The sequence below is a fragment of the Lotus japonicus genome, chromosome 2, assembly GCF_012489685.1.
Source record: "Lotus japonicus ecotype B-129 chromosome 2, LjGifu_v1.2".
Lineage (NCBI taxonomy): Eukaryota > Viridiplantae > Streptophyta > Magnoliopsida > Fabales > Fabaceae > Lotus > Lotus japonicus.
Window position 1 is genome coordinate 1,976,065 of NC_080042.1, and position 72,089 is coordinate 2,048,153.

Here is a 72,089-nt window from a genome sequence, read left to right on the forward strand (position 1 = left end):
AGTATAAATAGAGGCTGAAGATTGAAAGATGTGGTTGGAAGAATCCCATACGCGCAAGCTATATTCAAACTTTCTAAGCATTCTTTCATCTTGAATTCATTGTGTGTACTACAAGCTTTTTAGAAGCAATCTCTTTGTAACAATCTTTCTTAAACAGTTGTTTAGTTTACCTTTAGGAGATCAAGGTTGATCGGATCCTAGAGAAGACTAAGAGAGTGAATCTTAGTGTGAGCTAAGTCAGTGTATTGTTAGTCACTTGTAGGTTTCAAGTGCAGTTGTAACATTTACCTGATTAGTGGATTGCCTTCATTCTAAGAAGGAAGAAATCACCTTAACGGGTGGACTGGATTAGCTTGAGTGATTCATCAAGTGAACCAGGATAAAATCCTTGTGTGCTTTCCTATCTCTTATCTTAAGCACTTTATTTGTTCACGAAAGATTTGTTAAAATCTTAAGGTTGGAAGTTTTATTCTGAAAACGTTATTCAAACCCCCCCCTTTCTACCGTTTTTCATACCTTCACACTTTGTTCATTCAAGCCCATCGAAGACAAGGCCTGAAGAACTTCTATATTAGAAGACCTAAACGTAGCTGTTGGATAGTGCTTTTTGTTAAGGTTTTAGGGTTTCATTCTTGTGAGTTCACATTGTTATTGTTGTAACTCTCTTAGTCGTTTCACTTTTTATCCTTTGGGTGAGAGTTTGTTTGTGTTTGATCGTGTGGTCTGTCTTTGCTCTTGTTGTAAGGGATCAATCATTGTGGCGGTGATTGTGAGAGGAAGTGAGAATGACTCTCATACTTAGGGGGAGGACTAAGTACAAAACATTGGTTAGTATTAGGTGACATGAATACGCAAGGGTTGCTTCTATAAAACCATTGTACCAATCCACTAATATTGGATTTTCTTTCTCGGGTGAAAATCTTCTAGACGTAGGTGATATTGCACCGAACTGGGTTACCAATTCCTTGTTTTTTTTTTCTGATAAGCTTACCAATTCCTTGTGTTAGTCTTTATTGCTTTAAGTGATTTAGTTACTGAACTGAACGTTTTATGTGTAATATGTTGTACATGATGTGTGTCCCAAAACGAGCGTAACTGCTTACCGAGGTGCGGAGCGGGGGGGGGATGTGTTGGTTTGAGGACCCATTGGTTAATACGGAAAACGGTCAAGGTAGAAGAATTAGACATTGGGTAGAACGTCTGTCCAACGGTTGCCATAATTTAATAGACCATGTTTTTGAACTTATTTTCATAAGTTGAGAATAAGAGATTATGCATATCCAAAAATATTTTCAGCTTATATCAATAAATTTCTTAAATTAGCTTATGCATAAGTGTTGATGCGGTAAATGCTTATAGACATAACCACTTAATAAAGTTGTTCGCCCCAAGACATCCTTAATCATGGAAAGAAACTTAATGATTGAAATACATTCACCATCTCAAGGATCGGTGGAATCACACCCACACCATTCTTTTCACGCCATGTTGGCGACTTGGATTTTTGCATACACGATGGATAAGCATTAGGCAGTTATGTTATAGTTTTCTTAAAGACACACTTAGCTCTCATGCTTCGAGCTCGGTGTCTTGTGGACTTGTGGACTGGGCGAGCCCCTAGAGGGGCAACGCCCAGGGTTCACACCGCCCGGTGGCGCCCCAAGCCAGTAGGGTTGGGCCTCGTTCAGCCAGGCCCACACGGCCCATTAAGGACCACTAGCATATGGGGGCCCAACACTACCTCTATAAATAGGTAGCAGATACCAATTGTAAGGGACTTTTGGCTCATTTTATGAATTCACACATGAAATTCAGCTATTCTCTCTCTCTAGGGATTACACCCTTTCTCAATGTTCTTATCCGGAACATTTGGCGCCGTCTGTGGGGATCGATAAACTTTTGATTCCCGGATCACGTGGATTGATTGCACAACTGATTTTGCTTGAGATTTTCGTTGATTTTCGTGGATTTCGCGGGACGGATTTTGATTACGGAAATGGATCTTGGATGATCTTTTTGGGCTCTGGATTGGAAAAGGAATACAATGCACCTTGACCTTCAAAAATCCATGTCACTACAGTTCTCTCGGCAGCATCTTCTTCCACAAGGTTCGCCAACAATGGCGGCGGAAGTTCGGAAATAGAAGCATCGAAGACAAGCCACGCATTCTGAGGCGGAACCGCCTGTGCTACTGGGAGGAGGGGATTCGCGATTTAGAGTGGACGGATCTGTTGATTATTGTGGCATCACAGGCGGAGCGTGGTGGAAGCTTGATCGCTGTTGTCAATCGACGGAGTGGAAGCGAATTCGAGACTAAGAAAGGAATCGATGAAACTCAGTGGCTATAGTGGACGGGAGAATGACGGATCAAGAAAGCTGATCAGGTTTCGAAAAGGAAAAAAAAAAAAACAGCGATAAAAGGAGAAGTTTCAGATCGAGAACAACAAAGAGACTGATGAGGAGTAGATCAGTGGCAATGCGGAGGGGAAAGAACAAGGTGCGTTCACGAGAGAATGACAGATCGAGATTCAGCGTGAAGGCGCATCCAGCGATGGCAGATCGGAGCAACACGGTTCAGACCGACAATGAAGAACGTCAACAGAGGTGAAGCTCCAGATCGAGGAAGCATGTAGGCAAGGGAGAGCCGATCGGTAATGACGAAGAAAAGAACAAAGGCGAGGAATCTGTCCAGAGCACAATACATGAGGAGCAGAGCCAATCCCGAGACGTTGGAATTCTGGCGGGCACGCTTTTGCTTTGGCGGCGGCGTTGAAGTTAGGCGGTGAGCAAATTCTGGCGAGCAAGTGTCGGCGGCGTTGAAGTTAGGCGGTGAGCAAATTCTGGCGATCACGTTTGCTTTGGCGAGCACGTGTTGGCTTTGGCGAGCACGTTTTGAAGGTAGGCGGCGAGCTAGTGTTGTTGGCGATGGAGTTCGACGGCGAGAGAATGTCGTTGGCGGTGGAATCTAGCAAGCACGTTTTACTCCGGCGGCGGAATTCTGGTGGGCACGTTTTGTTTTGGCCATGGAAGTTTGGCGAGTAAAGCGTTGAAAGCGTTGCTATGGTTAAGATCGCTGGCCAACAAATTTTCCAATTCCTTCAAACTTTTCCTCCATCTTTCATTTGATTCCCTTCTCAGTTGTTGTATTTCCTAATTTTCTTATTTTGAAGTTGATATTAGAAGTTATATTGTCTTCACTGGTTTTGATTCAGACAGAGAGGAGCAAATCGGATCAAAGAGAAGGAGTGGGTGAATTGAGGCACACCATTAAAGTTTTGTGAAACTTGGAAGACTCTTCCATAAGCGGTTTGTTATTGGGTGGGACAAGCTCCTGATGGCGCGATTTAGTTACAAAGTGAAACAAGTTTCACGATGAACTAAATTAGCCCCGGAAAAGCCCACGTAACAACCGGATTCATTGGCGATGTGTGGGGTACAAATTGCCCATTCTACTGAGCACCGCTTTGGTAATCCAACTGGCCATTGGAACCCAAAGCACTTTGAGTCCCGAAATGGGACGATCACACCAAGGGTGGCGACCTACCGCTAGGGTGGTGACCTTATGCCAAAGGGTGGCGACCAAACGCTATGGGTGGCGACCTGTAAGACTCAGTTTTTAGACACACAAAAGTCGCCAAAAGGGTGGCGACCTCACGCTAAGGGTGGCGACCTACCGCAAGAGGGTCGCGACCTACCGCAAGAGGATGGCGACCTACCGCTAAAGGGTCGCGACCTACCGCCAAAAATGAGGGTAGCGACCTACCGCAAAATGGTGGCGACCTACCGCAAGAGGGTCGCGACCTACCGCAAAATGGTGGCGGCCTTACGCTGAGAGTGGCGAGCAAGTCAAACTAATTTCTTATAAGGAAACAGGCTAAAGCAAGATGGTGATGGCGATGCGGCAAGTGAGAACACTCCTACTCCTCATGACTTGGACACAGAGTCTGGTGGACTTGTAGACTATGGCGAGTGAAGGAGCATGCGTGCTGGGCGGATCTTCTCCTAGGGACGATGCGGCGGCGACTTCAGCTTGAAGACACATTGTGCTCTCATGCTTCGAGCTCGGTGTCTTGTGGACTGGTTGAGTCCCTTCACCATATTAGGGGACTCGCCCAGAAAGCAACTTGATCCGTGAAAATGCTACGAGAATGGAGGCCGTTTCTTCCTATTGGGGAAAACGTCTAAAGTCTTGGTGGTGGAATACCAAGCAACTAGTCCTAGTTAAAATTAAGGCACGAAATCGTTAGGCGTAATTCAATCATATGACGCGTGAAAAATAGCGCAAGATATAAGGTCGGCGAATGAATAAGGTGGAAGGCGAGTGCTTGGTCACTCAGGATGTTGAATATTTTACTACTCTGGCGTGTTGAGGGGTTAAACTATGAAACTTATTCTTAAATTTTTTAAGCCATAAGAAGGCGGCGACTAAAAAGTGTACGGCGGAAGCATTCCAACATGATTTACAAAATATCCAACGGCGATATAAAAAGCTATGGCGAAGGGTTGCTTAAACATAGACGAATGGCGGAAAAGTACACTACAAGGTGACAGTAAAAGCTAAAGTAATGTTAAAATTACATTATTCATTGTTTTCTTTCTCCTGTTCTTCTTCTTCCTCTTCTTCTTCAGTCGCTGTCCAGAGGTGTTGGTCAATCAGGGGAGGATCGTCGGGACCAACCAGTCCTGCGGCGGTTATCTCTTTCATTACTCCCATGGCGCTAAAGTCAAAGTTCGGGTACAAATGTTGGGCCTGATCTTTGGCGAGGTAGAAACCGCGCTCGCGGTTGTCAAGGGCGATGTCAGCGACTTGTTCCCTCGCCTCAGTGGATTTGGCCTTCTCCATCGCCAGTTCGTCCTCTAGTCTTTTGATCTTTGCCAGTTGGGAAGCAATCTCAGCATCTTTCGTGGCGAGGGCCTCGGCATGAGTTTCGGTCGCTCTCTTGATCTCCTCGGACGTAGCCTGCATCACCGCCTCCATGTCAGACTTCGCCAAGGCCAAGGACTCCGCAGACTTTTTCTCTTGCTCCGCCAACGCCTTCTTCACTAACTCCAGCTCAGCGCGCAGTATGGCAAGCTCTGACTCCTTAGCAATCAGCGCCTCGCCTCGGGCGATCAAGTCCTTCTCAGCTTGCTCTTTTTCCTTTTTGCAAGCTTGAAGGCTTGCATCAAGCTCATCTGCTTCTTCCTTCATCAGCGCCAGCTGATCCTCCAGCTCGCCGATTTTAATCCCCGCAGTGCCAATCATCTTGTCGGCATAGACTTTGTCTTTTCCTGCCTGCGTCGCCAGTTTGTCGAAACGCTTTTCCCAAGCAGTGGCGGCTTCTTGATGCTTAGCACTTTCGGCCTTCAACCGCTCAGCTTCAACGGTGGCGGCATTGAACTTCTCAAACGCGTGGGCAAAGATGCACCCAGCGCGTAGGAGGCAAGCAAGAGTCTCCTCCTTGGTATCATTAAGGCCCCGACTCAAAACTTGTTTTTCTATGGCGTCACGGTTAAGACCAGCAAGTAAGAATTCTGAGGGTTCAATGGCGTGGGGGAGCATATTATAATAGCTTGAAGAACCGACCTCGGGAGCAGGGGCTTGTTCAATTTGAGCCGCTTCAGAGGTAGTGGCAGCACCAGGACAGGATTTTTCCCCTTGATGAGGCGGGGAAGGCATGGAGCCCGCATCATGTGTTGAGGGCGGGCTAGGAGGCGCACCTTGGCGAGAGGGAGACTTCGGGGTTTCATTTTCTTTTTCCTTCTCTCCAACAGGAGTGTCGGAAGACGCAGCAGCTTTTGTGGCGTTGACGCCGGCGAGTTTCTCGGCAGCTGAGGATTGAGAAATGTTGGTGGTTGTGGCACCGACGGAGGCGGCTGTGGCGCCAGCAGAGGACTCAGCGGCAACAGCAGCGGTCGCGCCGGCGGTGGCAGGAGTAGAAGCTGGTACGGTGGTTGGCTCGATAGCCGCGGCGACGGAGGCTTCAGTGACATTTTTGCCTTTAGGCGCAGCAGCAGTGGTGGGCTGAGCGCCAGGGTTTGATGTGCCGGCGCCGGAGGAGGCTTTGACCAATCTTCTCCTCTTGGGAGCTTTGGTGCTCTCGGCTTGGTTCTCAGCACCGCCCCGTTTTTTCACGTCGCCCTCAGTGTTGAATTTTGGGGAAAAGCGAGCCATTCTCCTCTCGCGGGCCTTCAGGAGCTCGGCGTTCGTGAAATTCATATCTTCTGTAACAATAAAAATACGATCAGTGACAACATAGGAGACGAGAAAGGAAATGTCAATAATGAAAGTGAGCTATGGGCAACCTAGTTATTTGGGAGTTCTTGAGAGGTCAGCGCCCTCAAGGACTGTTGTGCAGTCAAGGATGGGAAGTGGGGCAAGGAGATTAAGAAAGGCTTTGTCGTTGGCGGACAAAGATTCCTCTGAAGGATCGGTGATCCCATTGGGCTTCTCCGTCCAGTAAAGAGGAAAAAGGGCGGTCCCGTCTCTAAGGGTGAATGCCTCTGGGTAGGCGGGATGAACCGCCACATGGAAGTACTTCCGTGCAAAGGAGGACTTCGCGTTACTTTTGTGAGGGTGCAAGCACTTCCGGCCGGCTCGGGCCTTCAAGGAAATCCATCCTTTGTTTTTGATGGACTTGGGGTCGACGTCGTAGAGGTAGAAGAAACTGGTGGGGGATGGGGCGATGCCGACAGCGGCGCTTAAGATTTCAAAACATCGAATGAAGGCCCAGGCGTTAGGGTGGAGTTGGCAGGGAGCCGCGTTGATGTCGCGGAGGACGGTTTGGACAAAGGGCGAGAAAGGAAGCCTGGTTCCAAGCTCGCTAAACATGTATTCATACGCAAAGAAAAAATGGGATCTCTTTACGTCGCCGTTTGGCTTATGAAGCCAGGGGCGGTCCTCAGGACTGCAAATCCAGATCCTGAGTTTGGCGTTAAATTCATCGTCATTAGACAAACCACCCAGGGAGTTCACGAACTGCACGATGAGATCGCTATTCTGGAAAATAGAAGGTTGGTCTATAGCCTCGTGAGTGGGGGCTATTTGGACTGGAAGGGGCAGAGTGGCGTAGGTTTTTAGTCGGTAAGGTGGGATCTCCGGGACCTCTAAACGGAGGCCGCCGGCGGCGGTGGCATCAGGGTCGCTTCCGGAGGAAGAAGAGGAGTGGTTAGGGGAGGTAGGGCTTGAGGCCATTTTTAGAAGACAGTGAAGTGAAAGAAAGGGAAAGATGAGTATGTGTATGATGCAAAGATAAGGACAGTGGGACTCACCGGAGTAGGATGTGAAGAGTGGGTAGCGGAAAGGGTGATAAGCGACGGCTCCGGAGCGGAAGTGGGCAGAAGGAGTGTGGTAAGCGATTAGGGAAGTAAAGAGGGGTCTCGGAAAGGGATGACTGTGGGGAAGAAGGGTTTTTATAGGAGAAGGGGGGAAGCTGGAAGGGTGACGCGTGTTGGACGCGTGTGGAAGGTTGGAAGTCATGAAGGTTTTGGGGAGGTGGGTCGCGTGCAATGGGGAGTTACTGCGCACCATGGGACGGTTATGAAAGGTGAAGTGACGGTTCCGGAGAAAGAGGGAAATTGATGTAACCAACACATCACGTGGGGCAGTCACGTGGGGCAGATAGGGATTTGAAGGGGTTTTAAAATAAGGGAAAGCGCGAAAAGCCTCGCCACTATAAAGATCAAACACCATCGCCTGACAGGTGACACCAACAACAAAGTTCGGTCGCTCGCCGGGGACTTGGACGGAGTCTGGTGGACTTGTGGACTCTGGCGAGAGAAGGGGCATGCGTGTTGGGCGGATCTTCTCCTAGGGACGATGCGGCGGCGACTTCGGCTTGAAGACACATTGTGCTCTCATGCTTCGAGCTCGGTGTCTTGTGGACTGGTTGAGTCCCTTCACCATATTAGGGGACTCGCCCAAGAAGCAACTTGATCCGTGAAGATGCTACGAGAGGCGGATGCGGGAGAGATTGGCGGGAGACCATGTCACCAGGCGAGCCAGCTTCTATTCAGCGAGTCACGTCATATGTGGCGGGCCACCACGACACCTTAATCTTGTAGGCGTTTGTACACCATCTTTCTGGGTCCCGCGTCAATCGAAGATTCATGTATTTGCGTATTTCCTTGCGCCTATTGGCAGTTTGTGTTTCATTTGCGCCATGTCGGCGACCTATACGCTTTATACATTCTTTGTTGATCCCGCCAAGTAGCGTGGCTAGGTGATCTTCTAGGCGGGGAAGCTATTGCAACTAGAAGCTTGGGAATAGTTCCTGCGCGTTGGTCGAAACCGCCAGCCGAGGAACGCCGTACCAAGTGGAAAGTGGCAACGGGCGACCTGCTAGGGGGATCACATGGGGACAGAGATTGACGGTCACATTTTGGAGACACACTTCGCTCTCCTGCTTCGAGCTTGTGGACTTGCGGACCAAGGGCGCTCGCCCTTCATCTTTTCACGCCATGTTGGCGACTTGGATTTTTGCATACACGATGGATAAGCATTAGGCAGTTATGTTATAGTTTTCTTAAAGACACACTTAGCTCTCATGCTTCGAGCTCGGTGTCTTGTGGACTTGTGGACTGGGCGAGCCCCTAGAGGGGCAACGCCCAGGGTTCACACCGCCCGGTGGCGCCCCAAGCCAGTAGGGTTGGGCCTCGTTCAGCCAGGCCCACACGGCCCATTAAGGACCACTAGCATATGGGGGCCCAACACTACCTCTATAAATAGGTAGCAGATACCAATTGTAAGGGACTTTTGGCTCATTTTATGAATTCACACATGAAATTCAGCTATTCTCTCTCTCTAGGGATTACACCCTTTCTCAATGTTCTTATCCGGAACAAAACCATTAATAGCATTTAAAGTCTTTGGACCAGAAAATAAGTAATACTAATATTAACATTAGTAAAGTATAATGTAAGTGAATTACTTTTACTAGTTTTATACCCGTGCAATGCACGGGGAGTTTAATTTCTAATGTTTTTTTGTAAAAAAAATTGTTTCACAAATGTTTTATATTTTAAGTTATTTAATATAGTTATGTGCTTTGTTTTTTTAATGTTTTTTGCACATTTATGTTTATTTCGTTTTTAGTGCAGTTTATAGTTTATTGTTCAAAAAATGGACCATTGTTGCAGTAGTTGTTGTTTGACAGCAATGTGTTTTAGGGTCAAAAGCACATCTAAATTGAATTATGCACGAAGATTTGCAAGCAGGGAACGATTTATTGAAAAATTGACAACCATTGTCAATATATGAAATCTAAAAAAAAAATTATCAAAATGATTTAAATTGACCACCGAGGTCAATATACCAAAAAAAAAAGAAATTGTCTCAATGTGAATAAAGACATATAAGGAAAAGTATAGCACAACGGCTATTTATTTGTAAGCAACCTTTAGGAAATGGTATTAAATCTTCTCAACCTTGATCTTCTTCAATATTTCTGCACATTTTTTTTCCATTAAATTCTGGTGTGGAACCATGGTCTGAACCACGTTTAGAAGTTGTGACGGAGTCCACACCTATAACGGGAGCTGTAATTCCGTTAACACTTCTAGTGATGGAATTAGCATCACTTGCGAGTTTGCCTTCATGGGAATCTTATGCAGACTTAGTTGGTATATCAGCATTTGTGTCAACGTTAGTGAGACCATATCTTTGGAAATTTTCAATGACCTTCATGCAAATAGTCAAATTTGAACATTTTCAGTAATATTTATTGTTATAATTTGCACGTTGTAATTTATAATGATTTATTACATACTTCTATGTTTCTTAATGTCACTTTTATAACATTCAATGTTTTTAACACAATTTGCATTATGATAATTATTCTCTATAGGTAATTATTTGTTGGTATCAATTAAAACATAAATATTGGTATGCATTGATTTTGCATTTAATTCGTTGTTATTTGTATTCAATCAGTTATATTCAGATTTAATGAGTAGTTCACTGACTAAAACAAACCTACAGTACAATTGTGATAACCAATACCTCAGTCGGAGTTTTTACATTTGAGACAGAGATATCAGAAAACATGATGTAGATATTCACAACCATGATTTAGCAATAAAAGTTTAAAAATTTACCTGTGATTTGAATTTTTAAATTATTTGCGAGTCTTTGCAAATTTTGAGGATGTTAAATGCTGATCTATACCACCTTCCAAATCTATCCTTTCCTTCAACCTTGAAAAGAAATTCCTTGTGCACTAAATCCACAATTTCTTTTGGGGGTGTTTCATGCAACCGTTCTAGATTTTATATAAAATAAAATAAAATAAATTATTATATTATGAATTATTTGTGCAATGAAAAAGTATTTGTTTTTAAATGTATACGTTTACCTTTTCCATTTTCTCCAATATTTCTTGCTTTTTTTGTTGATCAGATAACAACCATCGCGATAAAAAATTGTCAAAGTTGCAGATCGAGTATTATCAGCAACATTCATCAACAGCTTGTATCTAATGTAAACATAAATAATTAAATAATTTGAATATTGATAAATTAATTTATTTTTGCAAGTTGGAGTTTACTGTATGGTAGAAGTGATGTGCTTGTTACCTTTTGGACAATAATATTGTGCTCCGTCGGAGTATGCTGTTGTGTGACATTTGTAGTCATGATAATACTAATCATCTTTGGTCACAATTTCCTCAATCGCGACATGCACAATGAATATTGTACGTTGTAGTAATGAATAATTGGTTTAATTTTTTATTGTACTTACACCTGATTGTAATATTAACAGTGATAATAATATATATATATATATATATATATATATATGTAATACATTTAAATTTAAATTCTAACTTCAACAATCATAATGCTTATTTAATCAGAATCTTAATTAAAATCAATTAAAATTAATTAAAGATTAGAATAGTCAATAGAAGAGATAATTGAAATTTTGACAGAATATTAATGTATATACTTACTTTTAAAGTTTCTATATTGATTGATTTTAAAATATTTATGAATCTTTGGAAGGTTGATTAATTTTGATTAATAATTCATTTAATGTGTTGACTATATTGCATTAAATAGGAACGAACTTTTGGTCAAAGTTAATTTTAGAATACGAAATTAATTGATTAAAAAAAAGAACAAAAATGAATATTCAAATTTGAATTCTCAATCAAGCTTTATATCTTTACAATTTTTATAAAGCCTACAATTTTTATAAAGCCACGAAAATCAGAAGAAGAAAAAAAAGAAATTTTATGTTTATTTATTTCGTAAATACATATTTTAAAACAAAGTTCAAATTGTCACTGCCATTTGATTCATAAAATAATCAAACCTAAATAAATATAATAATTATAATCAATATCAATGTATGCATTAGTAAAAACAGTTTTTGTTATTAAGTTTTCTAAAATTGAGTACTTGTTTACAGGAAAAGTGTTAAAGTTTTAAAATCTACATTAAGAACATATTAAATTTATACATAAACTTCTGCCATCTCCTTTAACTCGGTTGCACCTTAAAAGCATGAAATAAATAATTTTTGAAATATCTTGTTTCCTAAAAAATCAGTCAAAACGTCTTCTGTCATTTAAGAGCCTATTAAATTTTTTCTTGTCATTGAAGGCTGCTTCTATGGCGATTAAATGTTTGGATGGGTAAAGCTTCTCTCTTTGTGTCTTTGGCTAAGCCTCCAAATAAGGTTATGTTAGATTTAGGCGCTAAAGTCTCGGCTCATTGACCTACCTTTGTGAATTTGGTTTACGGTCTTGGTGCTTCTTCTTGGAGGGATGTTGTTTTGGGGTTAAAGAAGGATTCTCATGCGTCGCTCCGCTCTGCTGTGGATGGGGTGGAACCCACTGTTTTTGATAGGGATGTCGTTCCCGTTCCGTGGTCGACAGAATTGGAGGGATTTTCCGTTGTTGGTGATTGTGGCTAGGTATTAGAGGGATCGTCTTTAATGATAACTTTGTGGGTGTTGTTTTGGTAAACCTCATGCGTAGCCTCATCTTTAGAGAAGGGAAGGTTGTTATGGCTTTGTCTTTTGACAGTCAGTTCCCTTTGTCTTTTCTGAGATCTTCTCCTGATGTCTCCTTGATGGGCGCCTTCATTGGTCGGTTTCTGTTTGATTTCCTACCACTTTGTTCTCTTCTACATCCAGCTGAGGCGGTTGATGTGGGAGCCTACGGTTTTGATTTGGTTCATCCTAATGCTGGTTCTGATGTGCTTGGTTTTTCTCCCTCTAGGCCGGAGTGTCTGGTCCCGTTTGAAGATGGTGGGGTCGCTCAACATCAGCTCTCTGATGTGGCAGTTAGTTTGGTTGCGCCGTCTTTGGATGCTTTTGATCCTGGTGTACCTTTTGCTTCTCTTCCTCGTAGGAGAGGGTGTCCAAAAAAAGCCAAGAGAGGTCGTAAGCCTCGTTAGGTTCCCTCGATGACTTGTGTGGGTTCAGTTGCGGTTGATGGTGGAGGTCCTTCCTCGAGTGCGTTCTTGCCCTCGCTTCGTCCTGCTCCGTTTGATTTAGGGAGTGCACCAGGTAGAACTTGAGATCCAAAGATATACTAATAAAAAGTTAAGTGTCTTGAGCACCAAAAAGTGTCGGTGGCCTTGTTATAAATAGTTACCACAAAGCTCAAAATGTATCCATAAAGAATAGTTATGATGTTCTTCATAAAAAAAAGAACCAGGATAGTAATCACTTAAAAATGAAGTTTTCCTCTCAATTGCCTTATTTTCAATAACCTATTGACATTCTTTGATGTCTCGCCTGTGAAACGCTCTGCTAGCATGTACCTCGTCTGAGTTTATAAAAACCTGGAAAAAGTACGATGCATTTATCATCCTAAATTACCCATGATTTTCTCTTTCCAATTTAAGAATTTTTCAAAATCACATCATTTCTTTCATATTAAACATGAGGGTAAATTTGGAAAAATTCATTAAATGTTTTATCAGTATTATATAAGTGACTTATATTTTGGGGAAAAAAAAAACTCTCAAAATATGACTTATAAATGGGGACGGATGGAGTATATTTTAATTAATGTTCATTATGATTTTGACATAAGCATTATGATTTTCAAATTAGGTTAGAAATTTAGGATTAACCTAAATTTATTTCGTTTTCATTTAACACTTTCTTTGTTATTAATTTACCTGATTATGTGCCAGAAAAAATTTACCTCATTGAAATTTTAGACAAATCAATCAAAACGCCTTCTGTCATTATTTTTTTAGATCGAAAATTTGGTACATGATTTTGGGATAAATTTTAAAATCTACATTTAAGAGCCTATTAAGTTCATACATAAACTTCTATTCAAAAAAAAAAAAGTTTATACATAAACTTCTACTATCCTTTTTTTTTTTACATTCTACTATCCCCTTTAATTCAACTGCACATTAAAAAGCACAAAATAAAGCCTTATAATTGTCCATAAATTTCGTTTCTTTTCTTATTATTATGGTCTTCAAAATCTCTTTTGGGTTCCCATGAAACACTATAATTTTAAAAATGCATTTGAGAGTCTATCAAAATTAACCTTGATCTTCTCATGTCCTTTAAAATTCGCCTACATCATAAAAACCTGAAATGAAACATCCCAATTATTTCAAAAAAAAAATGTTTCGTTCATTAAAATTTAGAAAAATTGGTACATGTTTATAGAAAAAAATGTGAATTTTATATATTATATTTAAGAGTCTTCAACATTTGAACTTAAACTTTTGCTATCCCCGGTAATCAGCTGCAACTTTTTTTTTAAAAATCCAAATATATTAATTATAATAAGGAAGGAAGAGGCTAAGCTCGAGAATAGAACAATGAGGATAACAAAAGCAAAAATATCCCCAATCATCCACAGAGATACAGGTTGGATTTCTATCTTACCCTTTGTGATCATTTCCACTTCCAAATCCTCCTCCAAGACCAATGGTCAATATCAGATTCAATTTCCATCAGCAATTCATAATCATATTTGGTAGGGAAATTTCCATTGCATGTAAGTGATCAAACTTGTATGATTTATCATTTAACAGGATTTTGAACTTGAGTTAAGACTCCTCTGTAAATTATCATGGTTGAAATTTTTCATAAAATTGACATAGGCACTTGTAACTTCTTATTACTAACACATTTTTTTCAATAACAAAGGCCTAATGTAAAATCATATATGGGCAAAATCCATGTATTATATTCCCTCGTGAATCTTTACCCTAATTACTTAATTACTGAGCATTGAAGTCCATTTAACTTGCACACTTTTCATTTAGAGGCCAATATTGTATATCAATGACAAAAAATATCATATCTATACAAATAAATATATGATACCAAGTCGCAGATAGAGTAACTTCCTAACAATAGCACTTCCTGAGTTAAGTATTTGGAAATCATTGTATAATCAGTGATTGGATTTTTGGCACAAATAGACTGCACATACGACACTCAAAAATATAAAAAGTTAAAAATATATACTAAGGCAATGTATATTAATTAATTGCTTGTAATGTGTAGGAGTCTCAATTGCTGTGTAACAGGGGAGAGAATCAAAAGAGGCACAGTGAGTGTGTGTGAAGTTACCAGAAAGAACCAAAGTAGTTCTTTCACAGTGGAACTATAGCACCAAATTTGGTTTTCTTCTTTCTCTGACTTCCTTTACTGTTATTGAATTAAACTATTGAGTGACCATACATGAGTTTGAGTTGTTGAGATATCTTCAAACACTGTCATTGCAAGTTCCATAGTTCTCAATCCAAAAGGAGTTTGAGTTGTTATATCTTCAAACCCTGAGTTTAGCTATACTCTTAATTAAACTAAACACATCAAATACTCACAGAAGGCAAACTTGGAGATGGAGATTTCAAAGGTGAAATCCAAAGCCTTTATTTAAAAAGAGTGCTTCCAACGCAACACGATGAAATCCACCAAACCAATTTCCTGGAGGTTGACATCAGTTATCTTCTGCAAACTACAATGAAATACTATTTCCAATAGTGCATGCCAAAAGATGAAAATGCAGAGTAAAATAATCAGAGCATAAAAGCATAGTACATTGCTTTTTCTGTATTTAGCTTGCTGAGGGGAAGATAATGAAATAAGAATTCAGTCACACAAACACAACAATGATTTTTCGGCCATATGTAACATGCAAGAAGAGAAGGTTCAGATTATGTTAAGAATTCTCCCTTATGAGATAATAATCTTCCCTTTAGCTCCTACCATGTTTCAAATGTCCTAATTTGGTCCCTGGGTTTGATTTCTTATTCTGCATGAAGTTACAATAATGGAAATGATAGCCGACATCTTATCCGGAGGTCATAATGCAATGGAATTTTGAATAAAGAAGAATTTTTAATATATGTAACTAATTAAACAAATCCTCAAAACAATTAAAGAGAAACAGAAGATGCTAATTAATAAAACTTTCACCCCTCTACTCTCTCACAAAGATAAAACATTTCCATCATCCATTTCATAAAAGCCTCAAGAGAAAAAATAACTAATAAGCAATAGTATACAACAACATATGCAAAAGGGTGAGAGATAGACCAGTCCCTTACAATGGATCTATATACTCATACTCAAAAGAATGAATCATTGAGTAACAATTGCACAGTGAAAATCAACTCAATAACCAACATAAAAATTTCAATAAATTGAAGAGATTGAATTGAACTTCAATCGTGGATTAATACTCATCTTCTGCCAAACTACTTGAATTATTTGTCAAAGAAAATACGAAATCACAACCAAAAAATTTGTGGATAGCATCCTTTTATTCCAGACTCTTAACACCATCAAAATGAATGAAGAAAAAGAAGCTTAATTTGAGAAGTCTAATCAGTTTGAGCCGTATGCTAAAAAGAAGCTTGTCAAGGATATTCATGAAGAGTAGCCTCCATTCCCTAAATTCCCTGTGGCACATTATCTCAAATCCCTGTGGCACATTATTTATAGGCTTAATCCTCAAATTAGTCCCTGTCTTTGTCTTGCCGTCTGAACTAGGTCCCTGACCGGAAAAATTTGTGGAATAAGTCCTCTATTTTATAAAACGTCTGGAGCAAGTCCTCGCCGGAGTCTGGAGCTCCGGCGAGTGATGATATGGCATGATGACTGTATTAATGAATCATACGTGGAATTTTAAAAAAATTAAAAATTTACACACCTGAAAAACAAAATAATTAAAAAAACCCAAAATTAATCAAAAAAACCTAATTTCCCAAATATTTTTTTTTTGGAAGAACAGATTACAAAACATTCATTGAAGTTTAACAAGTTCAGCAAATTCAACAGGAAAATATGGAAAGACAACCGAGTATGTAATTCCAACTCAAAACAAACAATTGGCTTAACGAGTAATGATCCATAAAGGTGCATAAATTAATAGTTATGCATCAGAGCTGGGTCTTTCTTTGTGGTGTATGCAGCGTACTCTTTTCCAGCGACATGTTTCATTATCTGACCTCTGAAATCAAGAACTGCATATGTGAACGCTAATGCTGATCCTGTAGAAAGTGCAATTGAGATGCTCCTTCCTCTGTAGAACCCAAAAATTCATCACATCATCTCCTCTCCTTCATCTTCTTCTTCATCATACCCATGAAAACCCCACCTACAACCGAACGCGAACCCCACCACCACCTGCAACCGAACGCGAACCCCAACCCCACCTGCAACCGAAACCTCCTCTTCGTTGCGACACCTCATCTTCTTCAGATCCAGGGATGAAGCTTTCTCCTCTCTTCTTCTCTCGTTCGCAACTTTATCTCTGGATCTGATTGGGTCAAAATGTTGCGGGCACTGGTGCTGGTTCTGGGGAAGAAGATGTGAGGGCGGTACTTGGTTTGGGTTCTAGATTCAGATCCAGATCTTGGTTCTCTCTCCAGTCAAGATCCATAATCAGAGCGTCCAGATCGAAAGAGGAGGAAGGATCAGAGCGGCCAGAAACCCAGCCAAGTTCCAATCTTTTGGGGAGTGATCGAAAGAACCCCAAAAGCTGTTGAGAATTCAGAGTGGTTGTAGCTTTGTGGGTTCTATGGTAAAGTGACAATGGAATTCAGAGTTCAATTTTGGTTTTGGCTTGTTTTATGCTCGTGGAGTAGTGGAAACGAGTTTCAGTTGGGTTGGTAATGCTTTTGATTTCAACTTTTGAGTGATAGGGATTTGTTGGTAAGGCCCTGTGTTGGTGTGGTTCTGAATTTTTTAGATGTGTAGATGAAGATGAAGGTGGGATTGAATGATGATTTAGTGTTTTTATTTTAATGCTGGATGATTTTTTTTGAAACGTTAATGGTGGATGATGAAGATGAAGATGAAGATGATAAAGAAGAAGATGAAGATGAACAAGATCCAGATGAATGGTTAAGAATTAGAGTTTTCAGATTTTTTATTAATTAATAATTTTAATTTAATTAATAATTAAATACATGTCATTTAAAATTTAATTAAAAATGACATGGATAAAGCCACGTAAGCTTTCCCTTGCCACTCAGCAGCCTCGCCGGAGCTTCAGGCTCCGGCGAGGACTGGCTCCACACGTTTTGAAAAAATGAGGACGTTTTCCACAAATTTTTCCGGTGAGGGACTTAGATCAGACAGCGAGACAAAGACAGGGACTAATTTGAGGATTAAGCCTTATTTATATAGCACCAATTTGGCAAGAGTTAAAAGGGGGAAAACATGTAGAACATGGATCCACTAACTGTAGATGTTACTGAATCAGTGTTAAGGTTTCTGAGCTGTTTGTCAAGTTACTGTAATTATGGAAAGGAGAAATTTGAGACAACTAATCAAATTATTAACTCAAACTAATCAGGCAACTAATCAATCACATTAAAAAATTTGAAAAATGAAAAATACTACTTGAAGATACCTGAGATGAGGGCATAATGGCAGACAGGGTGAACATAAGGGAAGACAGCCGCTTGTGAAGATGAAAATCAGGGAACAAACGCCGTGGGGAAGGTACTGAATCGTCGTCGTGCCGTGGAGAGGAGGGAGGCCACGGGTGGCAATGATTGGGGTGTTGCTGAATGATCGTAGGTGCGCCGAGTCAGCTTTGTACCTTGATTCTAGTATTCACTATGAGCTTGAAATTATATTCTACTTAGTAAGTGCATAAAATAAAAAAACACAAGGATTAGTCTACTACACAGAAGTACCAAAATGAAGCAAATAAGGATAGGTTGATGAGAAAGCAATAACATTTATTGCCTTCCACTGATAGCTGTGATACCAACACTAATAGGAAATTGAGAAACACCTGTGCAGCTTGTAGTTCCAAACCTTGATCTTGTAGTCAACACCTGAAATTGAAAAAACACTCAATTTGATAATAGTTGACGAAAAAGCTTCAGATCTAACAGGTGGATTGAATGGAAAATGGGGATGAAGACAGAGAATGTATCGCCGGAGACCATGTGATTAATCATTTCCAAAACAAACCATGTGGTTAATCATTCAAAACATGTTGAAAATCATGTTAATTGTACCTGAAAATAGACATGAGAATGGAGGATATTTCATCTGCTTCAGCAGTTTATGGTGAAACCATCCAGAACAATTTGCATATATTTGACTCTGCAGTAGGATACATGAGATGATATGAGACAGACACATCACATCAATAAAACGCAGAAACTTAATACGATTTCTTATGAACACACTTATTGTGCATTACCTAAAGAGATGACTGCAAAAAAGAAAAGAAAAGGTATATTATGCATTACCTAAAGAGATGACTGCAACCAAAACAATTGTTTTTTTGTAGATAAGCATTAGTCTTATAGAGCCATAAACTAAGAATCAAGTACTTCTGCTTATTGTTTTAAACAAAACCATTTAGACTATCAGTTTTGGGACTTTAGAGGGAATAATTAACAGGGAAAGTTTCATACACAAGTGCAGAATTTACCTTGATTTGTCATGTAAACTGCAACATTGAATTCTGCAGCTATCTTTATCAATCAAGAAAGCATTTGTGCCAGTTTTGGCTGCAATGGTTATTTTTCATATCAGCAAAAAATGACATAGAGAAGGGAAAATGTTGATGTAATGGAATTTAAATGACCGATTCATATACCTGGCGCTGCAAGCTCTCCTCTTCCTGAAAAGTCCACCCTATACAAAGCAATCCTTGAATCTACAATCTGCCATAAGTCAATTCTGTTAACTCTCCATATCCCATAATATTGCAACTGAAGATAACTCTGTTCAATGTCAGTAACATCACACTGGTTCTTCAGACATTTTAGCAGCTAAGCCAAGGATGAGGTTGTACTGATGCTCATAAGTGTAGGCACGAGCATAGATAATCTTGCAGTCACAAATAGATGATGGTGAGCAGTCAGCACAAAATTATTTCTCTCCAGTACCCAATTGAATGATCCAGGAAATAGAGGAAACTTACATTATCCAAAAACCATGTAATAATGCGATTAACAATGTATATATCTCAGGTAAAAGATCCAAGGCAGAAACATGATTTCCATCTAAAATTTGAAAACAAAGAATCATATCAGACAAATCATTGCAATTAATTTTACAATCACAAAATGACTCAAGTGTTTGACTAAAAATTATCTCAGCGAAACTTTTCAACTCACGTTTGAGTTAGTGTCCACTTTGACATCTGTAGTGAAGTTCTTGTTCTTTAGCTTAGTGCTAACATCCGCCAGATATATCTTGCCCTTCTTGACACACCGGTTGAAGTGATTTCCTGAATATAGAAACTCATCGAAACTATGAGAACACATATATCCTAAAGACAAAACCTAGAAGAATTATACAGAGAATCTAGCAATTGTACCTGGGCTACATGCGTATAGCTCTTCCTAATATTTTGTGATGTTCAAGCTCTCACATGGAATACTATTAATGTTATTCCCGTTCAGATACCTTAGCAAGCTGCTTCAATAATCACCACAACAAAGAAATGAAAAACAAAACCTATGGGCAATGAGAACATAAACAACTCAAAATATATAAATATCATCTCTCAATTAGATCCAGGAGTAAATTCATAGAAGAGAAAAGAGCAGGAAGCCATGAACTGCAAAGCCAAGGGAAAAAACAAAATCTCATTCAAATAACAAAACACAGATGAAAAAACAAAGACTGAGATTGTGAGGAATCTTCTCACTAAGAGAATCAGGATTTGCTATAAACATAAAAGCTCTTACCTTTATGGAGGATCTGGAGAATTTGGGACCCTAAATCAAAGAGCAACTCTGATTTAGAAGACGAAATAGAGGGTGTAATGAAGGATTAATTAAAAGCAAAATGAAGAAGCACAATCTAACGAATGCAAAAATTATTTTATGATTTCAAGCAAGGTTAAGAGTGTACTCAATTTTTTCTTGAGAGGTGCGATTGAGATATGCGATTGAAGTTCGAGAGAATTGGAAGGTCGAGGGGATGAAATCAATGCATCGGAGCAGGCTATGAGAGATGCGATTGAGACAATCCATAGTATATACAAATAAGCTTCGGCCTGCAGTACCTAAATTACTCCCTAATCAAAATCCAGTGAATAAAAATCTAAAATTAGGGTAACTGTAAACCATACATCAATTAAGCCCTAAATACCTGCGGTGTCGCCGTCGTACCGTGGATAGGAATGAGGTCGGGAGGGGCGATTTGGTTCATGGAACTTTGATGAGAGAAACGCACTTCGGTCCCATGCTGCCATCAATTCTATGCCAAACAGTATACCCATAAACATCCCAGAAAGCAAACCCATTGTCACAGATTCCAAACAGGAACCGAAAATTCACAACCCAAGACCCTACATGAAGTAGAAGCAAATTTGAAGAACCTAACTCCAAAAAAAAAAAAATTAAATTCAAGCTAAAAATTGAAACTTTCTTTGAAATTTGAGAAAAAAATACTTACAGATTATAACTTTAGTGGCTGAACACTAACTTTATGGATATCTTTGAGAGAATAATTTTCTCTAATTTGAAGCTTGATGAGGGGAGAAATTAAAGGTGAATAATTTCCTATTTTGAAAAATCTCTAATGTTCATATAAGTTGTTTCCTATTCCAATTTTTTCGAATTTCATTAATAATTATCAATAGACCAGATTGGCTTGTAGGCCAAGATTAAGGTTTTCAGAAGCTGTGCATACCATGTTGGCAGCACAGAAGGATTAAGAAAATTAGACAATGAAAATGAAAATAGTACCTGAAAATGGAAGCAGTTTCAACTGCTTTAGAAGTTCACGGTGACACCATCGAGTCTCAAGCCCTACAACTGCAAGTCAAAACCAAAGAGGGAATCAATGATTAAACCTTCTTGCTACTTGGGTTCTGAAGCTTGATCCAACTTCCATCAGACACGTCATATTTCACTTTGGAAAGATCAAACCTCCTTCAAAGCACTGAAAACAGGCACATATGCCTGCATTGTAAATATTATTTACAGAAGAAAATACACCTTAGTGGTTGTTTAATGGTAAAAGGAACTGTTCATATTTCACAGAAAAAAAGGTAAAAGGAACTGCACAGATTAGAACCTGTACAAAGAAACAAAGTATGATCAGAGAGGCTATGTTGGTACAAACATGCCTCTCTGTTTTATGTTGATGCTGATATTTCACAGAAAAAAAAGGTAAAAGGAACTGGACAGATTTTACATGAGAGAGAGAGAGAGACAGATACCTGACACATACCAAAAACTAATCAATTCATAGACTCAAAAAATTCAAACTTAGAGTAATTGCAAGTGATTCAACACAATGAAAAAAGGAACCCAGAAACGAAGAAGTCAAGATGCGAACAAAAGCCACCAGAAGTTATGAACAACAAAAACCCAAACTTAATTCATGAAGATTTGGAGAACGAAAAAAACGTACCTTGAACTAATTATTGCGCTTGATCAACTTGTGCTTGTTGACCTCCATGTCTTTGATGTCAATAGCTTCTTCTTGAGGAAGCTCAAGATCATCAATAATCTCAGGGGCCTCCACTGGATCAACAATTAAAAAATCTTCTTCAGTAGTCCTGCAATGCAAATCAAATGAAATTAAATCAATAGATGTCAATTTTGTTGAGTGATTATTTGAATATGAAACCCTAACAAACGAAGAAAGAAAAGGAAGGTAGAGTGAAGTGCGAACCCGATCATGGTGAACTTAGGAATTGAGAGAGAGTTGAGAGAGTGGTCGTTGAGCTTGGAACCGAGTTTAGGGTATAAGAACTTCTGGCGAATGGGTAAAACGTTGGTTAACTTCCAGATTCGACACTTGAGTTCGACAATGGTGTCGTCGCCGCAGACTCGCACCGTGTAATCCTTGCCGCTCCATTTGACCTTGAGTGGCATCTCCTCCTCCGATGTCTCTCTGACTCTGGAAATTGAAACCCTAAACCAGTTAAGGCCACCAGAAGCAGGTACAACCCAGAATCAAGACAGGAAGAATTGGAGAAAGAAAAAAAAAAGTACCTGAGTCGAGACTGGAAGAGATGGATTGAGGCTTGCGATTGGAAGGGTCCATGAGAGATGCGATCGAAGGACTCATGAATTGGAAGTGGCCATGAGAGATACGATTGAAGGTCGATTGCCATTGTTGATTTCGGATTCAAGGGCTTTTGAATATGAAAATCAAAGACGGTGAGGAAATTCTGGAAGAGATGAAGTTGAAGGTTGAAACGGTGAGGATGTTACGCTTATGAGAGAGGAGAAAACGCGTTTAGAATAAATGGGATTAAGGAGAGATGAGTGAAGGATAAGGAAAAAGGTGTAGGATAAGAGGAATGAAGGATTGAGTGTCATGAAGGATTTTTCATGATATTAACCAATCAGATGATGCCACGTATGTGATGACTGTGCTGAGATCTTTTCCTAAATATATATACTATGGATTATACTTCACCCGTTCCTTTCTGTAAGAATTTGTTTGTTTTCCTTAATATAAGAATCCTAACTAGATTTAAAAAAAAAATTATTAGCTTTTTCCACATATGATATTTCATTTATTAAACTTTTGTAATTCCAAAAGTTTGAATTATCACTAGAAATTAATTCTTTTTCAACATTAATTAAAAGTAAAAATGGAGGAAGATTGAATCAACTTTTATAAAACTAATACTATTACATTAATTAACTTCATTACAATGTTTTCTTAATAAGCGTAATTGTCTCAATGAAGTGTTATAATTAGAAATAGAAGGAAGGGTAACCTTTTTCAAATTACTATATTGATTAAAATTTGAAATTATAACTAATCATCAGCATTTATTGTTTTTCAACCTCTAAAATCTATCTCTAAAACCGGGTAAAGCGTAGGTACTAGATAAAAATAATGTGAAATGTCATTTTGGTAAATCTTGAAGATGATTAAATAGTACTACCTTCGTTCCTATTTAACTGTTTGGGAAGAGAAAAATGAGAGCAATTAATTTGTTAATTTTCAGAAAATTATTACTTATTTTCCTAGTTACCCTCTAAAATGTGTTTTATCTTTCTTTATTTATTGCTCCTACAAGGTCACAATTAGGATAAACATCATTTAATACTCTCTTGAAATGCTAAGTAGACAGATATATAGAAACACAGTTTTTTTTTAAAGTGAACAGTTAATAAGGAACGGAGGTAAGAGTATATTTTTTAAAATACGCTAAATAATATAAATTACTAATTCAAATCTCATTTAATACAGTTCTATTTAAAAAAATCAAATGATAACTAAATTAAAAAGAGCGTGTTTTATTAATCTTATTGTTTTCAATTCTGTTGTAGAAAAGAAATTGAAAAAAACAGGCAAAGAGATCCTGAAAGACCTGCAGACATGTGAACATAGGCGTGGTTCGAAAGCTTTTTGTCACAGGTAATTGTGTTGTATTGGCATTTGGCAACACTTGTATTGCACCCAATCAAAAAGAATGGAGAAATCGAGATAAAAGCAGAACCTATCATTATTTAATTGCTAATCACCAAAAGCGAAGATTTTAAAATTAAAATACCTCTCATATTAAAATTATATGCCATCACACTATATAGGGAAGGCAAGGGAAAACTTTTTTTTTTTTTTTTGAAACTGAAGGCAAGGGAAAACTTTTTATGCCCAAAATGTATGGATAAAAACTCGTTAGAGTAAAATTACATCCATAAATATCCACAAATTTAGTTATTTGATATTCGATACAATAAGATGGGTCTGGAATATTGTAACATCCATTTATTCTTTTTCTGAAAGGTGTATGCATTAAAATTAAACCACAGGAGGCATAAATGCCAAAATATCCTAGGTAACCAAATGAAGAACAAAGTTTGGAGCCTCCTCCACCCACACCTCATTTGGGTGAGTGAATGAGGTTTTGGCTAGAAGATCAGCCACAGCGTTACCAGAACGTCTTACAAAAGATAAAGAAAAAACATAAAAAGCTGAAGTCAAACGACGACAATCACTAACAATAGTAGCTAAGAAAGAAACCCCCTCGGTCCGAGCCTTCCACCAGTTAAATAACTGTAGACAATCGGTCTCAAAAATCACCCTACGGAATCCAAGATCAATAGCCAAACGTAGAGCCCACCGAAAACAACTTGCTTCAGCCAAAAGCGGAGAAAGCGAAGCGACTGAGGACTCCATAGCCGATGCCATAATCTCACCATCATGATTTCTAGCTATCATTCCAAAGCCTCCTACTCCTCCTGAATTAAAACTAGCATCAAAATTAACCTTGATAATACCTCGTTGTGGTCGGCACCATAAGGTCTGAAGTTGTCGTGGCTGCCCGTGATGAGAAGACTGACCCGCTGGAGCTGGCAGCAACAGTGAAGCTCCCTGGACCGTCACTATGGGTGATAAGCTAGCTCGCCGGAATCTAGTGTTGTTCCTCGCTTCCCACAGCGCATAACACAGCGTTTGGACCGTTGCAATGGTCGCTGGATCACTGGTCGACAGTACCTCTAGCCAAAACTCTTCCAATCCTCCAAACCGCTCCATTCGTAAGGCCAAAGGGGAGCCATACCAGAACACCCTTGCCGCTGGACACTCTAAAAAGACATGTTTCAAATCCTCATAGCCTGAATCACACCACGCACATAGGTCATCCACATCCATGTTTCAGATCCTCATAGCCTATAATTGTTTTTTGGACTTACCAATTATAGTCGGTAATCCCAAATATTTGTCATAGCTCTCGACCGCCTTTACTCCCAAAAGCTGCTTAAGCTCATCAAATCTGGTTTGCTGCACATTTCGGCTAACAGAGAGCATTGATTTGTCAAGGTTGAACACTTGTCGGGAAACCCGCTCATAAGTAGCAAGGATTTCTTTTAGGCATTCCGCCTCACGAACCTCAGCCCTACCAAAGAGAATACTGTCGTCTGCAAAAAGCAAATGAGAGATAACAGGAGCAGACCTTGCTAGTTTTATCCCAGTTAAATTCTTGTCAACAATAGACCTATTAATCAAAGCAGAGAAGACCTCTCCACATAAGATAAACAGATATAGTGAAAGAGGGTCTCCCTGCCTCAAGCCTCTATTTGGCACAAAACTTGACTGTGGATTACCATTCAATAAGATTGTAAATGAAACAGTAGAGACACAGCTCATAATAAGATTAATCCAATCTGGTGGAAAACCCATAGAAGTCAAAACAGATCTAAAAAATGACCATTCTATACGGTCGTACGCTTTGGACATGTCCAATTTCAGCGCCATAATGCCATTTCGGCCATTGATTTTCTTCTTCATGTAGTGGAAGCTCTCATATGCAATCAAAGCATTATCTGTTATTAAGCGACTAGGTACAAAAGCACTTTGTGATTCACAAATTAGATCAGGCAAAATCATTTTCAGTCTGTTCGCTATTGTTTTAGTCACAATTTTGAATATCACATTACATAAACTGATTGGCCTAAACTGGTTTGCATGCACAAATTTCTTAACCTTTGGAATAAGAACAAGCACAGTATGGTTAATAATACCTGGCGACACATGTCCATGCAGCATCTGCAAGCAGAACTCCGCCACATCATCCCCAATTACTCCCCAAAAACGCTGGTAAAAAAGGGCGGGAAAGCCATTTGTACCAGGCGCTTTGGTAGGGTGCATTTGAAACAAGGCTTCTTCCACCTCTTCTTTTGTAAATGGCTCAGCTAAAACCTCCATGTGGGCCCCTGTCAGACAATTAGCCACCAAAGAGGTAGCTTCTGCAATTCCCACAGGGTTTGAGGTTGCAAAAAGTTGCACAAAATAATTAGTTAAAACTCGAGCTATGTCTCTATCCTGAACAAATTCCCTTCCCCTGTCATCCTCTATTTTTTCAATCATATTCCTCTTTTGCCTCTGTGTTGCTTTTTGGTGAAAGAAACGCGTGTTCTTGTCACTGTCTTTCAACCAAGTGGCTCTAGACCTTTGACGCCACCATTTCTCCTCTTGCTCAAGAAGCACATCGAGCTGGTGCTCGACCTCCTTGGTTTTTTGCAACGTCGCTGCTGTTTGAGTCTCTCTTTGAAGGTCTTGCAAGAGTGCCTTTTGATCAGAAATCTTCCTTGGTATATCTCCAAACTTAGCCTTCCCCCATCCTTTTAGCAGTCCTCCTACCTCGGCAATTTTTGTCGGTAAATCATTTCGCGATCTGCACCAAGTTTCCGTGACAACCTCTGCGCACTCTTCATCCTCTTGGAGCCACAGCTCCTCAAAGCGAAAGAGACATGCCCTACCCAACTCTTTCCTTCCCCTGCGAGCACCACAAGTTAGTAAAATACGATTGTGATCAGATTTATACCTGGACAAGTGGTGAACGACTGTAACAGGCCAAGTCTCATCCCAAGCATCATTGACAAGAGCATAATCTAACCGCTCCTCAATGGTACTAGGAGCCTCTCTGTTATTTGACCAAGTAAATCTGTATCGTGTAAAATTCACATCATGTAAACAACATTCCGCTCTTATTCTGGCCGCCCTCTGAATATGATTTAAATCAGGCGGGTCTCCCCCCAATTTATCACGCGGGGATAAACAATCATTAAAATCACCCACACACAAACTCGGAATTGAATCATCACTCAAAAAAACGTTTAACTAAGAACCAAGTCTCCATTTTCCGGCGGTCATCCGGAAAACCATAGACTCCTAACACCTGCATAACTTTTTGATCTTCCAAATGTGTAACAGTAAACAAAATATGATTCAAAGAAAAAGAAACAATAACAACATCAACATTCTGACCCCAAAGTAAAAACAAACCTCCTGCACGCATGTGTCCTTGGCCCGCACAAGGGACCGGGAAGATATTCTGAAGTCCCCCCAAGCCTCTCTGTCGCAAAGCCTCCGGCTCATGCAGTTTAGTCTCCATAGCAAACACAACATCGGGCGCTTCAGAGTGGATGAGCCTACCAAAGGCCCGCACTGCCAGTAGGTTCCCAAGCCCACAACAGTTCCACGAGAGGATTCTCATTGAGGTGGGCGGGACTGCTCCACAGTAACCGCCAATCCCAATCTAGATTCAGAATTGTTCTTCTCCAAAGGGGGAGAAATCCCCGAGCCACTCGGTCTAGAAATAGCAGAAGCTCCGCTTGTCCGTTTCCTAGAATTCAAAGGCCCCATATTATTATTATTATTATTATTATTATTATTATTATTATTATTATTATTATTATTATTATTATTATTATTTCCACCTCCTCCCTCACGTATCTGTATGCCCAAGTTGCTTCTCCCATGAATCATATCTCCCCATTCATTTGTGGATACCCAAGATTTCAAATGCCTCTGAATACTAATTTTTTTAATCTCATTCTTTAAAGTATAATGTAAATAATTAATAATGGAATTTATGAGTTAAATTATGAAAAAATTTACTGTGTTTATGTTTGAAATTTAAAAAATCTTTTTAATGGGTTTGTATAATTTTAAATAATTTATTGTCTTCAATTAACTTTTGTTTATATGTTTCAAAAAAAAAACTTTTGTTTATGGTTTTTATTTTAATAAATAGTATGAACATATACATGGATAATCATGGATACTCGCAGATATACTAAAATCACGGTTTAAAAATCACTTTCGGAATATCCATGTGGGTGTGAAATATGTATAAACTAGAAATAATACCCTTGCGTTGCACGGATTTATTTACACTATTTTTTTATATAATATAAAAATTATTATACTGTAATTAAATTTCTTTTGCATTAGCATTGAATTAATTTTAAAAACTTTGGTTTTAACCTATTCTATTGATTTCGGTTATGTGTTTTTAGGTTTATTATTGTGTTTTCAACTGCAGAGGGGCTGATTTATCATATATATCTGGTTGTAAACATTGATACTCAATAAGGGGAATATTGTCCCCAGGTTTTATTCTATTTATCAATCATAACTAATCTTTAAAAACGAATTTAATAATTTGAAAAATTCTTAAGTGAATTTGAAATATTTCAAATCAAGTAATATGGTTTTAATATAAGTTATAATAACATATTTTTTTATAGACTTTTATCAACAATGAAATAATTTTAACATAAAAATTATAATAAGCTATAATTTTAGTATCGTAAATATTATTTAGTAAATTTAAGTTTATTAAACTTTTGTTATCATTATTTTTCTCTGTCATGCTTCCTTAAGTTATTTTTACTTCTATAAAATAGATCAAAAATTGTATTTAAAGATTTTTTTCAAAAAATATATACATTCGATATAGTAATAATTATATCTTATAGAGACTTTTTTTTTAATTTTCAACTATTTCTTCGACATTATTTATCAATAAATATTTTTTTATAAGTAAAAAATAGTAATTTTTTTTATATTTTTGTTTTAAATTTATCCACTTATGATTAATAAATAATAAGATTTATAATTATTATCAATAATTATTAAAGAATATAAACTAATTATTATAAACAATCTATTATTGTCATTAATGTAAAGGTAGTCAATTTCAATTATTATTATTTTTTAAAAATTCACCTCAATTTGTAATGAATAATTAAAATTTAAATAATTTAAATATTAATTTTAAATAAGATAAATTGAAATTTTTTAAATTTTAATAGTTACTTTTAAATATGTGAAATTGAAAAGTTTAACAATTAATAATTAATATAATGAATAATAAAGTGGATGTAGTTTTTATTTTAGATTTCAAATTTTTTATTTAATATTTTTATTTCAAAAGAAACTTAGTATTTTTTTATTTGTTTAATGCTATTTTTTCAAGTGTGCTTTACACATGTATATAGAAGATAAAAAAAAATGAAATTTTCTTAAGCTTTGCCTTTGATGAATACTAAAAATTAAAATAAACCTATGGGAAGGGATGTTTAGAGAGAGAAGCTATGGGAAGGGACCTCAACCACGGCGGTTTCAGCCATGGCGAGGAGCGGTGGTGCCACCTCGGAACGGGGGGACGCAGAAGCAAAGAGAGGAGCAACCGTGGCATTGGGAAAATTATGGCCATGGTGGCTCTCAACGTCAGCCAGGATCAAGGATAACCGTTGTGAACCGATGGAAAATGCAGAACCAGAGGCAGCGGTGGCCACAAAGGGAGGAGCAGCAATGGCGTCGACATACATATGGCACTTTTGGCTCTCAACGACAGACAGGCTCTGGTGCAGCTGATGCAAATTTGGTGAAAACACAGCAACAATGGCGATCTCAACCAGAGGTGAGACGTGATGAGTCTGAAAGGAAGAACTCAGGCCAGCAGTCATTCTCGATGTTCATTGACGGCCTAGGCGAGAGGATTACGCGGGTGAAATTAAGGTCAATCTTTAGTAGAGCAGGGACTCTGTGTGACGTTTTCATACAACGGAGAATTAAATATGGGCGACGATTCCGATATGGTTTTGTTCGTTTCCAGAGAGATGATGAGGCATGGAGGGCTATCCGCATGTTTCATGGCCTGCGTTTGGAAGGAAATTTTATTGTGGTTTAGAAAGCAAAAATACAACGGCCTACCTGGAGGTCGAAGATGCCGACGCCGGGACGTTATAAGTATGAAATTCAAGGAAAAGTTTGGAGGCCAAAGGGACAGCCACAGACAAACACCCAGGGAGCAGGAAGAAAGCAAAATGAGGTCACAGAACGGACAAGGGAAGTGTCTCAACAGCCAGAGGTTGGCCCGCTTCATTTCACAACCCCAGAATTGGGTGATGGCTGGTTTAGGAGATGTGCTCAGGCACGCACCCTTGACCTCACGTCTATAGACATTGTGCAAGATGAGCTGAGTCGAATTGGGATGTATAATTTTCGCCTAATTCCATTAGGAGAAAATGAAGTGATTCTGGAATTTGAGAACAATGAAGAAATGTTGGATACAATTGCAGAATGCCGGACTTTCTTGGAACAAAAGCTCTCTGACATTAGACCGTGTACGACGCTTACTTTTGGCGTTGCGCAACTTGTCTGGATTCGCCTTTGGCAAGTATCAGTAGGATTATGGACTGAACATTTTTTTACTGCAGTTGGAAACAGAATGGGAAATTATGTGTCGTCGGATACAGCAACGTTGTCGAGGTATCGCGTTGATTATGCCAGAATACTAGTTAGAATGCACCATCCGTTGGTACAAAGCTTCACAGTGTCTGTTGATGTCGATGGTACGTCTTGTATTATTTTACTTGACAAGGATTCTGTTACTTATGATTATGGGTGTGTTGAAAATATGCCAACTACGCCATGGAAGGAATATGTGTCAGAGGATGACGTCTCTGAGGATGATGATATGAATGGTGGGCTTGGTATAATCATGGATGACGTTAAGGTACCAGATTTTGAGACCGCCAGAGATGTGGTTTCTGATGAAGAAGATGAAGTGTAACGGGACGACAGATTGGTAGGTTTCGCTGTGCTTGAGGCTGATGCGCTTGTGCAGGGGCAGGACGGTGCCCTGCAACAGCACACGGTGGCGATTGAACCACCGCCAGAGTCACCGGCGAGAGAGCCATCACAAGCAGGATTTTTGAATTCTGAAACGGAAGCCATAAATTCTATAATGAATTCTAAGGAGCAGTTACAGGACCTAATTGAGGCTGGTTATACGTTGAATGATATTGAAGAATGGGGGAAGACTTTAAAAGGAAGCAAGATATCTGATAATGGAAAACAAATCTTGAATAAAGAAATTCAAAATCCTGCCCTAGACGATTCAAAAAGAAAATATGCGGTTACAGGTTACTCATTTAATACTAATGATTTGTTTTTGACAACAGATTATCTTAGGCATTCAAATACCTTGAACTTGAAATGGGGCCCACGTTTTTTTCCACAACAACAAAGACAAGGGACGTGTTTGCCAAGAAGCCAAGCTACACAAAACGTATTTTTAAGTTTTCAACAACAGACGTGTTTGGCTCAGCAGGGAAACAACAAAAACGAGTTTGGGGAAGCTGTACGTTTAGAAGAAAAATCAGAGGTTTTTGTTTACACGACTCCAAATCAGATTGTGAGGAAACTCATCTCCACAACCTTGCAAGCGACTCAACCAGAACACGATCAACGCAACCAGAAGGAGCTTCAGAAGCAAAACTCGACACCACCTGAGCAAGTCGAAACTCCTGTCCAGAAGTCCCCATCTGTTATAGTTTCCCCACAAACAAACTCATCACAGAAAAGCTCCCAAAGGGGGCGCCCGAAAGGGAGTAAAAATAAGCCTAAACCATTGCCTATTGAATTTTTGGAACCAGTTCCGGGAGAAGACGGTGTGACGACGCGTGCACAACGAACTTGGCTGGTTGGAAAACAGTTGGGTCTGAAAGCACAAGGGTCGGAAGCTTTGATGATTAGAGGCTTGGAAGCACAAATCTGCCAGAATCATCCACACCTTAACTGATATGCCCGAGTTCGTGGTTTACATGGAACGTACGGGGGTTGGGAGGGTCAACGAAGAGGGAAGCAGTAAAGAAGGATGTTTTGCAGTGGAAGCCGGAACTTTTGCTATTACAGGAAATAAAGTTAACTGAGCAACGACAGCGTACGGTAGAGCCATGGACGCAAGGTATGCAAATGCGTCATGTCGAGGTTCATTCTGAGGGTGCAGCGGGGGGCCTAATGTGTCTGTGGTGGGAGAACTCTTTACAGCTGCTGCTGGTACTGTTGTGGAGTTTTTATGTTGCTGAGACATGTCTGTTATGGATCCTGGTGCATGCTGCGTTTGCTGTTGTGTAAAACCAAAGCTTTTGGATGATGTTGCTGTACCTGTGTTTGCTGTTGTGCTGATATGCTGTTGCTGAAGCTGGTATTAAGTGCTGGTGTAGATGCTTGTTGTTGCTGTCAAAAGAAATATGCTATTGTTGCTGTCATAAACCAGATGTTGCTACTGTCTAATTAAAACTGTTGTTGCTGTTGCTGCTGGTGCGAAAATGGAAGCTCGCTGTTGCTGGTTTTGCTGATTAATAAGGATGTAGATGCTTGCTGTTGCTGTCAAAAGAAATATGCTGTTGCTGCTGTTATAAACGACATGATGTTGCTGTCAAATTAAAACTGTTGTTGCTGCTGCTACTGTTGCGAAAATGGAAGGTCTTTTACACATGCTGTTGCTGGTTTTGGTGATTAATAAGGTTGAGGTCGTAATGGATACTTGGGGATGAACCTGTTGGTGCTTCGGCTTCTAGTGGACGTCTTAGTTTTTGAGTATTTGTTTTAATGTATTGAGCTAAAGGATGTTAGCATTGAACTCAGGTACAGAATGACTATCTCAAGATTGTAGTACTCTTTTTCCTTGCTAGGCTTTTTTCCCATTGGGTTTTGCCTAGCAAGGTTTTAATGAGGCTCTATCTTCGGATTTCGTTTGTGTCATTTTGTGGGATGGTGGTGGGTTAATTTTTGTACGACCAACTTGTTCATAGGTCATTCGAGTTCAATTCAGATTGTACTTGGTTCTTGCTTGGTTTGCTGTTGGCTCAAGCGCTCCTATTAATAATATACATTTCATTTTCAAAAAAAAAATGTATATAGAAGATATAAATTTTTTTTTGTTGAAAAAACCAAATATCTATATATATATATATATATATAATTACTTTGCGAAATAAGAGCCCCAAGTACAATATAGATAGATATATATATTGATAGAATTTTTTTTATATTAAAAGTATTTTATCTAAATTATTTATTAATAAATATTATATTGTTTTTTATTTTGATTTTTTAAATTTTTAAAATGCAAAGCTCAAGTCAATTTTAAGTCTATGAATGTTGTTGTTTAATATAAGTAGTTGAATAGTTTTTTATAATAATTTTTTTTCAGTTTTTAATTTATTAAATTTTTTACTTTTTAATGTATTTAATATAAAGGTATGTGAGCTTTTATGGTTTAATACATTAATTGTATGCAAAAACACAAGTGTGCTTTACATATATATATATAGATATAGATAGATGCATGGAGTGAAAAAATAAATATATACTATTTAAGTTCATTTAATTATATTCAAAGACAAAAATTATGTTCAAAGACAAAAATTCTCAACTTCAGTTAATTATATTCAAAGACAAAAATTCTCCACTATACAATATCATGAAGTTTAATTAAAGTAACACAAGAAAATGGGAGTTTGAATCTTGCAGTCCAAAACATGGATTTCAAAATGATAGAAGGATATGTTGTCTTGGTCGATATCGTTTGGTGCAGCAGAAATGAAAGTGTAACGCTCCAATTTCTAAACCGTGGATCACATTAGTAACCCAACAAATATGGGATTAACTCGGGGTTTTTTTTCTTCAAAAGAGGTGATAAATTTCGAAACCCAAAAGGCCCATCATCACCCAAGAAATGGTCCGAGAAGTTCCCAGGTAAGCTGGTCGGGCACAATGCCTCATTGAAAGCCCTTCTTTCCTTAAACAAAACAACCGGAGTTCTTACTTGAACTCAAATAGGGATTTTTATAACATTTTCAAAACAATTCAATTATCCTTTTAAGTTCAAAATCAATTTGATTAATCCATCAACTTTTCAAAAACTTGAATCCACTTATCATTTGATTTTCAAAACTCGGTTGAGTACTAATATTCAAATAAATCGTCCATTATCGAATAATACTAATAAATTCGAATAATTAATTAAAATCGCTAGCGCAAAGATTCAAACAAAATAACGATGTTCGATAGGATACAATGGTAAATAAAATGAAGTCTATCAAATTATGTTCTATTTTTGCAAGTGCTTCAAGCTTCTCACCGCCTAACCGGAAACCACGCCATCGACTCCTTGTTATCAAGAAATTCAGACTTCAGACTTATCAACTAAAGTGTTAAGCGCCTACATAGACAAGTAGCAACCATTATAGGTTAGTTTCAAAAAAAAGACAAAACAAACAAGAATTCAAAATTTAGATAAGTCATCGATTTTAAATTCAAGATAGGATAAGGGGACCAAAAATTCAAAATTCAAAATTAAAGATAAGTTTGAAATTCTAGTTCCCGTATGACAATTGTTCTACGTGATGCTTAGGCAACTGCTTTAACAATCGAATAACAATGGAAATTAAATCATAAAATAAACAAGACACAACACCAAAGTTGTTAACCCAGTTTGGTGAAACTTCATTAAGTCTGGAGGGTTTGCACCCAAAGAAAGGAAATCCATTATCTCAAGATATAGGAACTACAGACACTCATGAACACCACAGCTCATAGTTCTTTTCCTAATCTACCCAGTGTATTTCTACTTAGTATATCGACCTAAGTATGAGAGGCTCTCTCACTTTCTCTCAGTCACTGCCACAGTGATTGGTAAGAACAACAACAAGCAAAGTAATAACACTCAAGAACACATAACACAACCTTGCCTTATAGAATTCACAATGAAAAACAAGGACTAGCACAAATAACAACTCTAAAACACTTGATCTATTTCTCTCAATAGCTTCAGTCGTCTTCACGTTTTAGGTCTTCAATATATATAAGCTTCAGCAGCCACACAAGGTTTCCAAAGGCTGAAGCAGTAGTCCAGCAACAACAAATCAGAACACAATCTTCCATAAATGTTGATTGCGTTCACATGTTAATCATCATTAAAACAATAGGAATCAATCCTCAATCCGAGATTATTCCAATAATTAAACCAGCCCACAATAAACAATCATTTTTTTTTGAGAGCAAACTGAAATTATTAACAAGGAGTAAAAAGGTTCATAAGAACATTCCTCTCATGTAGAATTGAAAGCAAATCTACTAAAACTTAGCTAGCGTTATGCTATTTTGGTGTGGTAGCAACTCATGAGCGAGCCTCATTAAAACCTCCCAAGAAAAAACCCAGTGGGAAAAACTCTTGGGGAGGAAAAAGAGTACTCAAACATAAGGGAACACTAAAGTGAAAAACTAATCAGCTCATAATTTTCCCACTACAGAACCTTGACCACGACCAATTAAAATAAATCTAGCTTCCAATGGCCAAAACAACATCTGTGAATTACACCTACAATGCCCAGTAGGCTTTTCCAATTATGAGAAAGACGTTACAAAAACAACCCGTCACAAGACCTTCAATGATGACACGTACGTCCCCTTCTCGCATCACAGGTTCATTTAGCATCCTCACACCAGATTACAAAGCACCCAATTCCAGAAATTTGTATGCCTTCCATCCCCAACTGATACAAGAATGCTCTTCCTAAAACTCAGCGAAGTAATACAGCTACTTAAACCGTAAGTAACCACAATAAAATCTTCACCACATATCCAGGGCACACATGAGCACTCCATTCTCATCAGTTATTTCCTCTTCATCAGTGCTTGCATCTGTAGCAGCAGCAGGGGCAGCACTTGGCTCACCCTCTTGGTCCTCTTCTTCTTGAAGCTTGAGCAACAACTCATGCACCTTGGCCTTCCTTGCAGTACTTGTAGTGATAGTCTCCTGAATAGCCTTAGACACAACCTGCAATTCATCAATAACAGCCCTTCTTCCAGCCTTGCTCACAAGAGCAGATGAAAATGTCCTGCTAGATGGCACAACAATGTCTGGGACATGAGGCCTAGAAAACAAACGATGATCCAAAGTGATAGGAGCACCTTTGAGCATATCCTCCTCATCATCCCTGACAATCTTGGGATGTTGTTGTAGAATGATCTCTATGATCAGAGATGGAAAAGAGATAGGCAACTTCACAACACATGTCTCTACATGCTTCAATGTCTGCTTAAACATAAAAGTATCAAAATCAACAGGAATCATATTACCAATCTTGTAAATTAACCTGGAAAGAGTGGCAGAGATGACAGAGGTATGTTGGGTAGGTACCCAATTCACAACACCAATCCTATTAAGGACCAATCGTGTTAAGGATTGCATACTTCACACTAAGATTCCCCGTGGGCAAAAGCTTCTTCTTGGGCCATTTTTGAACCTTCCCAGCAGTGAGTTCCTTGGTAACTACATCCAAGGATGGCTCTTCATCAGCAACTGCATCAACTCTTCTTCCAAGTACCTTGTTGATCACATCAGGGGAAAACTTCACACAATTTGTCCTGACATACACCTTCCTGTATTCATCACTCTCAGGAAGTCTCACTTCCACAGACAAATTCACCACAAATTCCTTTACAAGCTTCTCAAAACAACTGTAGAACAGTCTTCATTAGCCCAGCCTTCTTAATGAGTGCCATAACCTACTTGCACTCAAGCACATCAGATCCAACCTCCCTTTGAATGGCAAGTATCCTCTGATAGACATACTTCCACTTGAGAACATTTTCTTCAGAATGGAAGGAGACATTGTCAAGAGGTGCAGTAGAAACATTCTTTGGAATACGCCTTCCAGCAAACTTCTTTTTCTCAGCAGGCACAATGTCTTGGACATCTGCTTCAACGTTTGAGTCAGACTCAGAGACAATAATAGGGGCCTTCTTCTTCTTCTCACTCTTGCTTTTCTCAGCCTTTGCTTTGCCTTTCCCTTTCACATCCTTCTTTTTAGACTTAGGGGTCCTTTCCCTTTCACATCCTTCTGAGAGACAAAAGGGACTTCACTAGTAGAGGTCCTTCTTTTTCTTTTCAAGCGGGCAACAACACTTTCTGAAGGAGTTTCAGACAAAGGAACTTTAGCATCATCAGAATCGTCGCCTTTAAAGAGGTTCTGAATAGGAACCTGGATTGGTTCATCAGAGTGGGTTTCTTCAGAGGAAACATGCTCTTGATCACCTTTTTTTTGAAGATGAAGGAGATGTAGCAGTTTTAGAAGGAACAACATTTTATGCGATCACTTCTTCAACAACAGGGTTTTCTGGAATTGAGGTTTCTTGAGGAACATTGGTATCCTGAGGGGCAGATGCTTCAGCATCAGACTCTACATCAGGATCGGAATCCATGGGGTTTTCTTCCTCATTGATGCTTGCAAGAGCATCATGAAAGGATTCTTCTTCATCAAAGAGAACATCTTCAAGAACCACATGAGAGGAGCTATCACCTTGAGATTTTAATTTGTACTGCTTTCTTGATGATGTTCTCGCCTTCTTCCTTGTTTGAAATAGGGATTCCACTTTCTTGGATGAAGTGGACTTTGAGGACCCACTTTTCAAACCCATAAACTTTACACCATACTTGTTGGTGACAGCCTTTGCATCAGCAGAATCAACATTTCCTGAGGATTGAGACATGTTGAAGGATAAAAGAACTGAACAAGACAGACAGAAAACAATTGAGAGAGAAATAAGGATTTCATAAAACAAAAACACAAGCGGTTGTGAAGTGAAGACAAATTGTCCGTTGGGGGGTAGTTATACGGCAGTTGCTTGATGATGCAATGTTCTCTCTGCTGACATCACGACAACAGTTAATATTGATTAAAGAAAAACTAGTCGTTAGCAACTGCTTATGCGTTGATTGCTACAAATCTTCACTTAAGAAAATCCCAAGACTTCCTCTTAATTTATCAAATGTGCTTGCATCAAGGAGTTTTGTGAAAATGTCAGCCAATTGCTTGTCGGTTGTAATATGCTCCAAATTGATGACTTTGTCCTCCACCAAATCCCTAATGAAGTTATGCCTAATGTCTGTGCTTTGTTCTGCTGTGCTGGATTGGATTCTTAGAAATATTAATAACACTGAGAGTGTCGCAGTACAATATCATGACATCTTGTTCAACATCATACTCCTTGAGCATTTGCTTCATCCAAACTAGCTGAGTACAACTACTTCCTAATGCAATATACTCTGCCTCAGCAGTTGACAATGACACACAATTCTGCTTTTTACTAAACCAGGAGATAAAATTATTTCCTAGAAAGAAACAACCTCCGGATGTGCTTTTCCTATCATCAGCACTACCTGCCCAATCTGGATCACAATACCCTACCAAAGAAGAGTTAGTATCATGAGTATAGAGAATACCATAGTCACTTGTACCATTAATATATTTGATTATCCTCTTTACTTGCAGCAGATGACTTGTCTTGGGTGCAGCTTGGTATCTAGCACACACACCAACAACAAATATGATGTCTGGCCTGCTTGCTGTAAGATACAATAAGCTACCTATCATACTCCTGTACAAGCTTTGATCAACATCCTCTCCTTTGTCATCCTTAGTTAATTTAACATGGGTTGCAGCTGGAGTCCTCTTGTGACCTGAGTTCTCAAGACCAAACTTCTTAACAATTCCTTTAGCATATTTACTTTTAGTGATGAACATAGAATCCTTTATTTGTTTGACTTGCAGTCCTAAGAAATAGTTCAGCTCACCAACTAAACTCATTCAAAATCAGATTTCATTTGTTGATCGAAATGCTCCACCATCGCGTCCGACATCCCTCCAAAAACTATATCATCCACATAAATTTGTGCAATCATGAGCTTTCCTTTATCATTCTTCACAAATAGAGTCTTATAAATTCCTCCTTTGCAATAACCATTGTTAACAAGAAATTCAGTGAGCCTCTCATACCAAGCTCTTGGTGCTTGTTTCAAGCCATACAATGTCTTCCTCAACTTGTATACATGGTCAGGAAAATGAGGGTCAATGAACTCTTTAGGCTTCTCAACATAAACTTCCTCATTCAAGTACCCAATTAGAAAAGCACTCTTTACATCCATCTGGTATAATCTGAATTTCTTCAAGCAAGCCACTCCAAACAATATTCTAATAGATTCCAATCTGGCCGCTGGAGCAAAAGTTTCATCAAAATCAACTCCTTCTATTTGAGTATAGCCTTGAACAAATAATCTTGCTTTATTTCTGGTGACAACCCCATGTTCATCAGACTTGTTTTTGAAGATCCACTTAGTGCCAATTATGTTTGCATCCTCAGGCCTTGACACCGAATCCCAGACTTCATTTCTCTGGAACTGCTCCAGTTCTTCTTGCATTGCACTAATTCAATATTCATCAGTCAATGCTTCATTCACATTCTTAGGTTCCAACTTGGATATGAACCAAGCATGAGCAATAAGATTTCTGGACCTAGTTGTGACACCTTCATGAAGATCACCAATAATATTTTCCTGTGGATGTATCTTTTGAATTCTGAATGAAAGAGCTTTATTTGAATTTTCCAACTTGTCTTCTGTTGAAAGGTTATTACCATAACTACTTTCAAATCCCTTTCAAGATTCAATTGTAGTATAGTAAAGAGTTTTTATCGTCCTCAGGGAATTGGAAATACAATGCCGTTCTTTAGCTAAATTACTTAAGCAAAGAGTTCAAGAAACGTTTGGTTGATTGTTTTGAGAAATGTTGTGGACATAAAACAGTAATAAAAACGGGTTAAAAACAGATTGAGAAAACTGTTGGGATTGGGGTTCACACATCAACTATCATATATCCTATAATTCAACACATACAACCTATTCTATCCTTGATTTCTTCACATCAGTTCTTATCTATCTCATTAATTTCTTACATGAACAGATTAACGATTCACTTCTCTAATTATCGATGTCTCTCATAACTAACGAAGCAAAACGTAATGAGTTCAAATGTTAAGCGACTAATAAACCTCATCCTAGGTCTAGAAATCAGGTAAATTAGATGATACAACCTAAATCTAATTCAAATATGTAGCTTTCACTCACATATCAAATCTCAAATCATGTTCTAGTTGATCAAGGTAAAACAAGCATTAAAATCAAGATCATATCATTGAAATCAAGAGATAAAATAGATTCATATGAAAGATAACTAAGATGGATACATTTAAGTCAAGTATTACACCCAATCCCAACAAAGAAAAGTTTAGCTATCCATAGACATGGATGCTATGCTTACAAAAAGAAACGGAGAAGAAGAAGATGATCTGTGCCGTCGTCGGCGTGTTCCCAGCTCGACGAAAGGTGCAAGACTCTTCCTTTCCTCGTGGGTTTCCTTCTCTCAAGTTATGGTTCTGTTTTCCTCTGTTTTTCTCTCCCCCTCATTGGAATGAAACAGATCTGATCGTGATTTTTATAATAAACTCTGCATTTTTTTGGCTTAAGCCCAACCACTTCTGGCTTAAGCCAAAAGGTTTCTTCAAGGCTAGGTAATTATCACACAGCTTCTGTCGTTCTCATGACTTTTTGGGCTTAAGCCATCCATGATTTGGCTTAAGCCAACATTCCTCAAATTTTCCAACTGAACTGTCTCTTCTTTTTTCTCTTTAGCTTAAGCCAGAACTTTCTTGGCTTAAGCTAAAATCTTCAATTTGTGTTATCAACTTCCTTTGCTTTGATCTTTTTAATCTTTCTACTACAAACACAAAAACAAACGATTCAATGCATATTCACAATCATATTTACTACAGTATCTATATAAAATCTAAATATCTACTATTCTAACCTATTGAGGGGTCATTTGAGAGATATTTTTCGCATTTAGAATGGATAAGTGCTAAAACCAACATGGAAAATTGAGTAAATTTCGTACTTATTATCTTCCTCCTCAGTTGCACTGGTCTCAGGTACGCTGTCCAGGTCATTTGCTAGAACATCTGCATTTTTAGTATTATCATAATCTTCAACTAAAATACTTTCCTGCATCTCACTTGGCACATCATCCACAATCACGTTGAATGATTTCGTCATGGTCTTTGTGCGAATGTTATACACCCTATTGACTCTGCTATTTGTTGAGTATCCCATGAATAATCCTACATCACTCTTAGGGTCAAGCTTTCTTCTTTGCTCTCGATCTGCAAGAATATAGCATTTACTCCCAAAAACATGAAAATATTTCACTGTAGGCTTCCTTCCCTTTCATAACTCATACTGAGTAGAGGATGTTCCTGCTCTAATAGTAACTCTGTTATGTATGTAGCATGCAATATTCATGGTTTCACCCCCGGAACTGATAAGGAATCTTCTAAGCATGTAGCGTGACTCTCGCTGAATCCTGCAACGTTCTATTCTCCCTCTCAACAACGCCATTTTGTTGAGGTGTGATAGGTGCAGAGAACTCATGACTTATTCCTTCTGATCCACAGAACTCAGAGAACTTGGAGTTCTCAAACTCCTTCCCATGATCACTCCTGATTCTCACAATGACTCTGCTCTTTTCATTTTGAAGTTTTAAGCAGAGATTCTTGAAAATATCAAATGTCTCTGAGTTATCTCTAATGAAGTCCACCCAAGTGTGCCTGGAAAAATCATCAACACACACAAATACATACCTCTTTCCCCCCAGACTTTCAATCTGCGTAGGACCTAAGAGATCCATGTGTAGTTGTTCAAGGACCTTTTTTGTAGTCTGATGCTAGAGCAACTTGTGTGACATTTTGGTTTGTTTTCCTATCTGGCATTCCCCACACATCCTTCCTTCACCCAGCTTCAACTTTGGTAGACCTCTGATTGCTTCTTCACTGATGATCTTTTGCATGCTCTTGAGGTGAAGGTGACCCAGTTTTTTATGCCACAAATTTATCTCATCTTCCTTTGACAATAAGCATCTTAAAAAAATGAGATTTCTCCTCTAGGGTCCACATATAGCAATTATTATTGGATCTGACTCCTCTAATTACCACTTCTTGATCATCTTTAGTAACAACCCATTCTATTTTGCTAAACTTCACATCAAGTCCTTTATCACAGAGTTGGCTTATGCTAATAAGATTCGCTGTTAACCCTTTCACAAGTAACACATCAGTTAGATCAGAAGATCCAGAACCCACAGGTTTTCCAATTTATTTGATCTTCCCCTTGGCTCCATCTCCAAAAGTAACAAAACTGCTTGAGTGTCCTCTTATGTTCTCCAAATAGCTCTTGTCTCCTGTCATGTGTCTTGAACAACCACTATCAGAATACTAGTCTTTCCTTGATGAGGCTCTAAAAGAGGTATGAGCAATCAGACTTCAAACTTCACCTTTAGGTTTCCACTTCCTTTTCACTTGGGTGTTCTCAAGACTCTTAGGCTGACTTGATATCTGAGGATAACCATACAACTTGAAACAGTAAGGCCTTATATGACCATTTCTTCCACAGTAATGGCATCTCCAAGGAGCACTTCTGACACTCTTGTACTGAGAAGTCACATGTCGAGGCACATGCTGAGACATCTGTCCAACCAACAAGTTGTTGATTGGTTTCTTGAATTCTGATTGCTTTGCAGCAACCACAAATTACGTTGGAGTCTTCTGACCTTCCTTGTTTGTATTCCTGTAGTCAAATTCAATCCCCTTCAAGCTTCTTGTAAGGCCCTAAGTTCAATTTGGAACAATTTTATGAAAGTTTGAATAAAATTGGGGTTTTAGCTAATGTTTGATAACTGGCAGATTAGAACTGTCAACTTGTGCGAAATTTTAGAGGGTCTTAACGACTTCATTTGGGAAAACTTCCTTCATGAGAGTTGTATCCCTTTAAGTCTATAAAATTCTCCAAGTGATTTCGCGTCAATCCGACCTCTGTAGCTTAAGATATTTGCGTTTTAGTGACTGTCGTTAAGGCTGTACAGTACCAGCGAGTAAATTAGTTTGTTTCCTTCTAATTCCGAATTGGATTATGAAATTACTTAAGAGGGCTTAAGTTTTTAATTAGATTCAGGTCTGATTAAGTTATTGGGTCAAGGGTTTGACTTGGAGCGGGCTCAAGAGAAAAGAAAAGAAACCCAAACCCATGATGAGGGGGAGCCCGCGGTTGTATTAGGGTTCTGAAGGGGGGGAAAATTTCTTTTCCTTTCAGTTCTGAAACAGAAACCCTTGCACTCCTTACATAAAGAAAACAGAAGAGAAAAGAGTGAGAGAACCACCCCTTGAACCCTTAGCCGCCGCCGACCAAACCACCACCGCAACCCGTGACGCCGCGCGAGTGAGAGAGCCTTGCGAGAGGGAGAGGATTCGCGTGGAGGAGGAGAAGAGGGATGTGGACAGCAAGCAACTGAGTTCTGAACCTACATCTTTTCTCTTTTTCAGACCAAGAACCCAAGGTAAGGGCTGGTCTTAGGATCTTTTGGGTAGAATAGGGGTTACATCATGAGTTTTCTTGGAAAAATTATGATTCTTGCCATGCTTTGACATGATTTTATGTATGAACTTGATTGATGTGCTTGAGGTTTTGAATATGCAATGTGTGCTGGACTTTTTCCATGTGATATTGGGTTACACTGTGAACATGTTACTATATTTGATGCTGGTAGATGACTTAGAACCCTTAGAATAGAGTGGCTAAAACGAAATTGATGGCAAATGCATTCTCTGTCAGATTTCTGTGCTGGACAGTAAACTTCAGGTCCTAGTTTCACTTGTTTCTGGTCGCCAAATAAAGAAATGATTAACATACAAATTGTAGATCTTCGAAAGAGCTTTCCAGACATATAAAGATCATAAATTTTGGTCTAGTATTGTGTGTTGTAGGTCGTTTTGGGTAACCGTCATACCTGCTGTTTTTCCCTGTGTCGGACAGAAACTTTAAGGAGTGATATCACCTAATTCTGGGGCTTAAATGAAAATGATTTTAACTAGAGAGTTGTAGATCTTTAAAATAGCTTTTCGGAAAGATATTATACATGATTTTTTGTTGGAGGACGCATTCTGTAGACCAGTTTCAATGAACGTTCTTTCTGCTGTCCAAAAAGCTAAGTTGCGAAAATGTGTTGTTTTCCATGCATAAGCCTTATGTTACCTTATTTGATAATTTATGCCATGATGTGCCATGCGTAAGTGTAAGTTTATGCTATGCCTTATGTGAATTGTGATATTATTGGAAATTGTTCAAAGGGTCGCTTATCCAGCTGTAATTCCCGATGTGTCTATGATCGTTTAATTGTTATATTTATGCGATGTTGATGTAAGACTCTAGGTTGACTTTAGAGACTTAAACAAAGAGAAACGCGTAATTAAATCGCTTGCAAGAAGATTGTGAATGAAATTTTATTGGACATAGGTCTAGTGAGACTATGGACCATGAGAACGATGGTACCTTGCACGCGAGGGAGTTATTTGGGTTGACTGCGGTCTCCCGTGAACCTTGTGGGCCGGTGTGGCTTCACGTGATTTGGTTGACTGCGGTCACCGTGAACTTTTGTGGATCATTGCGGCTCCATGTGAATTGGTTGACTGCGGTCACCGTGATAACCGTGCCTCTACGGAAGCACGAAGATGGCCATGGAAGTTTTGGTGGGTTGTGTGAAGTGAGATTCCGTTAGTAACTGACTCTTTCCCATAAAAGACATATAATGTACTTATATTATGTTGTTGTTGATTTTGTCATTATCATTCTTTTTGTTGGACCTGACCCTGCTTGTTTGCTATGTGTTTATTTGGGGGGGGTAGATGGTCGTGAAGATAATGACGAGGACTCATTCTTGGGAGTTGATGCTACGTGGCGAGCCACTACCGGATGACGACTACACTTCTGATGAAGAGGAAGAAGATAAAGAGGAAGGGGCCAAGGATATGGTTGGGTTGTGAGACATCCATTTTTCTTTTGGGTTGAGAGTACCGAGTTTTGGAAGTATTGAACCATTACTTTATTTTAGTTGAGATAGTTTAACTTGATGTAATTTACTTTGAAGTTTTCTTCCGGATAATTATTTCATACTCTTTTCAATGATTAATAAAGTTTGAGGTTTACGTTGATGATTATTTCCGCAAGTTTGAAATGGTTAAGTTTCGAGAATTTTGTAACTTTGAACTTTTATCATTAATTCAAGATTAATAAGTGAATCGACGAAAACTCTTTACGAAAATTGGTTAATTAGTTACTGTGTAACACTCGAGAAATTGGGGCATTACATTGTGGTATCAGAGCTCCGGTTGAGAAACCAGAGCACTAAGGGTTTTGGGTTTACGAGTTTCCGAACTCGTTGGTGTTTTTGTTTTTGAAAAAGATGTTTTCAAAGCTTAACGGTGAGATTGGGTAGACTTGTTTGCTAAGATGTTTGCTTGGCTGTGAGATTGTCTGTAGTTAGTATCATTGCCGTGATACTTGAGACTAAGTGTTTGATTATATTAAGATGTTTGAACTCTGAGATCGATTGATGGAATGTCAATCGAAGGAAGAGTGGGCTTTGGAATCCCTTTTGCGCCCCAAGGTGTACGCCTGTGTGCGTTTGTGTGCACCAGTGCTGTTGGTGAAGCAGAAGGATGGAAGGTCCAGACTATGTGTGGACTACCGACAACTCAACAAAGTGACCGTGAAGAATCGTTATCCGATGCCTCAGATAGATGATTTGATGGATCAACTTCGGGGTGCTGTTGTTTTCTCGAAGATAGATATGAAGTCAGGATATCACCAGATCCGTGTCAAGGAGGTTGACATCCAGAAAACCGCATTCAGAACTCGATACGGGCATTATGAGTACCTTGTGATGCCATTCGGAGTTACCAATGCACCCGTTGTATTCATGGACTACATGAACCGTGTGTTCAGGCCATTCCTGGACAAGTTCATGGTGGTGTTCATTGGTGATATTCTGATTTACTCGAAGAGTAAAGGAGAACACGAAGAGCATTTGCGTCAAGTACTAGGAGTAATGCGGGAGAAGGAGCTATATTCTAATGGCTCTAAGTGTGAATTCTGGATGGAAGAGGTTAAGTTCCTAGGTCACGTCATATCAAGCCAGGGTGTGGCTGTTGACCCCAGCAAAATTGAATCGATCATGTCATGGGAACAACCTAAGACTGCAAGCGACATCAGAAGTTTTGTTGGACTTGCTGGCTACCACAGACGCTTCGTGAAGGATTATGCAAAGTTGACTTCACCGTTGATTCAGTTGACAAAGAAGAATCAACCTTTTGCATGGACGGAGAAATATGAAGAGAGTTTTCAGGAAATGAAGAAGAGACTGACTACTGCACCAATACTAGCCTTACCCAAGGAAGGAGAACCATACGACGTTTATTGTGACGCTTCACATAATGGGTTGGGTTGTGTAATGATGCAAGAGAAGAAAGTGATTGCTTATGCTTCGCGACAACTGAAGATTCACGAGAAGAACTATCCTACGCATGATTTGGAATTGGCTGCTATAGTGTATGCTCTCAAGATTTAGAGGCATTACCTCTATGTCAGTACGTTCACGATCTACAGCGATCATAAGAGCTTAAAGTACTTATTTGATCAGAAGGATCTGAACATGAGGCAGCGGAGGTGGATGGAATTCCTGCAGGACTATGAGTTCACTCTATAGTACCATCCGGGGAAAAGCAATGTCGTAGCCAACGCTCTCAGCCGGAAGGCTATACATGTGTCCTCAATGATGGTCAAGGAGTTGGAACTGTTGGAGGCTTTCCGAGATCTGAGCTTGGACGTTAAGCTCGCCCAGGAAAACTGAGTTTCGGAATGGTGACGGTGTCAAGTGGACTCTTGGAAGAGATCAAGTCTAGACAAGAAACTGATGAAGGGATAGCTGAGTGGCGAAACCGTGTGACTCAGGGAAAGGCACCAGAGTTCTCTATTGGAAATGACAATATTTTGCGATGCAAGGGACGGATATGTGTGCCTAAAGATGCAGAAATGAGAAGATTGATCCTGGATGAAGGGCACAAGAGTAGGTTGAGTATCCATCCCGGAATGAACAAGATGTATCAGGACTTGAAACATCACTTCTGGTGGCCTGGGATGAAGAAGCAGGTTGCTGAGTATGTTTCTACTTGCTTGACATGTCAGAAAGCGAAGGTAGAGCATCAGAAGCCCGCAGGGAAGCTGCAACCACTAGATGTCCCAGAGTGGAAGTGGGACAGTATTTCTATGGACTTCGTGACGGCTTTACCTTTAACTCGGAGGAAATTCGATGCAATTTGGGTTGTTGTTGATCGTTTGACAAAGACCGCTCATTTTATCCCGATCAACCTGAAGTACAAGGTGGAGAAATTGGCGGAGATTTATGTGGCTGAGGTTGTGCGTCTGCATGGTGTGCTGACCAGCATCGTGTCAGACAGAGATCCGAGGTTTACCTCTCACTTTTGGGGAGCCTTGCAGCAGGCCCTCGGAACTAAGTTGAGATTGAGCTCTGCCTATCATCCGCAAACCGATGGGCAGACAGAGAGGACAATCCAGTCGCTGGAAGATTTGCTACGGGCCTGTGTGTTGGATCATAAGGGCAGTTGGGATGAGATTCTGCCATTGATCGAATTCACTTACAACAATAGTTTCCATGCGAGCATCGGCATGGCACCTTACGAAGCTTTGTACGGTCGGAGGTGTCGTACGCCCTTATGCTGGCATCAAGATGGAGAAAATTTGGTGATTGGCCCGAAATTGGTGCAACAGACCACCGTGGAAGCCAGAAGAATTCAGGAAAAGATGAGAACCGCGCAGAGTCGCCAAAAGAGTTACGCCGACAACCGACGAAAGGAGTTGGAATTTCAGGCCGGAGACCATGTCTTCTTGCGGGTTACCCCGATGACAGGTGTCGAAAGGGAAATCAAGTCCAAGAAGCTTACTCCAAAGTTTATTGGGTCGTACCAGATCACGGAGCGAGTTGGACCGGTGGCGTACAGGATCGCCCTACCACCGTTTCTATCCAACATCCATGACGTTCTTCATGTGTCGCAGTTGCGGAAGTACATGGCAGATGATTCGCATGTGATTACGCCAGACGATATACAGCTGAGAGATGATCTGACAATGGAGGTACCACCCATCAAGATCGTCGACCGAAGCATAAAGCGCTTAAGAAACAAGGGGGTACCTTCAGTGAAGGTCGTGTGGAACCAAGAAACCGGTGATGCGACCTGGGAGTTAGAGGATAAGATGCGGGAGTCACATCCCGACTTATTTGTAAACCCTTAAGTTTCGAGGGCGAAACTATTTTAAGGGGGGTGGTATTGTAAGGCCCTAAGTTCAATTTGGAACAATTTTATGAAAGTTTGAATAAAATTGGGGTTTTAGCTAATGTTTGATAACTGGCAGATTAGAACTGTCAACTTGTGCGAATTTTTAGAGGGTCTTAACGACTTCATTTGGTAAAACTTCCTTCATGATAGTTGTAGCCCTTTAAGTCTAGAAAATTCTCCAAGTGATTTCGCGTCAATCCGACCTCTGTAGCTTAAGATATTTTCGTTTTAGTGACTGTCGTTAAGGCTGTACAGTACCAGCGAGTAAATTAGTTTGTTTCCTTCTAATTCCGAATTGGATTATGAAATTACTTAAGAGGGCTTAAGTTTTTAATTAGATTCAGGTCTGATTAAGTTATTGGGTCAAGGGTTTGACTTGGAGCGGGCTCAAGAGAAAAGAAAAGAAACCCAAACCCATGATGAGGGGGAGCCCGCGGTTGTATTAGGGTTCTGAAGGGGGGAAAAATTTCTTTTCCTTTCAGTTCTGAAACAGAAACCCTTGCACTCCTTACGTAAAGAAAACAGAAGAGAAAAGAGTGAGAGAACCACCCCTTGAACCCTTATCCGCCGCCGACCAAACCACCACCGCAACCCGTGACGCCGCGCGAGTGAGAGAGCCTTGCGAGAGGGAGAGGATTCGCGTGGAGGAGGAGAAGAGGGACGTGGACAGCAAGCAACTGAGTTCTGAACCTACATCTTTTCTCTTTTTCAGACCAAGAACCCAAGGTAAGGGCTGGTCTTAGGATCTTTTGGGTAGAATAGGGGTTATATCATGAGTTTTCTTGGAAAAATTATGATTCTTGCCATGCTTTGACATGATTTTATGTATGAACTTGATTGATGTGCTTGAGGTTTTGAATATGCAATGTGTGCTGGACTTTTTCCATGTGATATTGGGTTACACTGTGAACATGTTACTATATTTGATGCTGGTAGATGACTTAGAACCCTTAGAATAGAGTGGCTAAAACGAAATTGATGGCAAATGCATTCTCTGTCAGATTTCTGTGCTGGACAGTAAACTTCAGGTCCTATTTTCACTTGTTTCTGGTCGCCAAATAAAGAAATGATTAACATACAAATTGTAGATCTTCGAAAGAGCTTTCCAGACATATAAAGATCATAAATTTTGGTCTAGTATTGTGTGTTGTAGGTTGTTTTGGGTAACCGTCATACCTGCTGTTTTTCCCTGTGTCGGACAGAAACTTTAAGGAGTGATATCACCTAATTCTGGGGCTCAAATGAAAATGATTTTAACTAGAGAGTTGTAGATCTTTAAAATAGCTTTTCGGAAAGATATTATACATGATTTTTTGTTGGAGGACGCATTCTGTAGACCAGTTTCAATGAACGTTCTTTCTGCTGTCCAAAAAGCTAAGTTGCAAAAATGTGTTGTTTTCCATGCATAAGCCTTATGTTACCTTATTTGATAATTTATGCCATGATGTGTCATGCGTAAGTGTAAGTTTATGCTATGCCTTATGTGAATTGTGATATTATTGGAAATTGTTCAAAGGGTCGCTCATCCAGCTGTAATTCCCGATGTGTCTGTGATCGTTTAATTGTTATATTTATGCGATGTTGATGTAAGACTCTAGGTTGACTTTAGAGACTTAAACAAAGAGAAACGCGTAATTAACTCGCTTGCAAGAAGATTGTGAATGAAATTTTATTGGACATAGGTCTAGTGAGACTATGGACCATGAGAACGATGGTACCTTGCACGCGAGGGAGTTATTTGGGTTGACTGCGGTCTCCCGTGAACCTTGTGGGCCGGTGTGGCTTCACGTGATTTGGTTGACTGCGGTCACCGTGAACTTTTGTGGATCATTGCGGCTCCACGTGAATTGGTTGACTGCGGTCACCGTGATAACCGTGCCTCTGCGGAAGCACGAAGATGGCCATGGAAGTTTTGGTGGGTTGTGTGAAGTGAGATTCCGTTAGTAACTGACTCTTTCCCATAAAAGACATATAATGTACTTATATTATGTTGTTGTTGATTTTGTCATTATCATTCTTTTTGTTGGACCTGACCCTGCTTGTTTGCTATGTGTTTATTTGGGGGGGGGGTAGATGGTCGTGAAGATAATGACGAGGACTCATTCTTGGGAGTTGATGCTACGTGGCGAGCCACTACCGGATGACGACTACACTTCTGATGAAGAGGAAGAAGATAAAGAGGAAGAAGCCAAGGATATGGTTGGGTTGTGAGACATCCATTTTTCTTTTGGGTTGAGAGTACCGAGTTTTGGAAGTATTGAACCATTACTTTATTTTAGTTGAGATAGTTTAACTTGATGTAATTTACTTTGAAGTTTTCTTCCGGATAATTATTTCATACTCTTTTCAATGATTAATAAAGTTTGAGGTTTACGTTGATGATTATTTCCGCAAGTTTGAAATGGTTAAGTTTCGAGAATTTTGTAACTTTGAACTTTTATCATTAATTCAAGATTAATAAGTGAATCGACGAAAACTCTTTACGAAAATTGGTTAATTAGTTACTGTGTAACACTCGAGAAATCGGGGCGTTACACTTCTCCCATGTTTGCTGGTTTCCTTGAGGATTTCATCAAGCATATCTGATCCATTGTTCAGCATTCTAAGGGACTTATGTGTAGTTTCAAGCTTGTTCTTCAGAGAAGCAACTTCCTCCTGCAATTCTGTATTAGCGCCCATTAATTTTACCTTTTCTAGAGTATCAATGTTTTCAGTTTTGATTTCCATTCATCAAGTTCTTCTTTCAGTTTGCTGCTGATCTCACATAACTTCTCATTTTGAGTAGTCAGTTGATATCTTGCTCTTTTACACCCTTACATGCTTCCTTCCACTTGCTATGCAACAACTTGTAGGTGTCAACCAGCTCTTCATCAGTTATGTCTTCATCACTGGAGTCAGGATCATTAATTATTCCAAAGAAGGCAGTAACTTTGTTTGTTGAGACCCCATGTTCCTCATCTAAGTCTTCATCTGACCAAGTTACCACCATGTCTTTCTTCTGCTTTTTAATATAGGTGGCACATTCAGTTATGATGTGACCATGTCCTTCACATTCATGACATTCCACTCCTTTATTTTGACCAGATTTATCATCCACTTTGGCCCTCCTCTGATAATTATAAGATCTGCTATTGTCGAACTTCATGTCCTGGACATTAGACTTTGACCTTTATCAATCTTTCTTAAGGCTCTGTTAAACTTCCTTCCAAGAAGAGCTAGTGCTTCAGAAAGATTTTCACCTTCACACTCAATCTCATCATCTTCATTAGTGTTAGACACAAAGACTATGCTCTTAGTTTTCTTCTCAGTCTTGTCAAAAGTTAACTCAAAGGTTTGCAAAGAACCAACAAGTTCATCAACCTTCATGCTTCCAATGTCCTAAGCTTCTTCAATTGCAGTGACTTTCATGGCAAACTTCTTGGGCAAAGATCTCACAATTTTCCTCGCAAGCTTCTCATCTGACATAGGTTCTTCCAAGGAAAAAGATGAGTTGGTCAAGTCACGTACACGCATATGAAAGTCTGAAATTGTCTCCTCTTCAGTCAGCCTCATGTTCTCAAACTAAGTAGTCAGCATTTGAAGTCTGGACATTCTTACCCTGGTGGTTCCTTCATGAGAAGTTTTCAGAATATCCCAGGCTACCTTTGCAACAGTGCATGTGTTGATGAACCTAAACATGTTCTTGTCAACACCATTGAAGATGGCATTTGGCACTTTAGAGTTTTCTAGAGCAGCTTCATCTTCTTCCTTGGTCAATTCTTCCTCAGGTTTCTCATTAGCCGCAGTAGAGCTACCTTCAATTTGTTCCTTGGTACGATGCTTCCATCCTTTAACAATAGTTTTCCAAGTCTTTCTATCAATTGACTTGAGAAAAGCAGTCATACAAACCTTCCAGTAGTCATAGTACCATCCACAATGGGTGGCCTATTGACTGATCCTACCTCCTTGTTATCCATGAGAACTAAATCTATCTCCCTGGGTAACTGCTTTAACAATCGAATAACAGTGGAAAGTAAATCATAAAATAAACAAGACATAACATCAAAGTTGTTAACCCAGTTCAGTGAAACTTCACCTACGTCTGTAAGGTTTTCACCCAAAGAAAGGAAATTCACTATCTCAAGATATAGGAACTACAGACACTCATGGACACCACAGCTCATAGTTCTTTTACAAACTACCCAGTGTATTTCTACTTAGTATATCGACCTAAGTATGAGAGCCCCTCTCACTTTCTCTCAATCACTGCCACAGTGATTGGTAAGAACAACAACAAGCAGAGTAATAACACTCAAGAACACAATACACAACCTTGCCTTATAGAATCAATGAGCAAGGTTTGTTCACATTGAAAAACAAGAACTAGCACAAATAACAACCCTAAAACACTTGATCTATTTCTCTCAATAGCTTCAATCGTCTTTACGTTTTAGGTCTTCAATATATATAAGCTTCAGCAGCCACATTAGGGTTTCCAAAGGCTGAAGCGTAGTCCATTAGAAACAAATACGAACGATATCCTCCGTAAATGTTGATTGCGTTCACATTTCAATCATCATTAACACAATAGGAATCAATGCTCAATCAGATTCCAACAATTAAACCATCCCACAATAAACAACCATAATACAGCTACTTAAACCGTAAGCAACCAATAAAATCTTCACCAGATTTTTAGAGCACACATAAGCACTTCAAGACATGGACTGATGTCCTGTGCTACACAAAAGCAGATGTCACATCATCTGCTTTGACATCAGGTTGTTTTGGACAAATTGCAAGAAAACCAAAAGTAGCAACAAATATGATGATTTCAAATTTAAGCATAATAAAAGATAAAAACAAACTAAAAATCTTATCATGCTCCAACAATTTTAAGATAGAGAAAAACAACAATTTATCAAAACTCAAACAAGCCATACGAAATTCACAAGCAAGATAGGGTTAGTCCTAATGCCTACATGCATCCACCAACATGGATTGATCAATAACGTCTTGCAATATGGGACAATCACGTGGGACAACCACCACCACATCGCCACTTAGAGCAATTCAAAACATTTTGAAGAATGAGACAATCTCATGGGACAACAAACCATCACATTGCCACTTCAAGCTCAAGCCCTATATGCCGGAGTTAGTCAACAACAAAGTTTGTGACCCATGGCCACATAATTCCGCAAAAACTTATCGAATGTTCAAAAGAACAATCTTTTCATCAAATCTTTCTCCAATAAGTTTATTACATTCCCATCCAAATCAACAATCCAAAACTCCCGACAAATAATCCAACAAAGTGAGCTTGTTATTAATATAAAGAAAATAGCAACAACAAAGATAATTAATCAATCAATTTAACGCCTCAAACACCTTCACTTCACATATCATGCAAGAAAATAAAAATCAAGCAGACTCACGCACTAAGAAAGAAACTACCCTTACATCCTCAAGTTATAGCGCATAGGATGTCAAACCTCTAACTTTTGAGAAATGAGAAAGTTGCTAACGAACTACCAAGGGTGAGGGAAGGTTGAGGCCAAAAAGAGGGAGTAGAGAACTTGAGGTTGATGAGTCTCAAGTGAACTTTTTAGTGAGGGAAGCAGCTACTAGGGTTTATGGTTCATGTTTCACTCTAAGGTCCTATTTATAGGAAAGGTTAACACCGACCTAGCCCCTTGAACAAGTCGGCCACCAAAAGAGGGAGGGTGTTTTTTTTTTTTTTTTCTGTTATTCATTCCCCTTTCCTAACCTCAAGTCTAGGTTCGTTTACTAACTTTTTTCTTTTGAATTACTAGATAGAAACTCAACAAATTGTCTCTAGAAAATTAATTCATTAATTAATTAAATATTATCATTCAGTTTTTTGGATTATATCTCTATTCTAGAAATTCCTCAAAAGATTGAAATTCAAGATAGCTTAGTTTACATGTTCTCCAAACTACTACAACCTTAATTTGGTAAAATAATTATAAAAAAAAGACAAAATTACGAAGAATTAACTCATTCATCCTAAAAGCTGTTCACATTAAGTTCCCCCTGATTCTCTCATCTTCTAGAAGCCCCATAAAATTTTCAAACTCATTTTCTCCTATTTTGCTTAAGTTTCAAACTAAACAAAGTTTAATTGATTAATTAATTAATAAAAATCCAAAATTCCGAAATTAATTAATTTCGTACTCCAAAAGTAATTATGATTATCTTCAGATAATATTTATTATTTTTAATGACTCATATTTCAAATTTTTCTAAGATATGCTAATGATACAGATCTCAAACCACCTTATTATCATTAAATTAAATAATTACGAATTATTTAAATAATTTATTTATTTTTATTAAAAATAATTATTTTAAAATCATATCAGACCTATCCTCAACTTTATTTAAATTTTATATCTCCTTTTCAATTTTTAAAAGATTTGATCTAAATTTATGGAAATACCCCTAAAGAAATTCAAATTAACTCTTTTAACCCAATTTTCTCTCTCCTAGTCATCAATCTCGAAAATTACAAGAATAGTAGAGTTATTTATAAATTATTTTTATTTTGATGACTTATATAATTAATTAAATAATTATCCTAATTCTAATTCTAGTAAATGTTCATTTCTGTCGTTTTACTGTCAACTGTCTAACTACATAAATAAATCATATGTTGTCTTTCAGCATCTAAACAACAACAAGGTCAACATCAACATCAACCATGATGATATTAATTTTATGAAATTCCACACATCGTGTATTGAATGATTCGCATAATCTCAAAGACAAATAATCAACAACACTCAATTCACCAAAAACAGGCAAACAGACAACGACCAAGCAATTTTATATATTATCATGATAATAATAATATACTAAATTCATAATAATTTATTTAATAATTTGATGGTCTTACGGAAAGAACAGACAAGTAGACGATGCACACCAACAAATTTATCATGTTTCGCCATCTGATCGATAGGGCTACATCCAGTCCCCCACAGGACCGAGATTTCATTATGCAAGTATCAAGGAATTTTCCTTACAAGTATTAGACATGACTTCTCCCCACAAGTATTAGACAGGACTTCTCCCAACGAGTATTATACATGACTCCTCAAAGTATTCTTTCACTTCCTCTCCAAGCATTGAGTATTATCCCGGACTCCTCCAAGTATTATTTCACTACCTCTTTAGGCATTGAGTATTAGACATGACTCCTCCCAACAAGTATTCTTCGGGACTCCTCCCACTAAGTATTAGAAGGACTCCTCCTTTACAAGTATTGGACATGACTTCTCCTAAAACAATCTTTCTCAAGATTGTTTTCTTCTACTCTAAATTCTCTTCTTCTAAGAGAGATAGTAGATCAATTAAGTTATTGAACAATAAAGTATTTATGAGATTTTCAACTCTGGGCTTATGCTTTATGTTCGATTACTTGATAGAGCTAGAAAAGAATTGACACTAACGAATATCTACTATACATGTTGAAGTAGACGATGATAAATGACTTGATCATTGAAGTATATCATCGATGTCTGAGGTTGAGCTCTGAAGCTTCTTTTCACGCTTAAGTGATTTCAGCATAAAGCTCACTCCATGTGAGCATAAGCACCACCTCTTTCAATCTTCACTTCTTCCCTTTATACTTCTGAACTTCTGTGACTGAAAAGTAGCTGTTGCAGCTCGTTGGAGCGTGGAGTTCACAGAGCTTCTAGTCGTTGGATCAAACAACACGAAATATACTTGCGTCGGAGCGTGATACTGTTTGATGGAGACCCTATGCCATAAAGATGTAATTTGTCATGTAGTAGGTAGCATAGGTCTGAGTTTCTATCTGTTGGTGTAGAGATATGGAAATCTGATAGTGAAACCACAGAGCTTTTCTTCATCATAGCATTTGTGGCAGACTCGTGATTTCATCTTGAAACTTATGCACAAAGCTTTCTCGGGTTTTTCTTCAATGAGAAGTTTTACATGATTTGACTTTGTAGCTTGCTTGAGTGAGACCTTGACTTCTTAGATGATCTTCTGCTTCATACCATCATTCTTCAGTTCTTCAGACGACGAGTGTGACTCTGCTTTGGTTCAGACGTTCAAGCTCATTAACTTATGTCTTATCTTCTCCTTCCTTTGTGATATAACAGTCTTCCTATGATGATAGATGTTGGTTGTCTCTGAAGTTCTGCTTACCATGTTCTTCTCATACAATGTTCTTTCTTCAGTCATTCGTTCTTCAGCAGATTTATAAGTTTGCACATGCTTCATTCCTTTCATTTGTTGGTCATTCAGTAGATAAGGCTTTCAGCTTTGACCAAATTCTTCATTCTTCTTCAGAAATGGATTGTCTATTTTGCTTGAATTGAATAGATAAGAGTAGGCATAGACAATAAGCTTTGCTCCATTTCTTCATTCCTTTGATGAGAGAGAAAGATGGAACTTTGATGTAGACAAGTTGCACTAGTTTCCTAGGTCAACTTGTTTTGTAGAGTATCACGTGATTTCTAGCACTTAATTTTCTCCTCAAGAGTGTCAGAGATATTTCCATTTGAATATGGCACTCTTTTCTCTAGACACTGCTTTCTTTAATCAATCCTGAGATAGACGTTGAATTGTAGACGTTGCATGCAGTCTTCTCAGGCGATCTGATGCCTTGACTCGTTCGTACATAGTTTGTCCTTGAAGCTCTTTGATCTTCTTCTATAGATGAGCTTTGAAGATTTGGTTGATCTTGCACAGTTGCTTTTGGAGCTTTGATTGCTCTTGCAAATATGTGCTTGAAGCTTGAGTTTTTCCTTGTGAAGATGATCCAGACCATTTGTCTTTTCATGTCTCTTGATCTCTTCTTCTTCTTCATCATGCTTGCTTTCAGATAGATGATCTAGAAGATATATCTTTTCTTTGCTAGTCATGTTGCCTTCTTCTTCTTCTTCTTCTTCTTCTTCTTCATCATGCTTGCTTTCAGATAGATGATCTAGAAGATATATTTTTTCTTTGCTGGTCATGTATCTTTTCTTTGCTAGTCATGTTGCCTTCTTCTTCTTCTTCTTCTTCTTCTTCTTCATCATCATCATGCTTGCTTTCAGATAGATGATCTATAAGATATATCTTTTCTTTGCTGGTCATGTATCTTTTCTTTGCTAGTCATGTTGCCTTCTTCTTCTTCTTCTTCTTCTTCTTCTTCTTCTTCGCTTTGACCAATCTCTTATTGCTCATACGATCCTTGTGAATTGATTTCCTTTCTCTGTGTCATCTGCCTTTGCTGCTTTTTCCTTGCTTGCGCTTTGACTGAGTTGACCTTTGACTTGTCTTGTACCTTTGACTAGTTTCTTCATGCGTCACTCCTTTAGATGATGTGGCCTAAGAGATACGAGGGTTTCCTGAAATGCAAATCATGTAATATATTTTGTTAGTTCATTTGCACTCTTTGAACATTTCGCTCTTGAAGATTGTTATCACTGAAAGTATGATAGACGATGCATTCAGCGTTTTGAACTTAACATATCAAATCCAATGTTTTAATAACTTTAAAATTGATTTTAGTTAATGTTTTGAAAAAAATAGTTTATTTTTTAATATGATAAACTTTTAACATGAAAAAAATTAGTTATTAGTTAATGCCAGCAAGTATCTCAAGCATAGTTGTTATTTTTAAAACATAACTATCCATTCCTTTTCAATGTTTCGATGCCCACAAGGGTGGGAAACTTTAAAATTGGTCCCCCAGTGGACCATAATCATACGTTGTTGGATCTGAGAATCTTGGAATATTCTTTTATTCGATGGTTAGGATTTGATGGATGATAAAAGGGCAATAGAGTAAATAGACCCATCTCCCTCTTCTTCTCCCTTTCTCGTTGGTTCTGCTCTCCGCCACAACCACCCTTTCCCCCAGAGCCTTAGCCCATATTCCGCCTCCTCCCCCGCGAGCCCTGACCCCGATGTGGCCGGTTGCGCCTCTGATGGCTTCACAGTTAGGATTTCTGGGAACCAAAGAGTTGCAGATCAATACAAACACTAACACCAAAGTTAACACCTGGATCCAAACCCACGAACCGATCAGAATGATTTGGTCGCGACTGGTGGTACTCTAGAGGTGGCACCACAGGTGCTGCACCGGATTAACCATGGCGAGTGGTGGCTGAAGCGGAGGAGCAGCGACCAGCTTGTCGAGACCGAAGAGGAAGTCGACGTTGTTCGGTTTTACCGGGTCGAGTTGAATGGAAGTTAGTACGGGTGCGAGAGCGGAGGGAAGAGGGTTTTCGGGGAGGAAGACGAAGAGTTGTCATTGTTGGTGACAGAGATGAGAGCATCGATTTCATCCCCCTGTAGCATCTGAACGAAAACACCGTCGTCTTCCTCAGCGACTCGAACGGTGAAGGCCTCGTGCTCTAGAAGCTGTTGTTCCTACTCCCTCTCCGGTAACGCCACCACGAAGTCGTGGCATTATCTGCCACCATCCTCTCAGAAGCAAGGCTCCTTTCAAACCCGAAGGAATATGATAGCTTCAGAAGAAAATCGTCCCTCCGATGATGGTGATCCTCGTTGATCCTTCTGGGAGTCACCGATGCAGGTAGTAATTTCAGGCAGGGGAGAGAGAATAAGCTTCAATGTCTGATCGGGTCGGGTCAGATCGAAGTGGAGAATAGCGTGGTCATCGAGGCCGGGTCATATCCTAGCCTCCATGAGAGGGGTGAAGGGGGATTCAGAACAGAGCACGCTGGCGCGGCAGAGAGGGAAATTTGTGTGAGCGAAACCAAGCGTCAGTGCAGTCGAGATGGAAGGTGTGAGAGCAAATAGGGAGAGTTTGAGCAAATTTGAGATAATTGGGTGATGCCATGGAAGCTGAGAGTTTGACCAAAGAGTAAATTTGAAGGGAAAGGTAAAATGGGAAGATGAAAATTCAATATTACCTTTGGTCCACCAGTGGACCATTTTTAAAGTTGCCCGCTCTAATGGGCACCCAATGTTTCAATAACTTCAAAATTGGATTAAAAACTCTTTAAAAAAAATGAATTAAAAACTATCTCAAGCATAGTTATTATTATGGGTTGATAAAGATTACTCATTTCTTCTTATAGTGCTTTGAATTGATTCATGCTGTCATGTAAGGGATGAGAAATTGGAGATTTATAGTCCCAGAAGCATGTCTGACTTATTGTAGTGAATGAACGCGAACCAACCCAAATTTTTATTTAAAAAAATAGTTACTAGTATTAAGAATATCATCAATAGTTACTTGTTTAGCGGGCCTCTTTTTTGTTCGTCGAGGTGCATAGTTTTTACTGGGGTGATCTTCACCCCCTAAGGGTCCAGTCCTTAGGGGTTTTTCGTGAAAATCAATATATATTCCTTTTTTCAAAAAAAAATATTTTCAATATTACTTTCAAAAAAGAATATCATCAATATTAGCAAAATAAAAAAAAAATAGAAAAGGGAAAAACAAACAACAAACAACTGTCTACATAAGCTTTAGGCACAGCTCCACAATACATTCCCAAGACTCAGCAATAAAACGACCCTTTACTTTGCTGTGTCTTCTTCTATCCCTGCTACCAGTAGTTATATTCAACACCTCTTCTTCCTCTTTATCACTTTTCCCTGTACCTTCTCTTATTTGATAATATTAATATTAATATATTGCAGACACAAACACAATCACAGAGAGAGAGAGAGAGAGAGAGAGAGAAGGCAAATACCCAGAACAGGAAATCCTTTGAGGCACTAATCTGAGTACTAAAAATCACTTTTTGAAAGGAAAAACAAACATGGGTGAGGGCCATATGGGGTTCATGTTCTGTTTTTCTCTCCTTCTTGTTCTGTCTTCTGGGTCATCCAGAAACTTGCCCATCATAGCCTTTGAGGAAGGGTATACACACTTGTTTGGGGACAATAACTTGATCATCCATGAGGATGGGAAATCGGTTCATCTTTCACTTGATGAGAGAACAGGTTTTCATCTATCTACATCCCCTTTTTCCTCCTTTTTTTATGTGGTATGATTTTCATTTATCTTCTTTTCTGGGTTTTTGCTGTTTACAGGCTCTGGATTTGTGTCTCATGATCTTTACCTGCATGGGTTTTTCAGTGCTTCGATTAAGTTGCCTGCTGATTACACTGCTGGGGTTGTGGTTGCATTTTATGTGAGTAGCAGCTGATCAAATGCAAATGATTTTACTTTTTTTTTCATTGTTATAATTTCTGATCCTATTCTTTGAAAAAAATTCATCAACCATCATAAAAAAGTATTCATTTTTACTTTTTTTTTTCAGTCCTTGTTCATTTTCAAGCATGATAAGGTGAAATTCTGGCTTATCATGTCGATTTTTGAAGCTTGTTTGTGAATTTTGTGGTGTGCAGCTTCAGTCTCAGTTTCTTCAGTCTTTATGATCATTAATAATTCATTAATGAAGACAAAAATTCAAACATCAATTTTTTTCAGTTTTTCACCGATATTTAATTCACCGAAACTTCAATGGTTTTTTTTTATTTGTTTGAATTATTGAACTGAAAAAGCCAGTTTGTCTGTTTGTCTTGTTTTCCTTTATCAACATTTATCCCCAAAAAATAAGCACCAAAAAAAAAACATTTATCCCCAAAAAATAGGGAACAGAGAAAAAAAATGGCCATTTATTAATTATTCCTCATATTTTATTCATGCTACAGATGTCAAATGGTGACATGTACGAGAAGAACCATGATGAAATCGATTTTGAGTTTTTGGGAAACATTAGAGGCAAAAACTGGAGGGTTCAGACCAATGTTTATGGCAATGGAAGTACCAATATTGGTAGAGAAGAAAGATTTGGTCTGTGGTTTGATCCTTCTGAAGATTTCCACCAGTACAGTATTCTCTGGACAGATTCTAAGATCATGTGAGCAATCTATCTCAATTCCAAATACCTTATTGGTTATTTAATTTTCCTTTTGGATTCTATATATTCCATGTACAACATGCCCACATCTTCCCTGTTATAGAAAAAGTTCTTTTAACAATACTCTTATTGCCTTTTATTCTCTAACCATCTATTTCTTGTAAGTAGTAATTTGATGGCTTTTTTTACTAGATTGGTAAAAAAATTGGGCTTTTGTTCAATGTTTTCTCTGGTTTTCGTTTACCGGTCGCTAAGTCCCCAGTTTTATGAAAGCCAGTTTTTACTTGGTATGGGATTACTATGTACAACTTATGCATTCACTACTTACTGAAAATGAATAAAAACAAGATGTCACCAGACCTATTTCTTCAATTGTATTTGTCCTTGTAGAAAGGAACCCACAAGATAAAAATTTGATTGGATGTGACCCACTTACCCCGGATATAAATTCTCTGTTGTTGGAATCTTTATGAAATTAAGTAGTTAGAGAACTATTTAGAGAACTATTGGAACTATTTTTGTGTAGCTAAATTCAAGAATTAGTAATCAATGTTATATTCATTCCTAGTTACTATGGTTACCAAGTGGGTCTCATATACCCTATAGGATTTGGCTTTCATGCGGTCAGGACAATTCTATATTCAAAGCGTCAAGGAATCTGTGTCATCCAATTAAGATCGGTCGGCTCACTTATTTCGTCCAGATTAAACGGTAGAGATAACCTTTAAATTTGAGCCGTATGATCTTGTTCGAATGACTCGGCTTCATTGACTGCGTAAATTTAGGAGTTCCCTGAGTGTAAGGAATCCAAAGTGGGTAGGAGGAAACTATTCTGGATTTATAGTATGTTTGTATTAGCTTCTCTTTCTTTAGAATCAATTCTGACATGCAGTAGCTACTCACAAAAGTTTGTTCCCATAATTGATTAAAGCTTCAGAATCAACTGTAGAAGTATAAGTGATTAAGTTTGATAATAATTTTTTGTTGTTTACCTTGTTTCTTACTAATGTGTTATGTTTTCCTTTTGCAGATTTTATGTAGATAATGTTCCTATGAGAGAAGTTGAGAGAACAGAATCCATGGGAGGGGATTTTCCCTCAAAGCCAATGAATTTGTATGCCACCATATGGGATGCATCTGATTGGGCCACCAATGGAGGCAAATACAGAGTAAATTACAAATATGCACCCTATGTTGCTCACTTCTCTGACCTTGTCCTGCATGGCTGTGCAGTTGATCCTATTGAGCATGTAACCAAGTGTGACATTGCTCAAACCTCTGATGCAGTTCCTTCTGGTACCATCACCCCATCACAAAGAGTCAAAATGGAGAAGTTTAGGTTGAAGCACATGACTTACTCTTACTGTTATGACAGAATCAGATATAAAGCTTCTCCACCAGAGTGTGTGATCAATCCCAAACAAGCTGAGAGGCTAAGAAAATTTGATCCTGTCACATTTGGTAATGGCAGAAACCACCATGGAAAAAGACACCACCATAGCAGAGGCAACCAAGCTGAGGCTGTTTCATTTTAATATTGTCCCATATAAAGAAATTCTAATAAATAATTATCTTTTCATCTTTCAGTTTGATTTGCCTGAGTTAGCAATATATCATTTTCCCTTTTACTTTCATTTTGATGTATAGAGAGAGAGAGGATTGGTCATAGAAGTCCATAATATGATAGTTATGATATGGTTGTTGCTGGTTGGTTTTTGTATAGTTCATCATCCCTTTAGGTTCCCTGGTATTTTGTCATTTGATGTCTTGTGCACTACAAATGGAATCTATTGATGATTTAAATATTTAGACACACCTCATGAAATGGTTTCAATAAACTATTTATCGCCATGAGTTATTTATTACATTTTTTTGCATCAGCTTCAGCTTCTTTTTAGCACAATTCTTAGTACATGTTTAGATACATGATGGAAAACCATAGTGAGTCAAAATTAAAGTTTTTCAGCTTTTGTGACTGTCTATATGTATCCAAACATACAAAGAGAAGATTTTGCTCGGAATTGATTCTAAACAATTGTAGTTCAGCACAATCAATTATTTATCCAGAAACCTTTCACAGAAGCCTGACAAATGTAGAAGGGTTTGTCAAACAATGCACTTAATGGATGTTAGGTATGAATTATTTTTGTTGGTAGTGCTCATCCAATTTGAAACCAATGCAAATTGCTCTATCATTGGTCCATGACTGTACTAAAAAATATGTCTCACAAGGTCAGATTTGTCAGCTTCAGGACATAAAATGTTGTCATTTTGTCAATCTAATAGGAATCCAAAGTCAAGGTGAATGTGACTAGTGCTGCAGTAGAGGTGATGCAAGTGGTGCTTAGTTTACTGGTACCTTCATAAAATAGTGTCCAAAATTTCTAACTTTACTTTTTTCTTTCCAATGATTTTGTCTTCTACTCTTCTAGCATGTAGACTCAGTTGGGGATTTGAATTGGGCAGTTGGGATCTCTATAGATACAACATAGGGAGTGGTTATTATTGACTTGTTATTCTGTTACAAGTCTCTAGAGCTGTCAATACGGGTCAACCCGACCCATATGGGTCAGCCCGTATGGGTTGGGTTCAAAACGGGTTGGGTTATGTCAACCCGGGATCTTAACGAGTCAGGAAAATATGAACCCAACCCGACTCGCAACGAGCTCGCGGGTTGACAGGCTGGCTCGCGGGCTGAGTGAAATAAATATAAAAAATTGAGAAATTGGATTAGAAAATGTTTAAAATGCTATAAAAAAAATAATTTCAAAAAAATACTTATAGAAATTGGTATCAACTCATAAAAAGAGGTTTATCAACGCAATTATTTTTATCTCACATTTGAAATATAGAAAAATAGTTTTGTTTACAGGATTTAAGAACACAATTATTTTACTGTCACATTTAAAATGAGATAAATAATATAATAATAATAAATAAAACATAAAAAATTGACTAAAATTAAAAGAAATGAAAATTTCAATTTTTCTATCTAAAATTAATCCATAAAACTAACCTGGAATTAAAGAGAAATAAAATAAATTTTTTAATTAAAAATAACTCTAACCCGACGGGTTGGCTCGCTTGACTCGCGGGTTGGCCCGTCTAACCCGCGGGTTAAACGAGCCGGGTTGCGCTAACCCAAGTTCTTTTCGAGCTGGAATTTAACCAACCCAACCCGACTCATTTAGCCAACCCGTCGAGCTGGCTCGCGGGTTGGAACCCATATTGACAGCTCTACATGTCTCTCTTCCTAAGTAGAACCGTAAACATAAGAAAATTGTCTCCCATTTATCACAAATTTTTTTTCAACTTGAAAAGCAAATTGTTTTCATACCAATTAATTGGGTGGAGTCGCCCGCCCGGGACGCCTTTTGAGTAAGGCGACGTACCAGTCTGGCGAGGAACATTGGCAATGATGGACGGTCTTATGGTCTATCATCTTATTAGTAGTCTCATCTGCCAGCTGGAAGATTCATTTGGGTTTGTCTTATTTGCATATGGATTTGGGCCTTAAGTGTAAGGTCCAAATGTAGGAACAATCTAGATAATGACAACACACACTATAAAAGGGAGGTCCTTACCTTGTATCTGACAACTTTTACGATCATTAATGAGAATATTACCTTTTTATTACATCATTTCTTTATTTGTGCTGTGCTAGGGTTTATCCTTATACCTTTCATACCTAGATAAGGTTTAGTACAGAGCAGGGTGTAACGGGTGTTCATGGGACTAGTTGGACTTTTTTTTCACCAGCCTAAAATATTGACCGAGCTAGTTTTTAATCCTGAATTTGTTTTAGATCCGAAGAAATGCGATAAGGTATGTGTTTGAAAAGAAACTTCGTTTTACATACAGGGTAAAGTGAAGAGAGAAAGAAGTAGAAGAGATGAAGGAGACTAGGCACAACACGCAAGCTGTATTTTAATATAAAATTCAATGGTCATAATTGTTTACCAAGCAACATGAGTTGTTTAAAGGTAGTCGTTAGATTAATTTTTTTTAGAGCGGACGAAAAAAAAAAACACTACGCAGATTAGCATAGGGTTTCCGTTTAGAAAATTTGAACAAGATCCAAGACTTGAATGCATTTATATAAAATCTATTATTTGAATGAGATATTGATTCCGAGGATAGGGAGATGCATCCGCGGACAACTTAAGTACTAAACCTTTCTTAGCAAGAATCCTCCAAATTATAATTATTATAGTTATGATATCTCTTACTCAAAATAAAATAAATCAAATCACAACTGTTATAGTTATGATATCTCTCATTCCAATTTCAAATCTGAATTTATGACTTAATCAAATCTAATCATTTCCTTTATTAGGTGAATCATTCACGTATCGGGAATTAAATGATTTAATCACATCTAATCTTTCCTTAATTGTATGAAACATTCATGAATAAAAAATGATGGCTAGGGTTCAACTCTTGAACCCTAATTTAGAGCCTCAAACATGAACTCTTCATGTTCTGCAAAACGGCAACTCAAAGATCTAGCGATCAATATACCAAAATGTATCACGGCTTAAAAAATCATATCGTCATATGAATAAAATACTCAAAACATTATAAAAACACAACTTGTTCATACTAATATAATTCGAAGCAAGTTATTACATAACATTAAGCTAAAAATTAAATCATGCTATCTAATATATATATATATATATATATACTAGGATAGTAGCCCGTTTCCGTGCGATGCACGGACGAGCGATTCTACGATTTAACATATTTAATTTTATAATTTATTAAGGTGATAAATTGACATACTAATAATTTGTAATCTTTTCAAATATATAAAATCAACAAAACTTGTTATTAAGTTTGTCGATACATGAGTTCGAAAAAAAAGTTTGTCGATACATAGGTGACAATAAACTGATTATTAACTGTGTATAACAAAGTTGTATTTTGCATTTTTTCAGTTTTTCAATATAATAATAATACAATAACAGTGTTATAGTATTTTTTGGAAATGTACAAATGATAAAATTATAAGTCAATAGATATTTTAATGAAACAGAAACATAACTAAACTATTTATAATTACACAAATAATTTGATAATTTTTTTATCAATCAACGACATATTGGCGTTACGTTCAACTATATTATCATACTTCAATAATAACTAAGTATATAATAATTTCAAAAAAAAAAGTATATAATAGAAATATAACATCCATTTATCAATGGGTTACAACAATTATAAAAAAAAAGTAGTCACAAAATAAACTCATTTAATTCTGATCTGAAAAGAACAAACATGGAACAATCATACAATCGTTCTCCACATTAAACAACATGCAAAGTCACAACAAATTCAAGTTTCACATGCATAGTCAACCTTGGATAGTTTTACCATTAAATACATTCAAACATACATGTAAACGCACATAGTACCACAATTCAGGGAAAGATCTAAGTAACATAATTAAAAGAGATGCAACAAAGTTACAACTTCTTCAAGATAGATTACAGGGTGTATACATGAACTCTGTATCTATTTTCCTGAGTCATTCTCCATAACTGCATCATGTGTCCTGCAATAGTATTTCTAAGCCTCCTAAATGTAGCTCTATAGAAGTCAAACCACCAGCAACAAACATCACCCTTTAGGCCAGAATTGGTATGTCTTTCACCAATGGAGTACCAAATAATTTCTACATGGTTTAATCAGAATGTGAGGCAAGTGTCCGGAATATTCTTGCTGAACACGATTGGGGATAATCTACTCATTTGAATTTCACATTGTAAGTAGAGAAACTAATGAATACAAAAAATTAAACCATGTCATAGATAAAAAACACAAAACAAAACAAAACAAAGGTTCACTGACATTAATGAGATCAGCAGTGAAACCAACATTCCAAATTAACTGCTTAGAACGCACATCTTCGACTTCATCATTAGACTCATCTTCACTAACTAAGGTCGATAATTAATATTTTGACTGCTTATATTTAATTTTCTTGTTATATGTAAAAGAAGGTTTACAATTAATATATAAAAAAATAATGAAAATAAAAATAAATAACTAATTTTTTTCGAAAGAGAAATATATATAATAATAGTGTGTTGAGGAATATCCCCTCTCAACATGGGTACAGTAACGTAGTCAACAAAAGCTGACAAAAACTCGAGCACTATGACAAAAACCTCCTCCAAAACACTTGAACAACCACCCACAAGATTACCAAACGTCTATCCCACTAGAAAGCACCTTGTTCAAATCGAAAAACAACGATCGAATCGCCGTACGACACCTACCGAACAGAGGCCTAACCAATTGAGCAACAAAAAAGCCAAACAATCAAGAACCCACAAGTCATAGTGCCGAGACCCAAGAGAACCAGAAACGGAAAGAAAAAAAGAAAAACAGCAACCGGCGAACAGCGACCAAGTCAACGGAATTAATCTTGTAGTTAGCAGTAATAAACTTATAAATTTTTTTATCAACTTTTCTAGATTACCCATGAATTTCTCTCTTAAATTTAAAAACTTTTCAAATTCAGGCTCCTTTCATATTAAATATGATGGTTGTTTTGGGTTAAAAAACATTGACGACTTCATTGATATTGTAAAGTTACTTATATTTAGAGATAACAAAACTATAAAAAGTGATTTATAAATAGAAGTGGAGGGAGTAAATAATTATTATATAGTAGATAATATGTAGTAGGTAGGAAAATAAAAGTATAGGGTGGTTAGATGCATTTTTCTTTATTACAAAACAAAATGGATTTGCTGAAAATGGACAAGTGAAACGTCTTTCTGTTAACAATCTTCCTCTCATACTAATTGCTGAAGATTTCAACATTATTGTCAACATGTTGTCAGCAATTAGTATATAGTGCCTGTTAACAATCTTCCTCTCATACTAATTGCTATTAACAATCTTCCTCTCATCACTCTATTACAAATGATTCCTTCAGATTTTTCTCTATATGTTGACAATCTTCCTCTCATACTAATTGCTGAAGATTTTGATGACCGGATTGGAGCTCTACTTGGTAAAGGATGCCAAGTATTGATTAGAGCGTATGGAAGGCCGGCCTTAGTACCAAGATCTTTACATTTGGAAGCTACCTGTAATTAGAATGAAAGAGGAAACAACTTTGAATTAATTATCATAGAAAACAAAATCACGATGGTTTACATTAAAGGTGTGAATTTTTTGACAACCTTTTGTATGTCAAATATCGATTATATATCCAAATTATGCCATCTTGTTTTTATTCTGGTAAGTTACTTGCATCTTGTGCTGCTTACCACATAAGAAGCAAATGGCAACATTTTCCCTGGTGGTAGGTTGTGGCATAGATCGCTGCAAATAAAATAAAGGTTATGTAAATTTTATAATTAATTCTGCCACATGAGGCTATTCTCATCAGAACACACTTTTGACACCGACATGTTTCAAATGGAAAATCATAAAATTAAAGCTCTCATGCATAGATATAATATGAAGAGCCTGAACATACCGTATAAAACAGCTCCAATAATGCATCCTTGGCAGTATCAATAAGCTGGGATGGCAGAACTTTGCGTTGTCCCAGAATACAACCTCCCGTACGCGGATCCTATCCCTTCTGCTCTAAATTTGGTAACAGACTTGGAGGACTAAGCAAAAATATCAATCAAAGTAAACATGCTTATTGTATATGTGCTTCTAAGATGTGACAAATGACAATGCAAAAATTTCCAATAGAAGACATTTTGGTTTCCCATGATAAGACCAATAAAAGGCCATTAACTATAAAATTTCTAACATTGAAGAGAGCAGAAAAGGGGGCATTTCATAAGACTGCTTAGCTTTGTTTAAACCACTCTTCATATGCAGCTTGCATGCTGTAGAACTCTTCCATATGTGCTAGAGTCAGCACTTGATGAAACACTGGCCTCATCTGCATTAAAAATACCCATATCATTTATACAACGGCAGAAGTTGCACACCTAGTCAGTGAGAAGAGTAATAGTCCAGCATGTGGTTTAGACTTTTCCATTTCTAAAACACTGGCAAGAGGATTGTAGAAAAAGTAATCATGGGCAAGAGGGGAAAAATCAGTCTGTTTCGTGTGCATGTGTGAGTTCTCTTGCGTGTCAAATTGGTCTGAATCTCTCCAATAAACATATTTTTGGAGAATAAATGGGTTGTAGAATCTTTTTTAGTTGAAAAGCTTCATATGTAGACTAATAGATATGATCACAATATTGTATTAAAGTTGGTGAGGTATTGGGTATCTAATTTTTAAATCAGAGGAAGAGAAGAATGGAGTTAGTAGCTTTATTATAAAAATGGAAAGAGCTAACTGAACAGTAAACATAGAAGAATTAGCTGCTGAAGGAACTAATTGGTGTAGTTGGGCACATTATCCCTTGGAATTTCCCAACCATCATGTTCTTTTCTAAGGTCAGCCCTCCCTTGGTTGCTGGCTGCACCATGGTCCTCAAGCCTGCTGAACAAACAACAATATCATCACGCTTTTCCCTGGCAACAATGCTAGCATCTATCCTTATACATCTCACCTATTTGACCCAATATTAGTAATCATTAAGCATGTGCAATTGTGCATACCAGAAAAAGGTAGCAGATATCACGTCAATAAATACTTATTAGTGTTAATAAGTATTTATTAATAAGTATTTATTGCTTATAAATAATATAACATGCAACGCCAGCTTGCACCTCAATCGATATCATAGAGTGACAAAACTTCAAGGACTTTTGAAAGATTTAGGTGCTGATGGAACCAGAACCTATAGATAATACCACACCTTTTTAGCTTGAAACATGGAATAGAAAACATGAGTTGTTATTACCCAAACCCTTCAAACAAATTATATGACCTTAATAATAATCCCACTTAGCATCAATAACAACTTGTTATTAATGCTAAGTGGGATTATTAACAACCCTAGAAAAAATCCCGTGAGCTAAACTGTCTAACCTATCCCAAAAACTCTAGAAAAAGCATTGTTTGAATCAAGTATTCTAGTAAACACAGATGGCAATTTAACATAAATTTTTGGAATAGGATAATCCAGATAAGGTATTAAGAATATAAAGATCAAATAGAAAGATAATATCAAAGCATCCACTGATAAGCTTGACTGTATAAATTGAAAAAAACTAAATGACTCACTTATAGGTAGCATACTAAATGAGAGCATAAGAGTTTCAAATAGCAGTCATGTTGCAGGGACACCAACACATATTAGTTCCAACCACAATGAGTTAATAATCCTCTTATAGCAGGGTGTGAAAGTATTAGTACTGTAAGAGAGTTTTTCTTTTCAACTTCCACAATTTGGGCTAAATGTGACAATGTCTGCCCAATAAGAAATCTTACCTCACTCTAAAAATCAAATTAATAAAGAAAGAATTACAGCCACAATATGCGAAATAAGTTTTAACAAAATTCTCCCAAGTGAGTTCCATTGGACAAGATAATTCCACCAATCTCACCCATTAAACAAGAAACCCAACCATCTAATTATGCATTTTTATACAAATAGCACAGACCTTCCAACACATTACAATAAAAACATGACAGGTTCCATATAAATGGCCTCCAAGAAGACACTTGCAATGTGATTTAAGATGCACACAAAAAACTGCACAAACACACATTGCCAACAAACAAGCCATTTGACCCCAAAATCAGGTTGCTAAACCACCCCCCAAGCAGCTAAGCATCCTCCAAACACTACATCAAACCAGCTGCATAAAACCCTCATATCACGACACAAAACTGCCTCCAACAGAATAAATTTACAATCAGGTCCAAATTAGTCATTAGATCATAAAAAACAAAAAGCATGGGCATAATTTAAAATCCAAAAATAAAGTTGAAGCAGAGTTTGACATTAGAGAAACCATATGTAGTGTGGGAAAAAACCATATGCAGTGTGGAACGCATATGCAGCCATAAAAGACATCAGTACAACTCACAAAAATTCAAATGCAGGAGCGGAAATGATCTAAAGCAACTAACAGAGGAACTAAAGCGTATGCAATGTGGAAAATGCCCAAAATCAAAGGAGTATTTATAGGAGTGGAAATGAAAGAAGCCCAGTACTCTATGACCAGCAGGACATCAATTGAATATTAGTAGGTTCACTATTTGTAGGATCAATTGAGTGAAGAATTGGATAAAAGGAAACTCATATGTTGGTACACCATTGGAGCCACGAATCCGCAATGGATGGTGAAATCGGGGAAGAGGAGCTTAAGGTACAAAAATTCACTGTATCTTGCGTCATTGGAGCCATGCTTCCTGCTCCATCTTCTACATCATGATGAAAGCCTCCATCGTCAATTGGATCAGAAAACGCGTTCTCGTACAATCTAATGGATTGAAAACCAGAGAAAGAAGGAGAGGAAAACCAAATCACTGCATGAACAGTGTTCTGAGATACCCGAAAGCTTCTTCCTTTTCTTTCCACCAGCTTCGTCCTTCTCCTTTTCCTTGCTCTGACCGTGAGAAGACCTGGCCCTGAGATGATGCTATCATGAACTGTCTTTGGGCCAAAAAACTACAGGAAGAAGAAATTATTTGTACTTGAAATAGTAACCTTGGACAAAAAAAACAAAACAAAGGCCCACAATGTCATGTGTCAGAGGTGAGGAGTGAAAACCAACCGTTAGATTAGAAAGTGAATTCAATGGCCAAGATTTGAGGTTTCTTAGGAATAGTAACTTGAGGTTTTGCCTTAACTAATAGTATATATATATATATATATATATATATATATATATATATATATATATATATATATATATATATAAAGGAAGAGTTTTTGCAGCTTGGGAGCAACTTTGTAATTCAAGAAATTATTGTTCATGAACTAGATTTTGTGCATGGGTAATTCAGTAAATCCAAATATAGTTAGCCAGTGATAAATCTTGGCCATTCGTGTCTTTCAATCTTGGCCATCAGTTTCATTACTGAGTCTTAGACTTTCCTATTCTTTCCCACTTGAAAGAGTCTCACATTCACTACTGAGACTTTTGTGCTCTCCCCTTTCACCAGACCGTTTCAGTAAATCCAAATATACATTTGTGTATGGGTAACTCAATGGGCATGAATTCATGGGCTGCTTGCATTCAAATTCCCTACCACTATC

General features: G+C 38.1%; 2 protein-coding genes and 3 long non-coding RNA genes across 7 annotated transcripts; 3 read left to right on the forward strand and 2 right to left on the reverse strand.

Annotated features, from left to right (window-relative positions):
* Positions 1-14,411: 14,411 nt before the first annotated feature.
* LOC130737384 (uncharacterized) lies at positions 14,412-22,435 on the reverse strand. Of its 3 annotated transcripts, XR_009018667.1 has the most exons (16): positions 22,402-22,435; positions 22,079-22,306; positions 21,815-21,962; positions 21,145-21,360; positions 20,546-20,744; positions 20,306-20,459; positions 20,140-20,169; positions 19,767-19,864; positions 19,564-19,676; positions 19,368-19,449; positions 19,191-19,273; positions 19,041-19,107; positions 18,873-18,951; positions 18,451-18,538; positions 17,832-18,264; positions 14,412-17,712 (listed from the first exon to the last, which is right to left on the reverse strand). It is a non-coding gene; the product is annotated as an uncharacterized LOC130737384 (long non-coding RNA). The 3 variants fall into 3 exon arrangements; XR_009018666.1 differs by lacking the exons at positions 21,145-21,360; positions 21,815-21,962; positions 22,079-22,306; positions 22,402-22,435 and adding an exon at positions 20,852-21,111 and having other exon boundaries at positions 19,041-19,273; positions 20,546-20,774; XR_009018665.1 differs by lacking the exons at positions 21,145-21,360; positions 21,815-21,962; positions 22,079-22,306; positions 22,402-22,435 and adding an exon at positions 20,852-21,110 and having other exon boundaries at positions 19,041-19,273.
* A 13,147-nt stretch (positions 22,436-35,582) lies between these two features.
* On the reverse strand, positions 35,583-37,098 carry LOC130735205 (uncharacterized). Its single transcript, XM_057587282.1, has 4 exons — positions 36,921-37,098; positions 36,525-36,855; positions 36,206-36,472; positions 35,583-36,108 (listed from the first exon to the last, which is right to left on the reverse strand). The coding sequence occupies exons 1-4, from the start codon at positions 37,096-37,098 to the stop codon at positions 35,583-35,585; spliced, it is 1,302 nt and encodes a 433-aa protein (XP_057443265.1).
* A 5,774-nt stretch (positions 37,099-42,872) lies between these two features.
* On the forward strand, positions 42,873-44,890 carry LOC130735178 (uncharacterized). Its single transcript, XR_009018327.1, has 2 exons — positions 42,873-43,233; positions 44,579-44,890. It is a non-coding gene; the product is annotated as an uncharacterized LOC130735178 (long non-coding RNA).
* A 3,098-nt stretch (positions 44,891-47,988) lies between these two features.
* On the forward strand, positions 47,989-50,464 carry LOC130735179 (uncharacterized). The gene is made up of 2 exons (XR_009018328.1): positions 47,989-48,811; positions 50,159-50,464. It is a non-coding gene; the product is annotated as an uncharacterized LOC130735179 (long non-coding RNA).
* Positions 50,465-59,556: 9,092 nt separating this feature from the next.
* Positions 59,557-62,750, forward strand: LOC130737386 (probable xyloglucan endotransglucosylase/hydrolase protein 28). The gene is made up of 4 exons (XM_057589128.1): positions 59,557-60,022; positions 60,113-60,213; positions 60,737-60,945; positions 61,976-62,750. The coding sequence occupies exons 1-4, from the start codon at positions 59,839-59,841 to the stop codon at positions 62,478-62,480; spliced, it is 999 nt and encodes a 332-aa protein (XP_057445111.1). The 5' UTR covers positions 59,557-59,838; the 3' UTR covers positions 62,481-62,750.
* The last annotated feature ends 9,339 nt before the right edge of the window (positions 62,751-72,089 follow it).

Excerpts from the sequence above, each read along its gene's own strand:
- LOC130735205 (XM_057587282.1), bottom strand. The coding sequence starts at position 37,098 with ATGTTGTTCCTTCTAAAACTGCTACATCTCCTTCATCTTCAAAAAAAA. Across the intron at positions 36,856-36,920 it reads GTCTGAAACTCCTTCAGAAA|AAGGATGTGAAAGGGAAAGG; the intron begins GTGTTGTTGCCC and ends TTTGTCTCTCAG. Across the intron at positions 36,473-36,524 it reads TCTGATGTGCTTGAGTGCAA|TTGTTTTGAGAAGCTTGTAA; the intron begins GTAGGTTATGGC and ends ACTGTTCTACAG.
- LOC130737386 (XM_057589128.1), top strand. The coding sequence starts at position 59,839 with ATGGGTGAGGGCCATATGGGGTTCATGTTCTGTTTTTCTCTCCTTCTT. Across the intron at positions 60,023-60,112 it reads TTCACTTGATGAGAGAACAG|GCTCTGGATTTGTGTCTCAT; the intron begins GTTTTCATCTAT and ends TGCTGTTTACAG. Across the intron at positions 60,214-60,736 it reads GGGTTGTGGTTGCATTTTAT|ATGTCAAATGGTGACATGTA; the intron begins GTGAGTAGCAGC and ends TTCATGCTACAG.